The sequence below is a fragment of the Ylistrum balloti genome, unplaced genomic scaffold (genome assembly GCF_031769215.1).
Source record: "Ylistrum balloti isolate Yb309-2 unplaced genomic scaffold, AGI_CSIRO_Ybal_v1 Utg370794, whole genome shotgun sequence".
In the NCBI taxonomy this organism is placed as follows: Eukaryota; Metazoa; Mollusca; class Bivalvia; order Pectinida; family Pectinidae; genus Ylistrum; species Ylistrum balloti.
The window spans coordinates 1,340,727-1,412,815 of record NW_026782463.1 but is presented as its reverse complement, the minus strand read 5'-3'; the positions used below and the strand labels follow the sequence as shown (position 1 = coordinate 1,412,815).

General features: G+C 34.6%; 4 protein-coding genes across 6 annotated transcripts; 1 reads left to right on the top strand and 3 right to left on the bottom strand.

Moving 5' to 3' along the window:
* Positions 1-5,490: 5,490 nt before the first annotated feature.
* On the bottom strand, positions 5,491-12,133 carry LOC132558524 (GDP-fucose protein O-fucosyltransferase 1-like). The gene is made up of 8 exons (XM_060223094.1): positions 12,067-12,133; positions 10,334-10,448; positions 9,686-9,801; positions 9,418-9,541; positions 7,304-7,481; positions 6,866-7,061; positions 6,080-6,307; positions 5,491-5,833 (listed from the first exon to the last, which is right to left on the bottom strand). The coding sequence occupies exons 2-8, from the start codon at positions 10,431-10,433 to the stop codon at positions 5,651-5,653; spliced, it is 1,125 nt and encodes a 374-aa protein (XP_060079077.1). The 5' UTR covers positions 10,434-10,448; positions 12,067-12,133; the 3' UTR covers positions 5,491-5,650.
* Positions 12,134-20,481: 8,348 nt separating this feature from the next.
* On the bottom strand, positions 20,482-31,757 carry LOC132558525 (cilia- and flagella-associated protein 77-like). 2 transcript variants are annotated; one of them, XM_060223096.1, is made up of 7 exons: positions 31,592-31,757; positions 30,572-30,674; positions 27,720-27,972; positions 27,388-27,490; positions 26,690-26,731; positions 21,081-21,191; positions 20,482-20,851 (listed from the first exon to the last, which is right to left on the bottom strand). In XM_060223096.1, exons 1-7 carry the CDS (start codon positions 31,691-31,693, stop codon positions 20,723-20,725), a joined length of 843 nt encoding a protein of 280 aa, XP_060079079.1. In that variant the 5' UTR covers positions 31,694-31,757; the 3' UTR covers positions 20,482-20,722. The 2 variants fall into 2 exon arrangements, with proteins under 2 accessions (XP_060079079.1, XP_060079080.1); XM_060223097.1 differs by lacking the exon at positions 26,690-26,731.
* A 1,981-nt stretch (positions 31,758-33,738) lies between these two features.
* Positions 33,739-59,370, bottom strand: LOC132558521 (zinc finger CCCH-type with G patch domain-containing protein-like). Of its 2 annotated transcripts, XM_060223091.1 has the most exons (14): positions 59,286-59,361; positions 58,263-58,620; positions 56,604-56,700; positions 55,682-55,803; positions 54,794-55,018; positions 54,534-54,628; positions 54,183-54,245; positions 53,208-53,365; positions 52,643-52,815; positions 52,242-52,350; positions 51,845-52,033; positions 35,638-35,759; positions 35,046-35,128; positions 33,739-34,486 (listed from the first exon to the last, which is right to left on the bottom strand). In XM_060223091.1, the coding sequence occupies exons 2-14, from the start codon at positions 58,350-58,352 to the stop codon at positions 34,348-34,350; spliced, it is 1,665 nt and encodes a 554-aa protein (XP_060079074.1). In that variant the 5' UTR covers positions 58,353-58,620; positions 59,286-59,361; the 3' UTR covers positions 33,739-34,347. The 2 variants fall into 2 exon arrangements, with proteins under 2 accessions (XP_060079074.1, XP_060079075.1); XM_060223092.1 differs by lacking the exon at positions 58,263-58,620 and having other exon boundaries at positions 59,286-59,370.
* LOC132558514 (uncharacterized) lies at positions 46,642-48,852 on the top strand. The gene has a single exon (XM_060223081.1). It carries the CDS (start codon positions 46,642-46,644, stop codon positions 48,850-48,852), a length of 2,211 nt encoding a protein of 736 aa, XP_060079064.1.
* Positions 59,371-72,089: the final 12,719 nt, after the last annotated feature.

Genomic DNA, 72,089 nt, shown 5'->3' with positions numbered 1-72,089 from the left:
ATCGCTAAATAAATAATATATAAACTTTTATTTTCTTTGAAAAAACTTTCCATAATTCTTCTACTTTTGTCAATATAAAGTGCTGTGCTACCAATCATAGGGATTATATTTCAAATATGATTTTTATAAATATGTGTAACATTGTTATGCTTAAGGTGCACTGATGATGTCTTCAAAAAAACACAAATAGCCAAGATACTACTACAAGACCGTGTGGGAGAGTTTCGGACAAATCCCTACAAGACATCCAAATAGAAGGTTTGTTTCCTTTGAATCAGATTTATGGTGCTTCAATTCAACTTATGAATAAAAAATTTTTACTAATCCAAAAAATATTTCAAAAACTTTTTTTTATATCTACATCAATCTTGATTCCTTGTGTTGTTTGCTGCTCTGACACACCAGAGAATCATTACTACTATACTAAAAGTGTGAATTAAAATATTTCAGTAATGAAAAGTACAATAGTTCTAATGAAAACAGATTCTTTCTTGGACCACCATCATCTTTTGTGAATAACCTTATAACACTATTTTGTTATCACCAGGCTTAGTAATTGCCTGTTACTTTCATGACCTAGTCTTAGTATCTTTTTTATATATTTTCACATTGCTAAAGGACTGTAAATGACTATCTGAACAATATTGGTTTAAAACAATTAGTAGATATAAAATGACTGAAGTGGCCATTATTATATGAAGATATCTTTATTACAGACCTTATCCAGGAGTCATCATTCGCTGAACTGGATGAATATGAGGATTTACACGATATGACATCACCTGACATTGTAGGTGCCATTGAGCCATGTGACTTTTCTGTGTTAGATATCGCCGAAAAATTTGATGATGATTACATATTGAAGCCCATAAAAAAATGAAAGTCTGCTGCTCTTCAAGAAACAGAAAAATACGGCCAACACCACATTAATGTGGGAAAGCAATTGACCAAAGCAGGGTTAATGATGGAAAAATTTGGAAAAGAAAGAAATTGAAGATGTACTGGGAAAAAAACTCTTCAGAATTGTGGATAAACTGAATGCGGTTGGAAACCTAAAACTGTGTCATGCTGTTCCTGCTGTTCAAATTTGTAGAAAACAGTCTTGAATAAACTAGGATCAAGGGGTGTGTATATATATCATAGTACAGTTTTGTATAGAAATTCTGGATTAGTGTTTTGTATATATTTTTAATGTACAGCACCATTTTGTGGAGAACTTTTATACACAAAAAAAAAACATATTCAATGGAGTTTTATTTTTCAAGTTGTTTATGCCAAAAATATAAATGATTAAGAAAGAGCGAGAAAGAGCAAATGCAGATGGTATCTTGCATGAATTTAGTCTGATGAAAATCACTTGCAAGCATTGAAACAGTGATTAATCAAAAGGAAAAAAAATGTGCCAATACTATTTGTAGATAACAAGTATTTCGATATTTCCATTGACTTGACCAAGGATGGATGAATTTCTATGTTTGCAGTATTTCAAATATTTTTCTCCATGAAATAAACCTAGTTGATAGCCCTTTATGTACCTTTTGTAATCGGGAAAATGAAACAATTGTGCACTGTCTCTGGGAGTGCCAAGAGGTCCAGACATTACTTCAGCAATCTGAATCTCTCCTTGATATTTTATTTATTCTGTTTGCTTATAACAAAGAATCCTTTCTCTTTGGAATAGTATTGCAAAATTGTCCTGTTGATAATAAAATATTGCTTGTTATCAAGTTTTACATATATAATAGTAGATGTAGTAATTCTCTACACCTTAATGCAGTTATCAATGCCATAAAGGACCATTACTGGACTCAAAAATATATCTATAGCAGTAAAACGGATCTCTATAAACAGCAGTTGATTGGAGTAAATTTAAGCCTATTCTGGAACTTTAGTAAGTCTGTCCACTAAGATAGAATATTTAAATACATGCATATATTTGAGCGTTGGTGTGTGTGAGGATGTGTGCGTGTGTGATGGTGTGTATGCGCGTGTTTGTAAGGGTGTGTGTGTCTTGTGATACACTGTAGATAGCTGAACTTACATGGTATGTACATTGTATAGAAATTAAAGTGGTTATATTGAGTCATACATGCAAAAACACTTCACTGCAAGTCTGATGGTGTTGATGAAAATGATGATGATGGATGTATGTTATTGTTGATGATGAATGGATGACAATATTATGACACTGATGATCAAGTTTGTTCTTGTATCATCAAGTATTAAGTCTGATGATGGTGATGATTGGATGATTGTTGTGATGATGAGGATGATGATTGGAGGATTGTTGTGATGATGAGGATGATGATGAGGATGATGAGGATGATTGTTGTGATGATGAGGATGATGAATGCAGCAGTGTTGTTTATCCAATGACGCCTTGGTTTTTCTTTGATCTTTTCCTGGTGATAAATCCCATACCATGCGAAATTTCAAATATCACATATGTGATATCTAAAATATTGCATGGTTCTCTCTGATTAGTCCATACCTTATTAGGGAAGTGGTGCCCATCTCCAAGTGGACGAGACAGATAAACAAAGACATAGGAAAGATTTCGAACAAATCTTTTAATACATAAAACAATATAAAAAATGCTGAAAACACCAGTGTCAATGTTTTTAAAGTCTTTCCATACGTTGTCCAGCTCCGACATCTCTGACATCTACTAATGAAATGATTTATTACTGTGATAGAAAATGGGATGGGTAAGAAAATGGCGGGAAAATCATCGACTTGACACTAATCGGCTCCTAACAGGTTTTAGCTCCACCCCTTGGCACGTGATGAGAAAACCTCAGTGGTCATTGGATAAAACGGATACATAATTGACACTCGTAATGTATCGGATATATCACACTCGTCCTTTGGATTTGTGTGATTTTTCGGATACATTACTCGTGCCCATTATGTATCTATTACGTATCTGTAATGATTTGCTTGTAATTATATAATTGTCTACAAGGTATTGGAAAATAATTTGATCTTCATGTTCACACTCTGAACCTGTTTTGTATTATTGAAACTTCCATCAAAGTGTTATTTTCTTTGTACCATGATTGAAAATGGATCATTTACAAAAAAATAAAAATGGATTATTTATAAAAAACAGTTTTCTTCTTCATTTATATGTTTGATGACCGATATTTTATGATAATGATAGCAAATAAACTCTGGTATCGCCAAATAGACAAAAACACCTCGGATATATCTGCTATCATGATCATAAAATACCAGAGTTTAATTCATAATTTCTTGGAAGACTTGTCCATAATTGTGGGCTTCAACCATTCAAGAAAATGACGGTCAGGAATATCTGAGGTGATTCATTTGGTTATCAATATCTGAGGCGATTCATCCATGACGTCTAGGATGACTTGACCATAATTCTGGGCTTAAATTACTATTAAATTCAGGAAGTTGCCGACTGATATATCTGAAGTGAATCGTCCGGTTGACAATATCAGAGGTGCTTCATCTGTGATGTTTTGGATGACTTGTACCTAATTGTGAGCATCAGCTGTTCCAAACTGTTGGTGAAGTCTAAAATGACCTGTCCATAATCCACCATATTTTTAAAAGGCACAATTTATAATTCATTCTCTCATGAAAACTGTGACAAATATATTGTGTTGGAAAAACGTCAGTTTGCATTTATTGGACACAGTATTCGTGCATGATATATTTTATTATTTGTTCCACATATTGACGGTGTATATTCTTTTTTCTTTTTCATATAAACAAAAGTGATACAGGGCACACCTCGTATATTTGGATTAATGTTCTCACATATACGGTTTTAAAAGGTGCACCACAAAAGTGCTCTTTGTACTTTTTGCAGCTCGCATGTTGAAATATGCACAACTACCTTTCCAACTGTACATACGTGTGTACAGTGAGCTGCTCAGTCAAAAAGTACTCATGTATAGCTCATCCATGCTGTGAGTGTGGTGTGAACCAATCTATGCACTTCCCTGTAACTCTCTAGGCCATGTGAATGTGCAGTGAGCTGCTCATCCAAAAAGAGCTTTGTGTAACTCTCCCAGCCAGTGAGTCGGTCCTGTCAAATGGAGTTTGACTTAAATGCATATGGAAGACATTAAAACTCGTTGATAACAAGCAAAATACAAAATGAAATGATCACATTTGTGTTCAACGAACAGAAAGCATTTGCCATTTTCATTGACATCTAACTTTCAGCTAGGATTTCACAGGGCAGCTTTCGTGCTGCCAATAATGTGATAATGTGGGAGGAAAATTGATTCTTTTCGTGTGACAACTTAGGCTACTACAAAGTTATATTCATATCAACATTATTGTGCACTGTACTCGAGTTACCTCCCCCTGAAATAGGACTGAACTTGTACGCTCAATGGTGATACCAAGCATTTTTTGTGAATATTTTATTGACTAATATGTAATACTATTCCTATTACAAGGAGTATGTATTTGTTAGTTGAACCATGCACCTATTAAACTATGTTTTGTAACTATTACACAGTTAAAAATACTGTAAAACAATTTCACAAAGTCGGGAATAGGCGTCTTTATACATTGCCTAACAGCAAGCAGTCGTGATACGTGGCGCAAAAACCCCGATCTCGGTTGCATGGAACTTGACCATTCATCAATTACAACCAGCAATATGTCATCAAATAGTACATGATTTTATCCAATATATATTTTTTTTAAATCGATTTCGCCCGTATTTTAGGAGTTTCCTTAGGTAGTTTTCTAATGATATATATCTGTTAAAAGCAGATGTTATTGATGAATCTCCCTGACATTAAAAACATACCCTAGACTACTATGAACAAAATATCACAGCAAGTCCTGCTACGATGCCAAATTCAGTACGCTCAACTTTGCAAAGGGCTTACAATTGTTTAATACCATGAAAGCAGCATTCAAATATTGTACTACAAATTTTCTGAGGTACTTGTCATGATCGGATTGTATTCATAAACCAGTGACTTTGGAGCTTAAAGAGAGCGCCTACTATTCGTGGGCATCTAGGTCTGCCATCTTGAAATGACCATTCCCTAGTAGGTTAGCAGGAACATTATAACAAACTTTTATCACATGACCCACCTCTTGTATATACATGCACAATCTTTGTGCTTTATTAGGGAGTCTGAATCTTTATGTAAAATGGCATGTAACTTGATCCTGTAAGGATTCACTACAATGATAGGCGATGCTAAATGCATGCTTAATATTACATTGGAATGTACATGATCATCTCCAACATCTGATGCGACGATGTTCATCAACCAACTGACCGTTAATAAAATAATATCAATTATAAATTTGAAAAAAAAGGACGAGATAAGTGAAAATGGCACACCCAAAGCAAGCAAGCCTCATGATTACAAGTCCATTATCTTTCACTTTTTTTTGAGATATCTCTGTCTCACCAATAACGGTGAGCAGATATATCTACTTAAAAGACATTGACTAAGAAGGGTTAAAGATAAAAAAACAAAACAGTTGAAATCTGGATTTTTTATATCATTGGCAGTATCATAAAATAATCTTTTGAGTGAAAACATGATGAGGTATATGAAAAATTGTAAACTTTTATAAAATATAACATTTAAAAAAATAATGTTCATGCAAACATTTGTGTTCATAAGCATGTACATTTGAATCACAACTCATCATGACTTTTCTTTTTAAATGCCCAAAATTCTGATGACATGTTGTTATTGTCTCTTTCACGTTTAACAAACGCAGTAAACGTTGATATACAGTTTCCTATGAAGTGGTCAGCTTTTCCCAACAGTGCTAAATCTACATGGGGGTTCGCCTCCGAAAGCTTTGCAAATTTTACCTGAAACATGAGAAACAGTATGGTATATCTACATTATATGTGTGAATTATGTCTTTATCAATTAACATTGGTTTTGGCATCTTAGACACATTTCTGTATATGGAAAATAATTTGAACAGTAGATATTCATATAACTTTTGAAACATCCAATAAGATTGTATATTTCATATGGATAACGAGAAATTACAAGCAACATAAGCTAAATAAACTATTTATGAGCAACGATAAGGGTCTCCAATCACTTACGTTTTTCATGGCCTTCGACATTTTATCAATGAGATCACGACTGTCGGTAGCCACAAACACTCCTTTAGCCTTGATGCGTTTGACTGCATTTTTTACTTGGCGTACAATTGTTTCATCAGACGGATAGCACATCTCCTTTGTAGTTTTACCATACTCTCCTCTGTAGCCAATACACTGGGCTGCTGCAAACATTGATGGGCTATCTTTCATGTGCTCACAAGCTTTTACCTGCAATATGAAGATTGAAATTAGTTAATCTATTAATATTATTCTAATGTAGTTCATGTTGCTTGCTCTTATATTTTGTATTACATATATACGTTTACCAAGACTTTAAGTGTCTTTTCATGCGTTCATTGCAATGGAATTACATTTTCATTCTGCACATGTATCATATCCTTAATGTTTTGCAAAAGTGTAGATAGCATATGGGTGCTCGGGTAGTGCAGTAGTAACGCACTCGCCTTTCATCCTTGAAAGGACTTGAAAAGGTAAGGGTCATCTGCCCTACCATGTGGGTTTTACCCTGGTACTCCGGTTTCCTTCCACAATAAGACCCCTCGCGCCCTTACATCCGGGCCAACAAGAGTGATTAGTATAAGTTGATATAGCTTGTTTTGCAATTGTTGTAAAATAGATAAAGTTTATATCATAGCTTATCTATCTTATATTTAGTGTTTTTAAGGGAACATGGCCTGCTTTTTCTTCTGATACAGATTTTTCTCAGTATCCATTTTTTTTTACCACAAATTGATTGACATGGATGAAGAATCACAATGCTCTTACAAAGTCTGAACCGAGGCGAAGATGGATTCCGATGAATGCTCCCTCGGGAAAGTTTTCCTTGATGAACTTTTCTGCCTTGGTGTCTACCTTGGTTGACCACTTGAGATATTGATGAAGATGGACGCTGTAGGATTGTACAGGAAAAGCAGCCGGAGCGCCAGTAAAGGCTAACACAGGGTACTGTGATGCTGGAAATCTGTGAATGAAATACTCCCATATAACCTATAATCTTTCAAGTATAGTATCTGAAAACAAAATACCTGGAAAAAATAATACGTCCCCTGTCTCTCTTTATATGTGTCCATTCAAACAGCATTTGATATAGAATTTAAAATACAGACTTGGCTTTACCTCAATAAAGTCCTTGGCCAAAAAGGCAAATAATGAATACAACATGAATTACATTTAAATGTAGCCAAGTTAAAAGAGATATCTTACTTGTCTCTCCATCTTTTCATTTCTTGAAGATTCATCAAATCATAACCAAGGGGACCATAAAATATGGAGCCTGTAAAGTCGATGTTGAAGGTGTCCCAAAACGGCCCAAATGGATTTCCTTCCTTAGCATTACAACTGTTTTTTTCTGCGCTGCCATATCGAGCCTGGTAACACAACACTGCCAAAAAATATTGTACTTTAGACAAAAAGCCCATGGATCTTAACGGTCATCAAACTATAAAGACCTACCGGTATATATGAAAGAGGCAACACTGGCTTAAAAGAATTTACTCAACTACGTTACAGCTTACATAGAAGATATTGTATGTTCATCAAGACATTTTCTGCAAACTTGAAATCATATTCTTTATTTGTGCACTACACAATTGCCATTACTCCGGACGTATTGCTGATTGAAAAAGCAATTAACAGTCCCAATATCAAGACCCTTGGCCTTTCTGTTATTGAAAAGAAGTTGCTTAAATATTTCAACACATTTCACCCCTGTGACCTGGACAGTTGGTCCAATATCAGCACCCTGGGCCTTTTGGTTATTGAGAAGTAATTTAAACATTTTAACACATTTGATACCTGTGACTTAAAAAATTGGTCAATGTCATTAATATTAACAAAGTTGGTAGCCCTTCATCCAAGCATGCTACAGGCCTAATATCAACATCCTTGGCCTTATGGTTATAGAGAAGAAGTCATTTAAAGATTATAACATATATGATACCTGTGATCTTTCAAGTGTATCAATATCACTCCTATTAACTAGGGTCAAATCAACTTTCTGAACTTAAGAAATGATCACCCTCACCCAATAATGCATCAGACCAAATCTGGTTGAAATCCATCAAGGTATGAAAGAAGAGTAGGGTTTTAAAGAATAAGTGCACAATGACGGATGAAGCATGATGACATTAGGTCATCTTGACTTAAATATTGAAAAAATGTAGCATGTATGCAGGTTGTACACCTCAATTGACTACATACAGACCTTATCATTACAATACATTTAACATAATAGAAACAAACTACAACACCATTTCTACTTGTTGACACCAATACTATGTTTTCTTTTTCGTATCAATAATAATAAATAATGGGTGATCAAACTACAATGTAGAAAAATGCACCATTTCATAAAACAATAAAAAAGTTGACACCACAAAGACTTCATGTGAACATTGTTTTCTATGCGGCCGTTTTTTTTATTTTGAAAAGACATCTAAGGTATACAAATATACAATTTTTAACAGGATAATAACATTACAATGAGTCATTATAGCTATAGCTTTCGTATCAAATATACTAATTTTTAACAGGATATAACTAGCTAGAAGATATCGCCCTCGATCAAATCTAAACAGGGATGTACCTGTGACATCATATGTAACATTACAACAGATGGTTTAGGTGGGACAACGAGGTGTGTGGTTGAGCTGCCCATTTTCCACTTGTCCAGTTTTGTGCATACTTGCACAGGGTGATTTAGAGGGAACAATATAGTGTGGTCTGGAATAGAGTGGCGTAGATAGCAGTTGAGTAGTGTAAGGTGATGCAAGGTGGATCTGAGCAAAATCGGCTGTGCTGGATGGGGTACAGCTGTGTAGGTGGTATAAGGAAAGGAAATATAGTGAAGGGTATGTGAGAATGAGGTAAAGTATACAGAGTTAAAGCATATATAGTGTATAAACGTCGCCAGAACACTCACGTTCGCCCGTGAGACAATACCCGAATACAAGAGGAGTCAAGGAGACGAAAAACCTGTTAACAAACCAATAGTGTATAATGGTGTAAGGTAGAAAGAGCTGTGGGGCAGAATGATGTCAGTGAAGAAGATTGAAGGGTGGTGAAGTAATATGTTGTAAGGTGGAGAAGAATGACAAAGAGATAAGAAGTCAAAGGTCATTCTCATCAATAAGCTTTGACATAAAGAAACGGATACCATTCATCCAACAGCTATTTAAGAAACATAGAAACACATAGTCTGGAAATGTTTCAAGTTGCATGTTTTACATAACAACACTTTAGATCATTTGGCTAGTGGATACAAGCAAATTATTTTCCAGCTGATTCAGTTTGGCAGTTTTTATCGTGAGAACTGTTACCTGCACGGTCCTTTGGAGGCCAGATGGTAGGGGCCAGCTTTTTCATGAACGATTCCATTGTCATGACTCTGTGATATGCCCTTAGTGGTTCTACCTTGAAGTAAGTGTCAAAAGGCACCTGAACCTTAAAAATATAAAAAAAAAATAGTTTCATAGGCTAGACTCATTGTTAAAGACTTGGAACTATTGCCATTTTCATACGTACACTGACAAACAATGATTTTTCTATATCAAACTTCCAAAGTAGTGTTTCATAAATGACACTTACCGACTTGGGTTTGGGAAAATGATATTCTACCCATGGAGGTAGTACCAAAGTCCTGTCTAAAGCCTTGGCAAATCCAAGTGCCCCCAGAAAATGATCTGCTTGGTTTCCAAATCTACCTGTGGTATATATATATATACATATACACATCACGTTTATGTCAGTTTATTGGTACAGACATTATTTACCTACCAAATACGCATTAAAGTAATTTTTGGTTTACTCATTTTTTAATTACTCTTAAAGAGAAACAGAAAATTTTTATTTCTCTTTTGCATATACATGCATCTTATTTTAGCAATTTATCATTGACTTTTCTTGTACTGAAACATGTCATTACTTGAATAATCTTAACTCAACTGTCGGCTAATATATTTATAAGTATGGTATACATGTATACAATTAATGGCTAATTTTTATGTCTGATTTTACAGAAAACAGGTCAAACTGCTGACTTGTGAAACCCAATACTTGTCAAAACACAAAAAGTACATCCATGCAGTCACTTGGTACTAATGTAAAATTTCCACATCGGTAGAACCCAGTCTAGTAATTATAAATCCATGCTTCAAAGCTGAAAGTGATCTAGATTACAGGTGTAACAATATTCCATTTTACTGACAACAGCATGTCCATCTAAAAAGAACTCACCCATACAAGGACAATACAGTATATATCCTTTGGGATCAACATCAACAGCCTGGGATAAGAAGACCGAAGACAGGCCCAGAATTAACACCTGTAGCAACATACTGCCAACACTAATCTGTGAATCAAAATAATAACAAAACATTCTTATTGAAATAAGATAAGTTAACAAAGATATACATGCAGCACAATACATATGAAGTGAAGTAAATTCCAAGTTTTAGTTACAGACACATTTGACTGCCTGTAACACAAGGAGAACAATAAAGATCATGCTTGTTTCTACATTGTAATTACAAGTTATACAGCTATTGTTCCTAAATTATGTGGCCATTATAGCAATGCATGGAATCTTTAATTAGGTTGATATCTATTATTGACAATAAGTTAATAAGTGCATCCAGGGTAAATGTCTACTTCAAACGATCAACGAAAGTGTTTGACAGTGCAGAAAGTTCATTCATGGAATATGCATCAGACATGCATGCAACAAAGTAAATATCTATTCAGGGTTCAATTTCAAATCTCCGGGCTTTAGTAAGTCTACCACTTTGTGATACTTCAACAATATATACACTGTATACATATATATCTACATTCAGACAGTAGAAAACAGCTAGTCTTAGTCATGTAGAATCAAGATAAATATATAATGGCAATGTTGCCCACCATTGTTTGATCTTTATATGCCCTTTGAATGTCGCATCTTTTCCCTTCTTTTCTCTTCTCTATTTTTGCTCTTAATGATCAGACATTTTAACATTCCTTTACAGAAATAGCGATGATAATCTTTACCTGCCAAATCCAAATTGACTGTTTGGAAACCATTTTGTTTCTTCTAATCAACCCGAAAATGAAATCAGCACAAGGAGAGACCAAATGGAACATACATATGAAATTTAAGAGATATCCACTCAGCAATAACAATCTTTATTAGGCAGAATACAAGATGGCTGCCTTCGGCCATTTTGTTTTCCTGATCAGTCCTAAACTAAACAGGCCCAACTAGGGGCCTAAAGGAACCTATACAAGAAATTTGAGTAAGATCTATGGGGTAGTTCTCATGAAATAGTGATAACAAAAATTCAAAGTCAAAATCCAAAACAGCTGCATGTGGGCCATTTTTTTTTTTTTTCCGATCATCCCTAAATCGAAATGACACAACTAAGGACAAAGGGGAACCTACATCTGAAATTTAAGAAAGATTCATCATGCACTTCTCGAGAAATTGGGATTACAAACTTTCAAAGTCAAAATCCAAGATTGCCGCCTTACGGCCATTTTCTTTCTTTGGTCAAATCTAGATTAAATTGGGACAACTAGGGACCAAGGGAAACGTACAAATACAATTTGAGAAAGACATATCCTGTACTACACAAGAAATAGCGATAACAGAAATTGTTTACGGACGGACGACGGACGATGGACCACGGACGTAGGATGATTTGAATAGCACACCATGTGATGGTGGTATGCTAATAATGTGATAAAAACATTATTAAGATATATCCACAACATCATTTGTTTTATTTGACATATCGCCATTCTAACTTGCATATATACGTACAGTATCTACAATATAACAAGACACTAATTCCGGATCATGTGTGATAGACAATAAATGGGTAACCGGTATTACACTGTCCAAACTATATCTGGATTACAAGAACAATGTTGCTTCATTTACATATTAAATAGAGGATTACAGTGTTCGTTTTGTAGTATCAGGCTATTACCTTTGTGAAAATGAAAGTTGCAACGTACTTCAACTTCCTGTTTTGACTGACATCTAGTGAGAGGGAGTCGTGGTGGAGTGAATTGTGTACGCCGTCTAGGCCGCGATTCTCGTACCAGGAAATTAAGAAATAAGTGATATCTCAGGAACAACCAAAAAAATAATATCAAACTTTCTACATAAATGTTCTTAAATAATTTTAAATCATTTTTTTGTTTCGAGATATTATTTATGCCTGATTTCCTAGTATGGGTAATTTGGCCGGGTCCTGGAACAGTGTGCACATTTTACCCCCACCCAAATTCACCGCCGCCAAGGGAGGGCACTCTAATTATATTGTCCATTTTTCCCTATCCCACATATAATAAAACTATTTCTGATGTAACCGAAAAATAAAATGATAACAGTGAACACTAGTACAAATTAACACACAGTCTCATTAGAATGACACTTTGGAATCAATGACAAACGAATTATACGAAACTAAGCAATAACACCTGGCTAGCTCTGCCTATACCACAACCATATTTGTTGTTTTGATAACGTTGCGATCGGTAAGAGATGAAGGTTTACATTTTTTTGGGGAGAAACTGTTAAATAGGTTCGAAATACTCATGAGAACTGGAGACTCTCTAGGTTCTGTGAGACTTATTACTTATTTTACAACTTGTAGAATCATTGCTATACAGCACAGTAGACAATGGGATTGACCAAGTGAAAGTTTTCATATGTTTAACCATCGGGAAAACGTCGATTTGGAACTAAATAATACAAACGAAAACAATTTTAACAAAAGTTGATTATAGTAGCATCCTAGGTGTGAAAGTCGATGAAAAATACAAATAAGTCGCAAAGCTGATTTGTGTCTGTCACTCAGGGGTTGATTAAAAGATGAAACTTCTGATTTCTATTGCAGATTGGGAGATATATCTTTACCAAATCACGACAGTATGCTTGAGATTACGTGCAATGACCGACTCGGGAAGAAGGTGCGAGTGAAATGCAAGTATCCTTTGTGAAATGTTCATGTATATTTGTTGTAAGTTTTAATTGTACATAAGAACAGGATCACCTTTTATCAGTAGATCGGGGGGACCAGCTAGTGAACCAGAGTTCATGAAAGACACCCATACAGCTGTTGAGGCATACTACACTCAAATTCAAAGGGTTCTATGTATCGTTGATTTTATTTTTGGACTGTTGACTGTGATTGAGACAAAAACGAAAATTGTAGATAGATAGTCAAACATGAGTTATGTGCAGTTTTAAGTTTCTCTTAAAAGAATTAAAAAAGGGGAAAAAACAAACAAAAAAAGCCTTGACTGTGAGCAGTATTGATGATAAAATTGGAGATCTGAAGAAGTTAATAGCTGCCCAAACAGGAACAAGACCAGAAAAAATTGTGCTGAAGAAATGGTAAGTATATATTAAGTTCCAGGTGCATACCTAGTGCATATACCTATGTAAGTTTTTTTGAGATATAAGTTATAAAATTGCACTACTAATGCCATGTGATGGTAAACATTCAATAATGATATAGCAGGTATTGATGAATCTCTCTGTGAAGGGACAGATGTTACTAGTACAATTTCATTTTATATTTTTGAGTACTCTCCGTGTCGATTATTTATTTATGTCAATTGACAGATATCAATTATGATCAGAATATCACAAGTCTGGCTTTATTTTCTATATAATTATTTCACTTGTGTGTTTTTACATTGTTTGCAGGTATACCATCTATAAAGATCATGTAACAGTGGGAGATTGTATCCTTGTTCTGTATGGTTAACATTTAACCATGTAAAGTTAATAGTCATTGACACTGTAGCTTACAGTAATTTATATTGATGGAATGCAAGTGACTTGTATATGATTGTTATGTGTTATTTTTAAGATGGAATATGTCAGTATTTACAAAACACTTTATATCACTTATTACTCTGCATACTTTATTTATTTCTCTGACAGAATCAATAATTATTGCATGGCTATATAGCTACTTTTACTTTGAAAATTCAAAGTTATTTTAGGTACCGGTATATGATATCATAGTTAAGAGCACATTTGGATTACCAAGATGATGTACTAGAAACACATTTACATGTAGATTTAAAGCATGATTTCCCTGGCTCTTAGATTCTAACACTAATGAATATTTACACATACGACATACATATTTGTTGTATATATGAAAGAAAATCTATAAACTGTTCGATTGATCAAACTTCAACCTTAAACAATTTTCACATGTGTTAATCAAATTGCTTCCTTTGTAAGGTGAGAATTACTGATAAATGGGCAACTACCCAGCTAGGATACTAATTTCATATACTGCCATACCTGGTATGTACATACATGAAGTAAGATTTCATGTAGGTTACCATAGTAAATAATTTGCATTTTATGAAAGTTTTTTTATTATCGTGGCTCATATGCTGTATCTGTATAATTATGCATTTTTGTCCAACAGTTAAATAAACCTTGACCAATTTCTCAGATGAAATAAAAGATGGAATGAATCTTGAACTGTATTACCAGTGAGGGAGGAATGAGCTATGGATAAATGACAACAGATGAATGCCAAGGATTATCACAACATGTTCAACTGGTTGGAACTTGTGTAAAGAGTAAATGTGATGAACAAGTGGTTATGTTTTGACAGAAAGTGAAGTGGAGATCATGATTTTAATGTTTGTTTGCCATTGGAGAATTCTCCACAGGTTTGAGTAATAGAACATACAACAGATATTTGACCCGATACGTGTTATTGTGGATCTAAATGATGCACTTGAATTGAAGTAGAACTTATGTGTAAAAAGTGATTAGTTCTACATGATGATTAATACAGTTTTAAGTATTACGTGAACTTTGATATGACCCATACACATTCATTTGGCTTTATTGAGGAGCAATGAAGTCCGATGAACACATTTCAGATTCATAAGATTCAGTGTTGTCCAGTTTGTATGTTACAGGTATGTGTGAGTGGATGTAAAGTCAATAAAATATGTGGTACATTTTCATACAGCTTTGGTTTCTATAACACAACTATGTAACTGACAAAGACTTGAGGAACATGAATGAAAATTTTTGAAAACAAGAACCAGAGGGCATGTGTATTGCTCATGTGGATATGAAAGCAATATACACCGAATAAACTGATTGATTAAATCTGATTGATTGGTCAGATTGATTTCATTGCAACCTATAACAGATATCCACTGGCCAAATATTAGGACTTGGAGTCTCCTGGATTTTTTCACCAAGATTTAAAATTTTGTGAAGTTATTTAGGCGAGAAAATATTGCAAACTGCTGGCCAAATATAAGACTATTACCGTATTTTCAAATATTTAGCTCCCTTGATCTTCAAAGTAATGTCATTTATCAAACAATACTGATAACACTCCATTCTACAGTGTATGTAGCTACCAGTTATATATCAGAACCCAGCTGCTAACAGTTCTCTAGAAATTATGATGCTTCACCATTCTGTAGCTCACTAGCACAAAGCTGAAATAAAAGATGTAACATTTTAATACAATTTCTTAAATTTGTAAAATAAAGGTAAAGATCACTTAGATAATTGATTAGCCGACTATTCAAGCACTCTACTAACCAAACAATTCTTACATGTGCCTTTTGTTTTGATGGAAGTGTTACCATAACACAGTTGGCTTCTCGTGTGATTGGCGACTAAATGACTAAGGAATGGTACATACAGTTTACCGTGCACATTTGATTTAGGGTATTACCTGTCTAATGTAATAAAAATATATTAACACAACAACGTAAGCATAATCTAAACTCAAACTCCTTAAAAATAGGTCAAAATATTAACAAAAGAAAGAATTTCATGGAAAATTCTGCAAAAATACAAAGAGAAAATGTGCCAGAAGATTAAATGGCTTCTGCTTCATCGACGACACCCGCTGTGGTAATCTTGGTCAATCCAAGGAAGTAATGTCACATTATCAAATAAGAACAAGGTATACAACAACAGAACCAACAGGCAAAACTAACGAGCATCAAACATGTCCAGCTTCATATCGCACAAAGAAATAGAACATTTCATGATGGGATCACCAACCATGTGTTTCATCAGTTGACGACTTGTTGCACACACATGAACTGTCACCGTTGGACACGACTTGATTAGATTAATTTGTTTGATCTTTTGGACATGTTTTGTAGGCTCATTGACAGAGATGCACACCTTCAATTAGCATAAAAATGGATTTGTTTTAAACAATTATATCTCTTAATATCAATACTGCTTATGAAATATTAAAACATTGTAAAAATACTATGTGCAATCCAAATTATGCAGTATGTATACCAAATATGTTGATGACTTGAAAACCTTGACCATTGTCTACTACATATGCAGTGTAACTTCTACCTTTCCTGCTTACAAAACGAATTAAGCTTGCTTGATAATCATGGAAATCACACAAACATTTCAAAGAAAAAATGCTGGCTAATTCTTCAGTATTAAATAATAAGATTACCTGTTTAGGTTGAAGTTGCAATTGTACAGACCCTCTTTGTTTATATTAGATTACCAAACTTCACACAAATCTACATAAACAAAGTTAACGCTGGATCATCTGATTGTTCAACTAAAGCTCTATATCAAAGGTAGTCTATTTTGATACTGTATACTGCGGATGTATAGTTTATGAAATATGGAATTTTTTGAAGTCTGAAGAAATTTTTATCAATATTGAATATTCCATTCAGGCAAAAATCGTTTCTTCTAACAGAACACAATTTTCCTGCTCTCGATATGTCTTACTCCATGACAATTACATGACCTTCAGGTTCTGGTTGGGAGAGCTTTCACAGAAAGTTGAACAGGGATACAAGTATACATAAACTAAGTTAGTTATCATTTTTTTCTTTTTTTGAATAGGTAAGGCTTAGATGAAATATACTAAAAAAATTGTCAAAATTAAATTTTTGATTGACGTTATCTTCGTTTAACTGAATGTACTATGGTAACTGACTGATCCACTCTCATGGCAGAAAAAAACACATCTTGTCAAGCCCCTTTTCACTTTAAGATAACAAGAACTGGATAATGTATCTTCCAGAATTGAAAATCTTACGATTTTCTGCATCAGCCAGAACTTCCATCTAAGCTATATATTAAACGTAATGATTTTGATGATCATTGCGGTTTCTCTTTCAAGGAAAATCACACCCCTTCTTCTCAATCTTACAGTGTTTACATGTCAAACTTGATTTGATATTCTTGGTCTTGTTTCCAATATTCCAATTTACATCAAATGGTTTCATGGGATGCAAGTTGATGCAGATCATGGACAAGTTTTATGGTCTGCCATCTTGGATCTCAATTGGAAAAATCTCATTCCCTTGCGCTGTGTGCCAATAAAATAACTGAAATTGGGACACAAATGTTGTACAATTTTATCATTGGTCCTTGTACACCATACCTCTAAGCATTTCCCAGTTATGCCTCATTTTCAAAGTCACGAATATTGTAATAACCAAACCAATAGCATTTTAATGAGCATAAACCGCATCAAACTTTATATCACACAAGGCAATAATGAATTTCCATTCAGTTGTCAACGGCCGTCGTTCACATTTTGAAACTATGATCCTGTGTTGTCAGCTATTGACGTAAATATTGCAAAAATCCTGATGTTTCGAGAAACATTGTCAATGCAAATACAACATTAACACTATAGGTTGGGAAAGATATTGGAATGGAAAATTCACAAGTAGGAAATTTCAATCGTTATGCTTATGATACAACTTAGTGGAAAGTTGTATATTCAGATTTCATTGTATGTAAGGGATAAGGCGATGTTTTATTTCAAGTTTTTGAGATGTGTTCATAGTCAACAAAAATCTCGTTATTTAAACACACAGCACATTGTCAATTTTATCGAAAACCCTGCATGAAAATGTTTAAGACTATCCAACAGAAAGACAATTTCATGTTAAATTCAAATTTGACTTTTTATTTCTTTGATTGACAAATTACATGATCAGAAAACACTTACATAAACTGATTGTCTGGTAACATAAAATCGGGTAACTAATATTTTAATGACAAGGTACAGTCAGGTAGCCGATACTATAACTAATGGTTAGGTAACATACTGTAACTAGTGGTCAGGTAACATACTGTAACTAAATGTTGAGTAACTGTTACTGTAACTAGTGGTCAGGTAACATACTGTAACTAAATGTCGAGTAACTGTTACTGTAACTAGTGGTCAGGTAACATACTGTAACTAAATGTTGAGTAACTGTTACTGTAACTAGTGGTCAGGTAACATACTGTAACTAAATGTCGAGTAACTGTTACTGTAACTAGTGGTCAGGTAACATACTTAACTAAATGTCGAGTAACTGTTACTGTAACTAGTGGTCAGGTAACATACTGTAACTAAATGTCGAGTAACTGTTACTGTAACTAGTGGTCAGGTAACAAACTTAACTAAATGTCGAGTAACTTTACTGTAACTAATGGTCAGGTAACATACTGTAACTAAATGTCGAGTAACTGTTACTGTAACTAGTGGTCAGGTAACAAACTTAACTAAATGTCGAGTAACTGTTACTGTAACTAATGGTCAGGTAACATACTGTAACTAAATGTCGAGTAACTGTTACTGTAACTAGTGGTCAGGTAACATACTGTAACTAAATGTCGAGTAACTGTTACTGTAACTAGTGGTCAGGTAACAAACTTAACTAAATGTTGAGTAACTGTTACTGTAACTAGTGATCAGGTAACATACTGTAACTAAATGTCGAGTAACTGTTACTGTAACTAGTGGTCAGTTAACGTACTGTAACTAAATGTCGAGTAACTGTTACTGTAACTAGTGGTCAGGAAACTGATACTATAATGTTAAGTAATTGATACAGTTACTAAATGTTGAGTAACTTACTGTAAATAAATGCCAGGTAACTGGTACTGTACCTAGTGCCAGATATATGCCACATCGCCAGTTAGGGGCTGATGGTGAGGCAAAAAGGGTCAAACTGATTGAATTTTCAAAACAAATCTTCTCAACAGTCTGATATGGTAGATTGCAAAACTCTTCATGGATGGAGGGTCTTCTAGTGCTTTACCAAAATGGTCAAATTTATTACCAAAGAGCCATGAGGAGAGGGTATTTTTTTTACAATAGCTTTAATTGAGGTCAGTTTCAATTGTCTGTTTTGATCATTTTTAGCCAAGGTGACCATCAAGGCCACCAAACCTTGTGTGAATACAATTTTTTCTACTCAAACACACAAAGGAACGCTGGTTTTAAAACATGATTTCGTTTTATTACTTCACTCAAATATGATAAATACTGTACAAATAGTTATATATAAACAAATGCCTTTTAACGGTGGATAAAAATATGCACATCGGCACTGTGCAAATATATCACAGACATGTGCAAACAACAAGCTGACTGAAGAACGGACGTAAACAAAACGTCTAAGCAACAATTCTAGGCAACACAAGTTACAGAAAATCTAGTATCTATAGAGATTCTTGTTCAGTATTTATTAAGCTACATAAAATATGAAATTGTTTCTAAAAATCTTCCTGTTACAATTAAACAAATTTGCCATTTTCTTATTTTTTAAGAGTCTTTGTCTGATATACAAGTAAATATGCATGTTTCTTCAATAATTTTCATTCAAGAGGCCTAAATTTTATGGTTTGTTAAAGAATTCACAGAAACAGTCTCGTACTTGAAAATGAAAAAAAAAAAAATAAATATAAGTGATTCCTTAATGATTTTCAAAAATGATTCCACGCAACCACACACCATAATAGACACTGAAGAAAAAGATGACATTTTAAAGTTCAACCTTCCATTAAACATTTTTGATAATCAAAATACTGAGTTTTTTTTGTTTATGACTAATCATCACCATTATTCTATAAGCTACTAAGAAGATCCAGACAAAAGATTGAAGAAATTTGATCCATATGTAAATCATAACTTAATTATTAACTTTGCATTTTTAATTAAAAAAAAAAAAAAAAATCGACTAGCACTTATTTAACTTTGGTAAGAATACATACTACTTTAACATTACATCACCTAAACTTCAATTCAATGAACCTATGTCGCATTCTTCAGTATTGAAAAATGTATAATTCCCTATACAAACAAGCATTTAAGTTACTAAGTGACATAGCAACTTATCGGACGTTTCAGTCCAAATGATAAATAAGTCTAAGTGTGCTCATGATAAACATTTGACATGTCTAGTGATAAACTTTATCACATTGGGTGAAGAGCAAATTCTCTACATATTTGTAACCATTTCTTGCATGGATAAGCAAGCAAAACAAACAAAGATGAAAATTAAAAAAAAAAAATAAGAAGTAAAGCGTTACTCCATCATATCAAACAGGAGGTATTTCACAGTATATCGCAGGTTTTTAACATTGCTTTCTCCACATTTCAAAGAAATGTGTAAAATACTGAAATTGTATCCAAGGACTTTTTATACAGTTATAACCATTTATCCTTTTGTGCTGTTGATAATCCTTGTTTTCATGGCTTAATAAATGTGTGCTGTAATAAATCACTTAATGTACATACATTTCACAAAAGTTTTAATTCCAAATATCTGAGGGAAGATAAGGCTTGTGAATAAACATCAGTTCTTTGCAGATTCATAGACTCCATGACCAAGTTTGCCTTTTCTAGATATTTGGTCAGATTCAAAATGTTCATATCCTTCTTTTCTTGCACCTTCTGAACGGAATGTTTGTAGAGATGCCTTGGCCTGTAAGAAAAAACAATGTCAACAATTATCAAAACATACAGATTTTCTGCATTGACTTAATACCCATATGTCACGAACTTTGTTGTTAGTTCCAAAATTAATATAATGGAACTGCAATAAAAATATTCTACAAACTGTAAATGACAAGTAACAGTGATGCATCATAATCAAGCCATCACAATTTTTCTCCTTTTTCATTCTGGTTACTTTCAATATTAAAAACACTTACGTTTTTCTTGAACTTAGGTAACTGCCAAAGTGGGGCTTGGTCAACTGGATTCTGGTACGTCCTCAGCAGTGATGCTCGGGTCTCGTAGACTGTATTAGGGTTTCTTCGTTGCTGTTAAAAAAATACAAAATCAGTTGCCGAACTGATGGTACATCACTATACTCGATGAAAAAGGACAAACTAAATGACTCATTTGCCATTTGATATGAATACCAAGTTTCAGATATCTTGATAAGAAAGCTCCTTGCAGCTTTTCCTTTTGTATGATGTATTGTGCCTTGTATCATGTCCAATTAAATGGTATTTAGATATCTTGATAATTCAATCATTTTTTTTTAATATTATCAATGTTAAAGTAAAGATAATGTTTAAACAATAAGCAGAGCTAGTAAATGAAAAATGACAAGAAAATGAGTTTTATGGAGTTTCTCTTACGCGAGTTTAATTGCATAGCAGTTTATTTGATTTGATATCAATGTAAAAATAAAAATCTACAATTTGTTGACAGTATTATTAATGAATTAATAACACATAGTTCAATCATTTGATTACCAGATTTCAGCCTAATCAGAGAAATTACAAATCTAACTACAAAAAAAAAAAAAAATTGAATATACAGTATATATCATTCATCGCCTGTCCACATCACATATCAATATTGTAATGGAGGATTATCAAATCTATTGGAGCTATAATGTATCAGTTCAAGTGGCAGAAGAGGTACATGTGCTACTCAAGCAAACCATGTAGAGGTTGATAACAAAGATAGGTAATAGGGCTAGTAGAAATTATATATGATCAATATTCATGAGTTAGTGGACCTCTAATTTTCAATTGGAAACAGTAAAAAGTATAGGCAGGTCATGGCATTTTATTTGATATTTACCACGGCCCCCCCCCCCCACCCCCCCTAAAACAAATTCACACATCAAACAGTGAAAAATTGTTCAAACAGGAAACAGAGATAAATCTGGGTGAAAGACTTCAGAAATTTCAGTAAATTGTAAACAGACCAGTGTAGTCAACTGCTAACTTGAACTTTACGTTCCCAAAGTAGTTGCGTCCAACCGTAAATGTAATTGTGTTGACCACAAAAATATACTGCATTTAAATCAAACGTCATTATCATCTAGGTGTTGTGAACACAAATCGATACCAGTTAAATTACTTTCAATATGAATTGACTGTTTGAGTAGCTTAAAACTAATATCAATTTAGCTGCTAAGTAAACACCTTATACAAATATTATACTTAGTTGTGTGATGTATGCAATTATAAGCTGTTCTATATAAACTACATATATAATGCATTTTATTATCAACAGAAGTATATTTGCAAAGATAATATTTTCAAAGCTGAATACTTAATCAATCAACGGACTACATTTATTGTGACTTATATTTTCTTGAGTATCACATCAAAGAATAGATCAACTAGGTTTTCACATAACACTGTAACACTGATTATAGTGAAAAAAATAACACTGAACATTAAAATTCTAGCAAAAGTGATGTAGCAGACTCATTTATATACATAATATATATGTGTGTGTATATATATATATATATAAAGATGTAATTTAAATATTCTATGTGTATCAATAAAGTATTTGAAAAGAATAAAATCAACACGACATATGTATTCCGTTAACATTTTCAGGCCTACTTTTGTCTTATGTAGTATATACGACGTCATAATGTCGTTACCATGACATTATTATAAATGTATCACCTGAAGATGGCCGTTAGGCCTGAAAATGTTAGCGGAATACTCTTATCGTGTTGATTTTATTCTTTCCAAATATATATATCTATAAATAGAATAAATACGCAACAGTAAGCTTATTCTATAATAGTATATGTATTCTAAAGAAATCTACAAATCTACTTACTTTACAATATATAGTATACTTACATGTAATTAACATGTACCCTATCATACATATTCTACATCATTACATTTACTCTACACTAATATACAGTGGTAGTTACCTTCAGCTTCATTGGTGGAAAGCATGGGAATAAAAACTAAGATTTAGTTATTTCTGTGTACACATATTATAGATAGAGGAGTTCAAAGTCAAGCTGTTGGGTAGAAGGAATGGTTGAAAGCATTATATATCAATAAGTATTATAGACAGGGATAATAGGATATATTAATTCATACTGTATTGTACAACAATTACAATTATGGCATTCAATATGCACAGACTTATACACAATGCATTGATAAAAAGAAGAAAGTAACTAGCAAGTTCGCGTGATTCCATCAATCTATGCTTCAATCTGGTAGAACAACTCGGATATCAACTGATTACTATATATATTTACTCCTCTGCACATGCGTTCTATTATAATTTAATATTATGTTGACAAAAGTATGGATTGGTGCATGCATTCTGTTATAATTAAATCAATGCCATGTCAACATTGGTATGGATTGATTAAGGATATTTCCATTTGCAGAAGAATTGTTTTTGGAAAAACAGACATTTTGTTTTTTTAAACCATACTTTTTTCTTTTGAAGTTTACAATACTATAAAGACAGAGTAAATATTTCTCAATTATTTAAATGATTAACAATTCAAAGAACAGACTGAACAGATAATATAACAAAGGGTCCACATTTGTATTTTGTCGAATGCAGTAATTGTATATATTTGGACTTGCAGCCCCTCTCCCCCCTCTACACACCCGTCATATGAAGATGTTTAAAAGGCTAAAGATAAACAAATATTCTACAAACATATTCCAACATGCATAAAGAGGTGATAAGGTTAATGTTTTATATGTTAATGTTTCTCGTGACAAACTTTGTTCAATAGAGCTACATATTTATCCATGCATACATATGACATCACGTATGGATAATATTTATATATTAAAATGTGATTTGACAGTATTACCATGCAAAAATTTAGAATATTTACAATACTGAAATATACTAATGAAATACACTAATAACAGCTGGCATGTCTATATCATGTGCTTATTAAAACTACTACTCAATTTTAATGATTGCCGGTGTTATCAGTTTGCCCTAGGTTGTTTCAATTTCAAAACATCAGATTCTTAATTTATTTCTTAATGAATACAAAATCTAACTACAGCGTTAATAATGTAAAGATTAAAACGCGTAACTGATAAGACACAATCTGTTTTGTGTTTCCACTTTACGGACATAACAATTTTTGAACTCTTTTGCAAGGTTTCAGCCTACACAGCTTAGCTAACAAAGTCCAATCACTGCCCATCAAAGAATCACGTAGCAGAGAAACCTGATGATTAATGACCAGTTAAACTTGCACAAAATATGAAAAACTATCATGAGACATGTTTCTTTTGTAGTAAATATCATCAATAATTAGGGTATCAGACAGAAATTTAATTATATTTTTTTTAGTTAATAGTATTGACAAAACAGAGTAAGGGTAAAAAGTCAGTCTCATCACCAATTACTGGTGTTAAAATGGTAGCTTTGTTGTGATTATTCCGTTTTTACCTGTAGAGAAATCATCCTACAAAAAATACACTCGTGTTTCACAAGTTTGATATTAAGCAATAGATAATATCAATTTTAAAGAGAAAAAAGTAATTTAATCATAAATGCTTTTGACATGAATTCTTTTTTATTTAATCTGTTTGCAATTAATGATAACTGTATGATGTTTTATTTGATACCAAACATATCCTTACATGTACCTTACTGGATAAATTTGTATTTTATACAATCTTTGATATAAAGTTTCAGTAATCATGAAAAATACATTGTGTAAGCCTATTTAATGTAATTACCTAGTTTATACGGGGAGCAGCAAGCTACGACAGCAACTACAGCATGTAATGTAATATGGGCAGAATCAAAAGCTCTCATGATATTGTGAATCACACTAGTATAGCTCTTCTTGTCATATTGTCATAATCATATTTGACAAAATTTGATGATATCTGATTTCCTGGTTATTAGCTGTACATGCACATTCAATAACCATGCTTAGATATGTCACTACACTAGTCATATAACAGTACAATGTTTACCTTCAACATCTTGAAATGTTCCCTTTTCTTCATTGGTTTACACAAAGAAAATAAATGAAATGAACAAAAAAGGATAGGAAAAAGCGATATATGGACATTTTGTTAAGTTATCAATTGTACTTAGTTGGCTAAAACAGGCTTATTGCCATATCATATGGATGTTCTTTCATTTAAAGCATAAAAAATCGTCCACAAGGCTCTGACAATGAAATGATGCACACTTTTAAAACTATTCTGTTTAAATAATCCTTTTTTTCATTTTGCTGTTTTGTAAAGATCCTATATCAGGAGTAGAATTTTGGATATTGTTTGTATAACTCTCATGAAATTAAAAGATCTGAAGGACCTTAATTGGTTTTATTCTTTGATCAATAATTTGGGAATGTATCCTGACGGATGACAATGTACCAGACAAAGTATGCTGCTATAACAACACAAGTGAAGAAACCAAACCGTGAAAGAAATGCTTCCTTCTGAATTCAATGTAACAGATAATGGAAGACTTAAGTTGCAAAATATCAAAAAAAAAAAAAAAATAAATAAATAAATAAAAATAAATAATCAAAATTAATAATAAATTGCATTTTATACACATATGAGATGTAATGACAAAACCTCACTGGATTAATGCAGTAATGTTATATGTTTATCACATGCATTAAGTAATTATCTGGTACTAATGCGATTACCTTCTTGGTTAAACGATGGAATAGTATATTTAACCATTTTTAATGATCCTGGTTGCCTGAGTTTGGAATATTAGGGGGCACAAATTAATTGAGTTATTTTGGGATTTCATGTACAGAGTCTACTACGGAGATCATACATTATGTATCCCATGATAAAGCACTTAATATGTCTTCTCACCCTTAAGTACTGTTATATTGTTGTTACTATTAATAGGTACAGATAGGAAAGGCAGACTTGGTGAAGCCATGTCGAAATAACCAGTTTAAGTATTTTTAGAGAACAAAAGAGTGGAGAAAAAAAATAAGATTTCTCTGTAGTTAAGAAATGATAGAACACACTCTGTCATTCCTATTGAGAAACTACTGTCATATAATTCTTAAAAAGTCGTTGAAATAACTTGCAGATGGTATATCCGTTACCAAGATCTCCAAATCAAAATAAGGCACTACATTTGAACTCGGTAAATTGCAAAACCAAAATAAGGATAGTGTGAGCAGGTTGAAGTATTAGGTGCATCGAGATAATACATTGTACAGAGATGTTGCACCTTCGTACTCTCACCACAAAATGGTACACCAACCATACCCACAACATGCATGTGTATCAATACATTGAGAGTTACAAAACATGCAGGCTGTACATATGTTCCATAAATCAGAAGATTTGGTTTCTAAAATAGTTTTCCATAAATTTCAAATGCAACTTTTATGTAAAGTTTGATTTTATCATTTCTTGAACAAAATTTTAGAAAAGGTTAAACAACTTTGACAAATATCCATAATAATGTTTTGATGTTTTCAATTTATGATTTCTGAGTACAAAGTGTGGTGGGAATGCAGCAATGGCACCTCAAATACAGTGTACAACTTAATCCAACTCACTGTACTGGAAAATCCTGCTGATCTAGGTATAATGGGCGCACTCTAAATAGGACAAAATATTCTCTGTATATCAAAACTGTGCCTCCATTCAAAAGAGAGAGATAATAAAAATTATTCTATTGAGCAGTTAGTCTGTGAAGATACACTTGTAACTATTGTGGTATTGTGGCACATATAAGAGACTCCTAATATCTATTGAACTTGCTTGGTATTAAAAGGAAGACATTTTTACATACATCTGTACATAATTCCTTATACATCTTATATAAAACTTAAAAAGTAGGAACTAATAAAAAAAATTCAAGCTATATATATATATATACAACTTGGTATGAAAAATGCAGATTATTTCTGTCAGTTATTAAGTAAATAAATAAATCAAAACTTTCATTTGAAGAATAGAGGGCTGAGGATACATAGTCACAAGTAATTTCTACAGACTGGACATTATAGGAACAATATCTCATTTGATATAATCTATATAGATAACTTTATGACAAAATAATATTAGCGTCATTACTTAAGCTGAGCCAGTCACTCAGGAACTCTCTCAACAACCAACCAAAACAAAAAAATCCTAATTTGATAGTGAAAATACATATTGTGGTATTTCGTTTCTTGAGGAATCTTGGGATAATTTTTAAAAATTGTGAATTCAGTCAAAAAAATTATGTTAATGGGTATATTTGTAAAATTACCTTGGATTCTTCTTGTCTCTTGGTGAGCTCCATCTGACGGCGTGACATCAACCATTTATCTTGGTATTTGTGTTCTAGGAGGTCAAAAATTGGTGTGGAAGGCCTGAAAAGAAAGGATTCCTGAATGATGTATGTGTTTATCACAAACTTTTCAGAATGATTAAAAACAAAAAAATACAAGTAGTAACTTGATGAAACAGTCGTAACCTTGTTGAGATATATCACCAAATGTTTTCAATACATGGGGTACTAATATCCATGATTTGTTTAAATCAACAGTAGCATGTTTTCTGTTTATGAGTAATGGCTTGCTGTCAGTACATATATTTTACCTTGTAGAGATACCAAACACCATAGTGGGTGGTATCCTTCTTGTACGGCTGTGTGTGTTTTCATCCCCAGCTGTTTTCCTCCTCACATCATGAGTTGCTCTAAATTTGTAATTTTCTGAAGCTGTTACAAGACCAGCCTGCACTGCAGCTTTGTTTAATACCATGAAATCTCTATCAGTTTTCTTTTCCTTACGAGAGAAAGGGAGTGTTGTTGATGCTATGTTAGGTTTCATTGCTGGCCATCCATGAAGAGCTGCAACAGAAATGAAAGTCAAATGTCAAATACAATATAATATGGGACATGTGATTTACATTTAAGAAACACTTTGGCATCACACAATAACAAAACAAATAATGACGCCTCTAATCTTATATCACATCAACTACATACCAGTATATTACTTTGTTTATCTGATAAGCCCATGCTTGGTAATTAAGCACATCTATTTCTGTTCAGTAGGATTATTAATCAGGTTTATTCATAGACTAAAAGTCAGAGATATATCATGTTTACCCCTTAGCTTGAGCTAATCGTGCAATATGGTTAGGATGAATTTAAAGAGAATCTCAGAACAGATAAATTCACATCATTTAATCGTCCAAGAAAGAACAATTATCACAGGTCTCTAAGTGGTCAGAGTGGTGTTGAGTCGCAGGGCTGACCTACATGTAATTATCAATACGAACTTAAATGATAATAGATCTTACTAACACCAGAGCAGGTCCATTAGACGCATACATAGAAGTTTATTTACAATGTTCTTATGAAATTTGATAACAACCTTTGGTTCAACATCATATATTTCAAACCTTGAGCAAAGTAAATATTATAACACTATCAGCAGAATTTATGATGTTGACCTAAATTGCAGTAACATTAAGACTACTCTCATTGAAGCATTTTATTATAAAATCAAACAAGGTCACCACCTTTTGTATTTCTTTCATTACATTTCATGTACACATATGAACATGCTTTTTTTTACAGTTCATCAACATTCCACTTGGTAAAAGTTTACTTTGATGAGGCTATCAGCTGTATTAATCTTTGGTTACATGTGTACCTAAGATGTTTTAACTAAGAATATCTTTATTGATCTGTAAAGTTTTCATCAATAGGTGTCTGTTTCAAACATACTCGTATATAGAGATTAACTCAAGGTCTCCCATTGAATATCATATACAAGTATATATATATATATATATATATATATTATATTTATACTGTCAGTGGAGTATATGTATATATCATGAAAATAACAGACTACAAACAAGTTTAGAACTCACGTGAATGATGTTAAACACAGTGGCTAAATGATGATCAATATTGAATAAGCTGTAGATTATAACTAAAATTGAGGTGTTTACATTAAGAGTCATTCTGACCACTGGGACTAATTGGCACAACTTAATTCCCAACCCACAGGCCATACATACATTATGTGTATTATAGTTACTTTAATACACACACACATATATACATATATATATATATACATATAGAATCTAGTAAGTAATATCGACTGGTATAGTCCAATATTGGTACAGGGGCAGGTTGCCTCGAAAATTTGACAATTCACTTGCGTGTACTGTTGCTGATACTTCATTGATCATATAGATATATATGGATCATGGGTAGGAAATTAATGCCAAGATCCTGTAATTCTCACCATCAATGTAATTCTACCCGAACATTCATTATGCATTTCAAAGTTGATGTTTTAACATTATTTGGGTGGAAAACAAATCAATGTCACTTAGAAAGAATTTGCTACCATTTCTCTTTACATCTCAAAGATCATCAATTTCTGTTGGTCACTAACAGCCAACCTTAAACATTTTGATGGAAATGTCAGTAACAGGGCCCAAGCACATGGAACACTATATGAAAATCTGTAATTTTTCAACACTATTTCGTGTTGCGTACTTGACAATATAAATCCACTTTGGTGTAACACCTAGATGAACTTCTACTTTAAATGCAATATAAGTATGTGTATCAGTATTAAGAGATATAGAATTTCATAACCAGTTCAGAAGCCCATAGACAGACTTTAAAGAAACCCATTTTGCAAACACAGAACAACTCATGTTTGTTTGTTGTTTTTATAAATAATTATCTATCAACATGGTGGGACCTAAGGTAGCAGTACACAGTTTCTCGGTGTGGCCATGGGTGATTTTTTTGCTCATTAGATTACCCCATTATAAAGGTTTTAATTAAAAATGAAAAAAAAAATCCTTGCTAAAATTGGTCCTGTCATGTTAAAGTGGACAATGTGGGGTTTCATTTTTTTCAGGATAATATTTTAGCTTTGTGTTGGAGATTACTATTTGGGCAGTCTCGAATCTGTGTCTACGCACCAAAAACTAGCTTTACAGGAAGTGAAATTTTCATAGTGTTTACATGTGGTCATGTTATGAAGAATTTCCGAGTTGGAATTTGCTGAAATGTAAGTACTTTGTTACCACGACAGTGTTGTTGATTGTAAGATAGGTGATTAGAATTAAATTTCTCCTAGAAAGTTGTAGTGTTGGATTGGAATTAGCAGTATTTTTGCATTTTTAGCATTTTTTCAGTAGGTAACCATGACAATCAAATGTCAGAAATCAGAGGAATTTTTTTTTTTACACAAATTTCATCTCTCTACTGTTAATGTAATTGTTATACAGTTTATAAATATATATACATGTAATGATGTATTTTTCATAACCAATCTGCTATACCTGTATATCTCAAACATGACAAATAATTTCAGGAAAAATGCAAATTAACTGTTTACTGCTACCTAACGCTGACTTTGATATGACTTAACGAACCCTAACATGTTAAAATGGGAAGTACTATTTACCATCCTCAGCACCTCCTTGACGTGGTTCTAGGGGACGACCATATACAAAATTTTCTGTTGGTGCTGAGCTGTATCCTCGCCTTTTGGGTCTTCCTAGTCGTGTCTGTAAAAGTGAATGGTTATGAAAGTAAAAGATTTTACCAAAAAATTTCTTAAATTTAAAAAGAGGAATGGAATCTCGTGTTGGAGAGCAATCGAGAAAAGATTTTGCAACCTTAGGTGTAGATCTTCAGTGTTCTCTACTCAGGGAAATTTGTTGCTATGGTTGTGTCATTGAGTCTAAGATAGACACATTATACAATATACTTTGATTTTCATGCAGCCTTTCTGACCTATGACAGATGACAGGGGCTGAGAATGCATTTTGTGAGCCTTCCAAATGTTGAGTCAATAAAAATGTCACTAGGCAGTACTGCAGCTACAAGGAGACCCTGCTGGCTACTTAATTCACTTGTAATAGTATTAATTTACTTGAACAACAGAGCTGAAGACATGTATACGGAAATCTTTTCCAATCAATCGAGAAAACTTTTTCGTAATGATAACCTTCATGTACATGATTTTGAAATAATTTTTAGTGAAAAAAAAACGGATACTGTGTACATGTGTATGTTTTCTCTGTAAAAAAAAAACACCATTGTATTTTTCTTAATCAGAATGGAAGTACATTTATAACAAGTTAAATTGAATTTTCTTCAGGCTACTATGCAAACCAGATGTTAGAGGTTATGACAGAAATATGTCTGGGTATGGACGTATGTTCGTCAAAATGTCTGCAGCTCTGGCGTAAGGGACATGGAAATCTCGGACAATACAGTAACATCAAGATTCAATTGGTTACGTAGTTCCTAAAACCATTCTTCATTCAAATGATTGAACATTATAATATGAATGCGAAATCAGAGACGAGCACATGGAGTTTAAATCACATTGTATTTAACGTAAAGCAAGTATGAAAGCATTTAAGCATGGCCGATTCTACAGTCATTGGAAGTGTTAAATAAAATCATTTCAACTTACTCTCAACAACAATTCATTGTTTAACATCGTCTCTCTGTTTGCTCCAAGTTCTCCAGTCGCTGTGTAAGCGTAGGGGTTCTGAGACATTGTATCCGCGGCCATGTCTGACTATGACGTTAAAAGTCCTCCTGTTGTTAGATTGATTGTTTATAGAAAATATTATACCGTACAGGAAGCCATGTACATTATCACCATAGTGACAATAATCAACCTCTAACTTCCGGTGAAGCGCCACCTGGTAGAAATAGAAGGGAGGTAACTGCCATTTCAGTCGACGTTAAAAAGAGACATGAAATAAAGATAAAAGATATAAATACATTTATCAAATTATTGATAAAATGTTTTTAGCAGTAAGCATGCTATTTACTTTTGTGTTAGAAAAATAATTAATTAATGTCCTTTATATATTTTATTTTACAAGATGTCAGAACAATAAAAAAATAATGAATGATGGAAAAAGAAACTTAAAACTTAGAAATTTGAATACAGGTAGTAATTGCAAATATGAGTCAAACCGGAAAAGAATGAAACGTCCTGAGCTCGTTAGGCAGACTGTTCTATACCCCTGGCCACCTCAAAGCTAAGTTTGGTGAGGAGTAGGTAACTGTTACAAGTGTTAACAGTAAAGTTGGAGCACAATCCAACTGATGAAACTTGAGAAGAAGTTTGAAATAGGTGTTGCACAGGTAAACCACGATAGCGCAATCATGTAAACTAAATGGCCTCTCTGGCTGCCATGTCAAAGTTTTGGCAAGATCGACAAATAACAACACTACCTTAAGCTACCTTCCTTAACATTTCCACCATTTTTTAAGTCCTTGGCACCAGTGGGACTACAGAAAAAGTTTAGAATATGTTTTTCAAGATGGCGACCATCTTGAATTTCAGAACAACCTGAAAAATAACAACATCTGTAGTTTTAAAGGAAGTCTAGCCCATAAAAATGAGAATACTGTTGATAATGGTAAAACAGGAGCTTGATGTTCTTAACACATTTGATCTCTGTAACCTGGAAGTTGGCAAAACTCATCCATTGGGACAAACTTGGTTAACCTTTCATTAAAACATTATTACTGTCTCTAAAATTGAGTCAAAGTCGTTCATTTGAAATGACATTTTTGTTACTGAGAAGTCATTTAATGCTTTAAAATCTTTGACCACTGTGATGTTGGAAATGGATCAAGGTTATTTATTTGAACAAATATTGTATTAATTCATCCCAGCATGTTACTTGCCTTACATTATAATGATGGGTGTCTCGTTATTTAAAAGATTGCATTTAATGATTTTAAAACTTTGAAAAAACCCATTATCATTCTTTTGAGTAATCCTGGGAGCCCTTCATTCCGGCTTGCTACACGCTCAATATCAATACCTACAGAGTTTTGGTTACTGAGAAGAAATTGTTTGAAAACTTTAAAATATTTAACCCCTAAGATATTGGAAAAGACTTGAGATCATTCATTTGAATAAACATTATAGCCCCTCCATCGCAGCATGTTGCAGGTCCAATATCAACGCACTTGGTGGTTTGGTTAACGAGAAAGATTCGTTTGAAGATTTTGACATACTTCTTCCCTGTGACCTGGAAAGAGGGTCAATGTCATTCACTTGAACGTAGTAACCATTCATCCATGCATGCTACAGGTCCAATCAGTAACTGGGTCTTGCGGTTTTTGAGAAATCGTGTGAAGATTTGAACATATTTGACCTACGGAATTCTGTCCCGTGTTGATGGCTAATTTGACAGCAACAGAAAACGCTGGTTCAGAAAAAAATGTCCATGTTATGCCCTGTCAATATCATTCTGTCGTCGTTAACCAATTATCATTTCACCAGGAACTTTAATGGATTCGAAGATGTACCAAGAAAATGGAGCGATGTCCGACGGTTTCTATTTGAGTAACATGGTACTTCTTGAGACAGGGTTTCTGCCATCTTGAAAATGTTCTTTCTCTTTACCGCATTATTTGAACTCCTTAGGGGCGATACATGTACCTTTACCATCATTCGCTAAATATCATACGTATATGTAAAAGTGCACGTGACTTAGCCGCCATGTTCAACATGTATGTGGTTTACAGAGACCAGAAAGACATGAATATATTAAGTTAATTTTATTTACACAATTTCATAAATTGCAACAACTGACATATCAATATCCATCCATACATGCTAGAGTGAATGTCTTAAATATTGAGATCACATTTTCCACTATCTGGTCTTATTAAGACAAGTCAAAAATATATATCTGTTTTACACTTATGTGTGAAAAATCATGAAATAAAATATATTAACATTAACACTTGGCATGTCTTTTAGAGTTACGGAAAATGGCAAATAAAATTGTAGAAACCAATATACCACAATTTGGACAATACTGCTGCTTCTTAATGTCCGCCTTTGATAATGGCTGTCGATATATATCCGAAATACTGGCTCACCATGTAATACACATGTAAACTGGAATGGTTAACATGAATGTGCAAACTAGGAAGTAAATAGGTGAATTTGATCTATAATGAGGACAACACTTCAGAAACACCAGTTAAGTAGCCTCGTTTATAATGTTACATACAAATACAGCAGAACGGCGATGGTACTAAGATCAATATTGCATAATACAACTTTGTACTGATCTGTTTAACCGTTTGAAAAAGCCCTTCTATTGGCAATTATTGTATCGTTTATTTAATCTATCCCCAAATGTTTGACTTTTGTAAGTATTACTAACTTTTTTTAGAGAGGAATTTCTGTTAAAAGACTGTGAGTTTTTTATGGTTATTGCGTTTCTGTTTGTGTTGCTGGATTGCGTTGCCTGACGTCATCAAACGCTGCAGGTAGGCTTCCGTCGTCGCGATTTTCTGACGAATCCTACTTGCCACATTCTTGTCTCTGTTTAAAATAAGATCGACGGCAACAATTAACACATATATTTCGTCTTAAATACTGTTAAAATACCTGATTTAAACGAGGAATGGCTGAAATCACAAAAAAAAAAACTACTAACATACTTCTGTTGTGATTGTCATGTAAAACTTGCAACACACTAATTTCGAACAATTACAGCAGCATTTGGCATGCAACAGTGGACACAAAGAAGATATTTTGATATATTCCTATATGTACATGTTTTGTAATGATGCTTATGTTCGAGAAAATGATAAAAGTGTACATTAGAGCAAAACGTGGACGACAAAACATACCCATTATAACACGGGTTAACAACACTTCCTTATAAGCATTTACAATACAAATTTGTATGCAATAAGAGTACGATTTCTTCATTTAAGATTTTAACTTACAGAAAGAAACCCAAATCGATCGAGGTGGAGAATGACAGCATAAGTGTCTTGTCACAGATTATCGTTACCATATTCGTAAGTTACATAACTGTAAGGATCCAATACTGTTTTACTTAACAAAAAGGCACAGACGTGTCATGTAAACCTACCTTAATTCGTTTCTCGCTAAAGATTCTTTCAACCTCTCTAATTCCTTTTTCACATTTTTAATTTCTTCGTCCGTTTTCATCAACTGCAATAACAACAGATATCAGTGTGTGGAGAAAACCAGTTGTTTTAACACTAAAATAAGAGAGTACAGATAAAAGGCACTTGTAACGATATAATCAGAGAGAAACAATTTCTAACTACACAATAAGGGAGTGGAATGAAACAACAATCCAACTGCAGAATAGGAGAATGAAAAAATCTAACTACGAAATCAGACAGCGGAGAGAAGCAATTGTTGTAACGATGAATTAATTGAACGCCCTGAAGCAACATCTCAAAAGACAAAATCACAGAGACAACACATCTCACGGCAAAAGCAAAGTATAGAAAATGGATTGTAACAAACATTTGTGTGACAGTCTAAATCAAGATTGTACATGATATACAAGTGAATAGTACTTTTGAAAACAAATTTAGAATTAGACAAAGTGAAATAAAGACCTTAACATCATACAGCTAACTAGTTCAATATATTTTGTAAATACCGTAACTGTTACCAATGACGTCAGCATAACGTGGTCAATTTCTTACCTGAATGTTCAAGTGTCTCTCTGATTTGGTATTGAGGTCCTGCTCAGAAATATTGCGATGAACACCACTGGAACTTGGTTCCTTGATATTTTGATGACGCGGCACCAGATCCTTCAAGTTTCCTAAAACAAACAAAAATGAAACTTTATATGTTTAGTTTGCATCGTGACAATAACTGCAAGAAGTCTGGTAATAAAAAATATGATATTGTTAGCAGGTGACATCATAACCGTTGGTATTTTTAATCGAACTTGGAATGTCGAGAAATGTATGTATTCGTTGATCTCTTTGTGAATAAACACAGCTACACAGTGCAGGGATTGCATAGCTAATCTATACCAAATTGTATTTAATATTTCACAGATTTGTTTTTATGCTTTAAAGCGGAAACAACATGTATGAATATGATGATTATCATGTTTAAAATGGACATCTGCGATTATTTTGCTTTGTTGATCAATTGAATCAGGCCTGGATATGAGTTATGCTGACCATTGATACAAAGTTTCTTCATGATCCACGGACGGATACCGTGATACATGGGTTAAATGTTTTAGAGGTAACGATCAGTAAAGTATGAAGACGATCTACTGAGCTGAGTCGATTATGAAGTATGAGGTAGTATTGTCCAGAATTGTAAAATTATGTTGTTATCTACTTGCGATTTCCTCACATTTGAATAGTCATAGATAGGTCGAGGCTAACCTAACAACTTTGGTTTCCTGTCTAGATGTCAGTTCCATGTGCGTATTTTAGTTTTAAATGTTTTTCCGAAGTCGTGTCTAACTGTAAAAAAAGTTAAATACCTTTTTCTGGTATTCTGGAAACCTTATATGTTTATATAACTGGGGATCTTTAGTCTAACAAATGACATTATAATCGGCACAGTGCAGACAATAGATCAGGCTTTCTACAGTCTGATAAGATAAGTAATTGTAAAGCCTAATAAGGACACTGTATCCATGATTTTACGGTCCAAAGCGATGGACGAGGACACTGTATCCATGATTTTACGGTCCAAAGCGATGGACGAGGACACTGTATCCATGATTTTACGGTCCAAAGCGATGGACGAGGACACTGTACCAGAATAATGTGCTAGGACAGTTAATAATGCATAGGAATAAATAAGTGCTTTGTGGAGGCCATTTAAGCAGGCGAAAACGGTACGGAATTGCTCGACAATAGCAAAAGGACGTCATATTTGCGTAAGCGGCTATTTGTCCTCTTTATTGACTCCTAGAAGCATTCCAGAATTGGGATGGATCTTTTCTAGGACCACACGAAACGGACTGCAAGGGGCAAACGTCCACCCACGACATCCCGTTCCTTGTCTAGGTTTGCTTCACCGTCCGATTTGCATGCTTAGCATGGTACAGCAGATATTCACGATTCACCGACAGAGTCAGGTCGGACGTGCTATTCATGTATGAATCCAGCTTTTCAACTTGATAGCAGTGAAGGTCTCGTTCGGGTGTACGAGAACGTTGAAGTGACGTAATTCCACGTCATTAGTTTGAAGAGGGGAGCATTATGTCTGGGGTGACATTACATGGATGAACCCATTTGTTTTAGTGGAAAGCCACTTTACAGGTGTGCGCTACCGTGATGAAATCATATTTGGCCACGTAATACCACTGTAACATCATTTTGCAGCAGCACAACGCATGACCTCATATTGCACTTGTTGAGGCAAATCTTCAGCAGCAGTACGTCATCGTGCTACCTTTACCTGTTGTGTCTCCAAAGTGTTATTCAGTCGAGCATATTTGGTTGAGATGGAGCGACGTCTGTGCCAGGAGCCAAACTCTCTAGCGATTTTGGACGCATTTCGTCGTATATTATCAGGTATGTGGCAGAACACTCCCCAAGCATTTCTGTGTAATGTCTTTAATTTGATCAGTTCCACGCATCGTAGATGAGTGGCATTCATCAATGCGAATTATCAACTGAAAATCATTGGTATACATGCAAAAGGTTGTTATTGTCAGGTGTTTGATTTTTCACTAGCCCGAGGTTGGAACTAGATATTTGTTTTCGTTAACGAAAACATGTGTTTCCTTTTATCAGCAATGCATGATGTTGCTGCTTTAGTAGGAGTACAATAATAAAACAACAGACCCAATTGGTCTGCAGCGCTCACCTGGTATATAAATGTGACCTCTATAACCCTTGTGACATTGAACATAGGTCAATATCATTTCTTTTTGCAAACTTTGTCAGGCTTCCTCCTAGGACCATATCAGAACAATTGGTCCATTGGTTGTTGAGAAGAAGTTGATTAAAGAAAAAAAGAAGATTATTAAATGGCATACTCGAATGAGTCCAATATTCGTCGCGTATCTACGTCAGTGGTTGATAACGGTACACACCAACTCATTAAGATATTTCAACGGTTTGAAAGCTATCACCCGGACAACAAATTATTGGGAAATACGCACTTAGTGACCTTTGACCTTGAAGTCAAGGTTGCAATGAGACAATGACAAAGGCCTGTACATCGTCTGCACATCGACTTCAGGTGGTACAATTATATTGCATGGTTTGTCAAGATATTTTTAGCAGAATAGAAATTACTGTTCGGACAAGAAATTATAAGAACAACAACAAAAACAAAAACAAAAACCGCGAAAAAGCAAATCTTTAAAAAAGTATTAATGGTAATTCACATTCCGCTAAATGTTTTCCTTGAAAAAAATTCCCTTTTGCTTAGAACTCGAGTCAAAACCGCGAAAATTAAAATATCGAATGAGAGAAAATAAAAAAGAGTGATGACCTCGCCTTTGGTAGTTTGATAAAACTGTTGTCTAAATCGTAATTAGAACACCGACTAAGGTCATCTAAGAATAGTAATGATGGGTGACCTTTTTAACCTTTACCGTAAAGTAAGCGCTTGTTCATGCTATTCATAATAACGCTACCACAACGTAAATACGACAAGGAGTCATAGATTAATGATAGATTGTAATAGAGGCATTAGCATACAGCCTCACGATATATATATGTGTTTTACAAGCTTTGCTAAATCATTCAAGCATAAACAGAAGGCATCGACCGGGGAACTTCAATCATGCAACATTACAACGTGGTCGATAACCGTTTATGGTCTAGGTTACGGAGAAAAATCTACCATTGTGAATAGCCGAGATGAGATATAATAATGTATTTATAAATGTACAGTTCTACAAACATGAGAGAAAACATCAACAAAAGTAATGACAGTTTCTTTGTGTTGTTTAAATTCTCATACAAACTGCATCCCAGTTATTATATTGGCGTGTTCTCTAAAACCAAGTGGGGATGTCGTACCCTGATCGCCGGAAATCTTACAGGCGGCTTGCATTACGATATACGGTTCTCGCCGATGGATGGCAAAGGCCTGTAGCCGAAAACACACAAACAGACGATACAGCACTGTGCTGGAGACCCTGGAGACACTATTAGAAATGTCTATATGATGTCTGTGATTCTACTAACCAGTTATTTCGGATTAAGGAATAGATTTTATCATCATATGAAGATCGACAGTATGGTTACAATGTAGTGGATAGTTTCTGCTGGCAGACAACACTAACGCTATCCACACACGGACCACCAAGCTATATTGATGTAACACGTCCGCTCATACTTGGAGGGTTTCGACAAACAGTGTGGACACCGTTTATTACTTTATCACATATTCTGACTACAGTGGTCGTCCCACGGTATCCACAGTAGATGTAAGATCATGTCGTAGTTTAACAATAGCATAGGAGGTACGGTTTTAATCTCATGAAATAACGGCGCACACCGACATCAATATTTCGTGATGCTCTGGATTTCAACGGAATCATCCAATACAACAATTCTTAATCTTCAACTAAAAATCTAACAGAACGAATGGATAGAATCGACTGCTTGCGTTACGTTCGTGTTTATCACCAGAAAACAGATCGGAGCTCATAGAAGCATGACAGGATGTTTGCCACCTGTGACATTCTCTACAGGCAGATTCATATGAACATACTTTAATTTTGTTAACACTAGTCTACGGTATTGACGGTGATAACATCACACTGAGAGCACATTGGAATATCTACTGGTTCCGACCATAATCCCGACCGTTCTTATGGTCCCGTATAAGGCACAGCCATCACGGAGTACTTCAGACTAGGTAAGAATAGCGTTGAATCAAATGTAGCCTAAAAATTAACTTTGTACATAGACTATGCTTTCACTACTGAAACATGGAATCTGTTGGAGAGGTTATCGACCTACTGTTAACAAGTGTATTGAATTGTATTAGGTGGGTTTTCTGAGTCATAGTAGGCGTGTCGATGAGAAACGATATCAGATATTACATTGAAAATCCTGATATTATTTGATACTTATACACAGGCTTACTAAATAACCCAGACTAAGTGTGCTATCAACCGATATCACACACGACTATATCTATAATAATCAATATACAAAACCGAGTCTGCGAGGCAGCAAATACAGTATTGTCTGCTGGGAATGCGAAACTTCAGGTCAAAAATGCTATTATAGATAATCACACGGTGCAAACAGAGCAGACGGCATTAATCTCGCCGTCTTGTTACAGTGGCAGCTTGCATAAAGGATTCTAGTTTTAGCGGCAGGTTTCGTTGAAGGAAGCAAGCAAGTGAAGCAAATATGTTGAACACATTCTGCCCAACACTTCCAATTTGTTACTAGCCAGTATAAATGACGGCAAAATCGATAGCAGTTCCCTCAATATATCTTCTAAATCAGGAATTCTCCTACCTACCTGGTATTGTAGCATACTGGATGCCCAAGGGAACTGCGAAATTAAATATATATAAAAATGTCGCTGAACAACTAATCATTCTCTTTATACTAAAAATGGACACGTCTCACGTCATGTTCAATTTGCAATTTCTCTTCGCCTAAAAAAACACCACTTTACTGCACTAAACATGTTCTTGCTTTTTGTAGAGAGAAATTAACTACAATCTCCTATGCAACCAAAGTAGATCTTGCATCAATGGCGATTTTACACGGCATCCGTAATACTTAATTTGCTTGCTGTCTGTGCGAACAAATGGCACGCTAACGTGAGTAAGTGTGCATTTTAATATGAAACGTGAGATTCTGTATCTATGGCAAACACGCATAGGTCTTGATTAGATAAAACTTTTTCTATCATACACAGATATGACATGGCGAAGTAGCGACAATATTAAAAAGATGAAAAATGTACACAAAACGTGAAAAAGACTGTAAACACAGCTCTAAGTTAAAAATGAGAAACAATTTACTAAACAATGTGTAGATTACGTCCAGAAATTATCAGAATCGTTTCGTTGTATAACTTAATCGATATGATGCAGTCACCATCTTGTTTTATAGTATCGACTAAAGGATTAAAACTGTTTACAGGTCGGTTACGGAAACCACAAAGATGTTTATTTCAACGAGCATGATTCTGAATTCGCAAGGCATAAGAAACCTTTTTTCATCGGTAGTTCAATTCGCGGTCATACATGAATCAACTAGGGTCATAAAGTCACCAAGTCATACAATGGACTTTATCTTTAAAAATTAATAACTTTCAGAGTAAAGTAACTTGGCTACTAAAGTGGTACCTCACTTTACGGTTATTGTTTCAAAAATACATATAACATCAATTCATGGGTTGATACAAGGGATACAGCTTAGATAGATGTACCTAGATTAACTGAGATTATTGTTGACGTTGACAATGTTCACGAAAACATGACCTTGAAATCAGGATGTTTAATCTGTGTAAATGAAATTTAGTACCTTCTACACATGTCTTTATGTTCTACTCAAGACGAAAATCTTATCAAATCTCAAGAAAATCCCATTTTTATCGGTCTTTGATCGATGTAACCAAGTTTGGCTGGTATGTGCATTATTTTTTCTATGCATACCAGTCCCCACTTCACCCTGATGGATATGTTGGAAAACATATGATGATAAGTCAAAACTGAAACTTATATATTTTGGCATACAACCGCTTTTGGAACGTGGCATAAGTTCAAATCAACGCTGAACCTAAATGTTAGTTAGGAATATAATACAATAGAATACAAGAACAATTCTGTCTAATGTGAATCACTGTCAAGTCTTTAAATGGTTATTTACCTAAATATGTCTCGTACAATTTAACAACAATGCAATCAAACCATTTCAACCAATATCAAAGCAGAAAACGATTTTCATGTAGCATTGCAAGAATTTATACAAACATGTCAACATACTAATGACAATAAACTGTGATGTCAGTTAATATGAAGTAAAAAAAGTGACATACAAACACACAGACTGGCCGTACATTAATACTCCATTACAATATTCAATAACTTGGCATTGGTTAGATAAACGACAAGTGATCCACAAGTCGTACCGATTTGCAAGGCAATCAGTGGTATACACAGCCAGAGGGAATTCATCCAATGAATGTGGCTAGCGAGTTCAATTTAATCTCTGTTCTAATGTGAAGCATACGTTATTAACCTAGACATAACAATATAAGTTGTTGGTTATAAAATTTGTTTCGATTTGGTAAGAGGCGAGATCGATTCTAATTGGAATGACCTGCGTAACAAATGACATTTCACTCTTGGGACGTAAAACAAACGATGCTTTCTCTTCAGCAGGGACGACTAATCAGACATCTTTTCTGCAGTAAATACGCAAGTCAAGCGGAAATTTCTCTGGCAGAGCGCTAGGTAAATGTGTCTGTATTGTGCATCAGGGATGTATATATAATAGCATTATCCGTTTCATGGCGTTGTGGGAGGGGGAATGTCGTCGAGATTTTAGCTTTAATATGGACATCAGAATAACATTTCGTCAATGAGACGTATAGGATTTATATCGGGGTACTCCGTATTACGTAAGCAGTGATGTTCGGATACCGAGATGCAGAAACAACTTCGGAGAACTAAGTCATAAGACTACAGGGATGTCCGGATGAGACGAAGGAGTTTACATTGGGGTACTCGGTATTACGACCGCAGTGATGTTCGGACAATGAAACGGAGGAGTTACGTCAGGTAACTCAGTATGACGACCGCAGAGATATTTGGCTAATGAGAATATCCCCAGGAGCAGGATAGCAGACTAACAAGTCTTTCTAGACTATATACATTCCAGACGAAGAAGACTTTCCTATGTCAGACAGTGCTGCCACCAGACAATTCGCAAGCCAAACAACAGCTCGTATCATGAGATTAGTGTTGACTGGTGGACGAAATGATTTCCTTTCCGTTTCTGTTATTGCTGTCAAACTCAGTGCAACAATATCAATGGAGATAATCATTTCAACCGAAATCCCTTCCAGACTGACCTCTGGGAGGGCAACTAAAAAATTCCCGTTCTAAGATACATATGACGAAGAACAGACAGACATCATATAGTGGTATTTTCATCTTCTGTTACCATAACTCTTCCGTAACATTGTATAACATCGCCGCACATAAGACCAGGTGTTACAGTGTAAGAAACAAGGAGCAAGCGCTGTGAACCTTAATTGCGGGACTATCTTTTGCTTAAATCGTTCATTAACATAACGACCATGGTGAGAATCAGCAAAAAGAAAACGTATAAATTTCTAATTTAATGGTGCTATATATTTTCCTTCAAGATTTTTAAACACGTCAATAAAAATGAGTTTGACACCATGTCAGTTTCAACAAGAAAAAATACTTTAAGGACAAGCTTCATTTTTATCCCAGAGAAGCAATTCGCAATTAGGCAAAATTCACATGAATGTTCATCAAGATATACATGATCACTATATACATTTTTACTGCAATTTGGACAAAAGAATAAAATTTATCATTCTTCTTCCTTCTATAAATTTTATAATGGATTCATTGTAACGGATTCATTTCAATGCCTTAATAGGAATCGAACCTGGAACCTCTGACTTACTAATCCGACGCTCAACATATCTAGCTACAGAGAAAATTTCCCCGACAGTGTTGCGTCATACATACTCCTCCTGCAGGAAAGAACTCGTCCTAAAGTTTACAGAATCTACATGAATATCTCATCTCATTTTATTTCATAAAATGTACAATATAAAGTTCTAAGAATTTTTGACTGACGTGACATTGTCGCTGTCTTGCAACCAGCCCCCAAAATGATCAATAATGCGCTTCGTGATTGTTGCATCATTGGTGCTTCAATAGTAAGGGCCAATAGTATCCAAAACTTATACATCAGGCCACGCAATGGACATGAATTTCAAGTTGCTGCTCTTCTTACTGTCTGCCATAGGAAGCCCTCTGGAATTGATGGTCATTACTCTTGTTGATATAAATATATGTACCATCAAAAATGATGCTGACTTTTCCCCATAAAATATTTTTGTGAAGGCTGTCTTGTGTGCAATGGGTTCTTCACGTGAAATATGGGAAGTGTTCAGGAACATGGGCGCAATTATTATATGAATACTGTTTATTAGATAATTGTACTGTTTTTCAATGCAAAAGTAATTTTGTCCGAGCTTTTAAATGGCAATTTTACCTGTTCTCAATTTTCTGAGATTTTCATTGTATACACTTCAGATAATGAGCCAAATAATTTGATAAAAGTATTTGATGCACTGAAAACGGATTTTTTTTCTTTCAAGAAAACTTTTATTTGAGAAACTTGAAAAATGTCCTTTTTTCAAGTACGAGATAGTTAATTTTCATTTATTAACAATATAGATATTTATTTTTGACATTGAAACTTGCAGCAGAATCTACTTATTAAAAACTGACATAATATGACTATGTACACAATTGTTTTAACAAACTGAGAAAATACCGACCCCTGTCGAACCTAATAAAATTAACTTAAATTGAAATACTAATCTTTTGGCTTTTAAATGACACCTATTACCGGTTCCGATTTTCCTGAAATTTTAACAAATATTTTGATATAAACAGCAAAATAATCTAGAGACTTTTGGTGAACTCAAACTGGAAGAACTTGCTTCAGTTCTTTGAAAAATTGCCTAAGCTGAATAACTAAACCCTGTCATACTCCTATGAATATTTAAATCCTATTTCATGGGTAGTCACTCAAAGTGCTTCAAATACCAACCAATTCACTAAAACAAACTTCTGGGACTCGTCAATGATGCCAAGGGCCTGTTTTTAAAGCCAGGAGCGAGTAAGGAAAATCCAAAGTGACCGAAAGAAAATTAAAACACAGATGGATGGTGGACCAGCCCCATAATCAAATAAATTTGGTAATTTTTCTTGTATTAAAACATTGACACTATTCGAATAAAGTGGCATGCAGGTTACAGCTGCAAATTAACATAGTCAATATACAAAATTATGTATATAAAACAGCAATTTTCTGGGACAGAAGTCTGCAAACTAAATTTCGTGATCAGATGTTAAGTACATTGTATTAAGATACAGAAATTTAAAACATCAGATGTAACTCTTAAACTTAAAAAAATGACAAAACTATACAAATCTACAAATACAACAAGACTTCAGATATACAAACATATCAATAACAAATCACCAGAGGTTCAGATGCAGACCATACAGTTATCACATATGGGAATCGACAGACGACACAGCTTAAGAAAATGACCATAACCCAAGTCTGATGGTAACTGCGTAGTGTGGTATATTTGTTACATATTATGTAATGTGTTTACGACTTCTTAGAAAGTTGAAGTCAATGATGTTTAAGATGTATATGATTTACGGGGAATATTTACCGCGAATTCTATATGATTTTTCAGGAGATAGTGGTTAACATAATTAGTATTCACAAGCAATGGCTGTGAGCCCCGTTAAACTTGACAAAATCTCACGATATTTTGACAAGATAGACAGTATATGTAGAGTTTTTAAGCATATATGCTTTATTTGCAATTATCTCTTTCAAATGCAAATAAACGTCTTGCAACTACATTAAGTTTTTATATTTCATTGTGAATTCAGTATCAGTCTGATAGGTTTAGAGGCTATGACTTCAACACATGTTTACGCAATTTATATGCAGGGAAACATCACATTAAAATAACTAATGTGATATCCCATTACAAATTTAACAGTTTACAGCCATTTTAGAGGCATGACGAACCAGCGACAATAGACATAAACACTCCGCTATCTTACAACAATTACGAAACAAGATATCACCACCGACTACCCTTATCTCGGCCATCTCATAATGTGATTAACATTCATCTATACATCTATAAAACGTTTACTGATGAAGTGATTTCGGCTCTCACGGTGTTGTCAACGTTTATCTGTACATACATTTTTGATGACGTGATTTAAGCTCTCCAGCGATGCATTCAATTTGATCCATACTCGCCTTTACTGATATGTTTATGTTTATACACGCATTTACTAATGACGTAATTTCGGCTCTCCTCCGATGTGATCAACGTTCACATATAGGCACGTTTACTGGTGTCGCAAAATCGCCTTTCTCGAGGTGTTATTAACATCCACGTATATGCACGTTTCCTGGTAACGAAATCTCTCTTTCTCTCTCGCGATGTCATTAATTTCTCGATGACGTGATTTCGGCTCTCTCACGGTGTTGTAAACGTTTATCTGAACACACATTTACTGATGGCGTGATTTCGGCTCTTTCGCGAAGTTATCAACTTTCACCCGCATAAGCATTTACTGATTACGCAATTTCGGCTCTCACGCGATATAATCTGACACTATTACTGAAGTAATAAATGTGGACATTTATCGATAGATAATTCCAATAAACTGCCTACACAGAGGATTTGTAACATTTTCCGAATTTATGGCTATTTACACTTTCTAAAGCATTTAATGAAATGATTTCTAAATATCTTTACACTAGCATACCTAAACACCAGATATCAGAAACATATTCGTAAAAAAATATATAATATTTTCTCTCACTCTCGCATGTTTTAGTGATATCATTTCTACACCTGATAATGAATTCTTTCTATTTTTCGTTGTAGTCCGTTTAACTAAGAGCTCATCTCTCATCAACCACATGGAGCCCCCGCCAGCATCTGACCCTAGCTGCACCACACCTCCGCTGTCCCAAATCATATGCTGCAAACTGTGCTTCAGCGTTTACAAAAGTCCCAAGCTTCTTCCGTGCCTTCATAGTTTCTGCTGTTTGTGCCTGTCCAACCACTGTGATAGCAATGTCTCGGAGGGCAGAGCTACATCGTGTCCTTCATGCTCTGAACCTTTCGAACTGCCTGTGCAAGGCGTTGCCAGTTTACCAAATAATGTGGTGCTACAGAGAGCAATTTTGTCCAATGTCAATCAGATCACAATAAAATCGCCTACACAACAAAGAAACCGTTCAATTAAGAATTCTAACTCGCTGACATTTAGTGAAACGTCAGAGGCATCTGGAACAGATTGCAAGGATTTCCCTTCAAACAGGGGCAGTACAGGTAGCATTGACACAGGAAGGGTTCTTCCTAAAGAAAACTCTTCCGAAGATGCTGATAGCTCTCAGTGCAGAAACGCTAATGAAATTGACGAAGTGTTCAATGATAATTCCACAGAACAAAAAGAAAATGCTACACTACAGTGTAAACTAACGAAACAGAACTCGATTTCGACCTTATACGACAAGAAACAAACGCCAAATCAATCAAATCTTACATCTCCTTCTACAGAAACAGACGTTTCTTTGTTCCAGCAGGAACATCAGAAGATGGTAAAAAGTTGCTCCGAGTTCAGTAACTTTTCAATAGGAAGTCTGAAGTTTGAACCTCCGCAGGATTACGCAGATATAACAGATCATTATACACAGGATGATACACAAGTTCTCTCGTCGGCAAACCACGACCCTATTATAGAAGAACAAAAACAACGTGACCGTATCAAAGACGAATTGGCAAGCTTTCAAACTGAGGCACTCGCTATCGTTTACTCCATCGATAATTTGAATAAAGAAAAGGACCGATGGAACCAACAGAAACAGAACCTCCAAAACCGAATTCAACAAAGGTCAGCTCAACTACAAGACTTGATAAAAGGTTGGGAACGACAACTCCTGCTTCAGGTTGAAGCTCATTGGCATGATATCAATATGGTGGAAGTGATCGAGAAGTATAAATCATACATGCATAACAGATTGAAAGGCATACTCGCTATGACAGATTTAGCAAGAATGCTTCTTGATCATGGTCTCAGCGACGAACTACCGGTATTTGAAGAAATGATAGTCAATAGGAAACAAAAACTGAACGGACAGAAACTGTCATTTGAGAAGCCTTATATGAAATTTAGTATACCAACAGATGAGGATGTGATTGTTGAAAATATATTTGGTTGCCTAAATGTTATGAAAAAGTCGGAAAGTTTTTGGGAGTTTTGTCCAGCCACCAACATTTCGACATCTACTTCTGATACTGATCAACAGATAAGTAACAGAAGCATTTCTGAGCCAATATCTGGTAGAATGTTATCACAGACAGACTCCCAAACAACAAATCCGTTCATAAAGATGAAATCGGTTGGCTCTACGTTAACATGCAGATCACCGTCAATAGAAAAACTCAAAGCAGAACGACTTCCGACTAAACGAAGCAGGAGTTCCTCGGCAAGACGAAGTTTTTCCAAGCAAATGAGTCCTTCTCATTCAAGAAGCAGACGTCAGTCTATAGAATCTCCAAACGCCGAGGAAGGTCCTTTGTCAGGTGCAGTATTTTCAAAGCAATTCTTGCATCCAAGAAGCCCTTTCACTCAATCCAACAGAAGGAATTCTGGAGGATATCAAGCATCAGATCAACCCGTGTTTTCACCTCCTTGTACCCCAACGAGACAACCTGATGATAGAACATTCAACTACACACTAGATTTTCCATCAAACCACAGACGAAATACTGAAGGCAACATTGATTGGGAAAGAGACTTTCTACACACAAGTGAAATTGATGCAAATCGATATTCTGACAGTAATAGAGACACTGCTGTTTTGAATGAAAGTATGAGACGTGGTCAACTCGGTGACGACATGCAACATACCCGAAAAATTCTTGCCATGTGCAAAAAACAGCTTCTGGAAGCACAGACTGAGTCAAATCCTTTATCACAATTTTCATCACAGGATGTTCGGGCGGGAAGTCTGCCTTCATCCCCAAGAGAGCGTTTTGACCATATGAAATTTTCTGTTCGCAAAAAGTCTTCCAAGTGGAGGTCTGAATCCCGTGGCAGTGTTTCAAGCCTTGATGGTGATTAACAAACTGCATATAGGTGTGTCGATGTATCGGCAACATTTAGCTTGCTGGGTTATATTCTTATATAAAAGATAGAGAAGGGTTATTATAACACTGTGTCGTTCAAGCAGTATAGTATATTTCCATCCATATAACTATATTCTTAAAATATCTAAAAATAATATTTTAAATGGCACATAGGAATCTTGTATTTTGACTAAAATGCTGACTGTAAAGTGCCTCATATAAGATAAATTATCTAAAATTTAAAGCATTATTTATCAATATCTTTACAAATAAGTTGGAACATGTACCCAAGTCACAACCAAGATAACCAAATTATGTTCTTAATTAAAATGACGGAAGTTTTATCTTAATTTAATCACAGATAATATTTCACTGCACTTGAATATAATCTTAAACCGATTTAATTCTATAGTTCTCTTTTTTTTTTAAAAAAATATTGGTTTCTTATGTGCATATCATGATTTGAGTAACAAACAGAACACTTACACCTAGCAACTTATTTAAAAGATGTTTCAAACTGACTCTAAACATAATTATCATGCCTTGTATGATGCTACAAATTAAAAGACACAGACAAGCGGTATTGTTGTATTTGGATATCTCTGAATATCTAATCTAGTTAGTGTTAAGAGATCAAGAGTCATGAAGTGTTTATGTCAGATCCTGAATTCATCTTATCCTTCATTATACAGTCAAAAGATATGTTTAAAGATAAACTAGGTTGTATGTCATACGGTACATAATGCAAACTATAAATTCTATAGAGGTGAAATCACAGTACTTGAAAATGTTGAAAATAGCTTAGAGAGGACCAACCAGAAAAAATAATCATATACAAATCATTAGATGTGTTACGAATTAGGTCTGAAGAATGCAAACAATATACACTTAATTGGATATCTAGAATGAAAAAACTATTTTATTTTCCTCTGTTCACTGTTAAACATAAAAATATTTAAATAAAATAAGCTGTATCTGTTGTTTTCCTCTGTTCACTGTTAAACATTAAATATTTAAATAAAAGAAACTGAATCTGTTACATTGAAATGAGTTATTTGTTGTTTTGTGAAAAGTAAATCTGTACTACCAGTTTAGTTTGCTTCAAAATAACTGTGCCATGTGGTGTCAAAAACAAAGTATCTAATTTCAAATTTCCCAACACAGACGAGCAGGAAATAAAAGTATAGAATGGAACTCTCACACAATTAACATAAGGTACAGTGTATTGCCGAAAAGGCTTGTTATACAGTGTATGCCAATAGTATACAAACAGGAGAAATATTAAGTTATTTCAGTAAGATAAAACATATGAAATTTTCATCAGGCTGTTAAGGACTTGATCTCATTTTGTTACTTACAGATTAGAGGTAATTTACTTATTCATCAAAACCTCGGTAATATAATCAGTAAATATATGTGTTGTTGTCAACATGAAGTCTTGATATAAACAAGAGATCCCAGACAGATCTTGCCGTCCGCCATTGTTTTATCTTTATTTGCTTTTTGAAAGTTGGATCCTTTCCTTTCTTTTCTCTTCTCATCTCTGTTTTTGCTCTTATAGATAAGACATTTGAACATTCCTTTCCAGAAAGAGTGAAGATAATCTTTACTTGTCAAATCCAAAATGGCTGCATGGAAGCCAGTTTTTCCTCTGATCAGTCACAAAATCAAATGGGCACAAGGAGAGACCATATGTATGAAATTTGAGAGATATCCATTCAGTAATAGGGATAACAATATTTTCTAGGCCAAATCCAAGAACGCTGCCAGTCGGACATTTTGTTTTCTGATCAGTCACTCAAATAGGCACATAAGGAACCCTATACATGAAATTTGAGAGAGATCTATACAGTAGTTCTCAAGAAATAGTGATAACAAACTTTCAAATTTAAGATCAAAGAGGCCACTTGTGGGCCATTTTGTTTTTTCTGATCAGTACCAAAATCAAATAGGCACAACTAGGGATCAATGGAAACATATGAATGAAACTTGAGAAATATCTATGCTGTAATTCTCAAGAAATAGCGATAACAAAAATTGTTTACGGAGTGATGGACGACAGACGGATAGACAACAAACCATGTATGAAGGGTGATTTGAATAAAACACAGTGCATTTTGACTAATTAGATGTATACTTATATACTGCTTGATTCATGGCCTCACCTATGTGATTTTCACATCATTTAAAATAAAATTTCACAAAAACTCAAACAAAATTAAATTCAAATAATCGTATTTCATTATGTGCATGCAATGTAATAAACAAATGGAGGTTTCCAATTATGTGAAAGTTTCATGCCAAATTTGGAACCTTCCATGCCTTCCCACAAAACATAAAACTTTAAAGTCCAGCTAAACAGCTTCATTTCATATATGAAAGATGTGTCAAGGTGATGACAGATCTAGTTATATACCAGTTACAGCTGGACTTGCACTTTTCTGACCATGGATCTTAATGTAAAATGTCTGTGCTTAAAAAGCAACACCTTAAACTTCCTACCATGAAATTTTGTGGTAGGCCAGTCAAAATTAAACTTATACAAAAAAATGTGAATTACTTTTTGCATGTTTCATATCTGCAACTATGTGAAGCACCCTTTCTGTCAAATTATTCTACGTGCCCAGTCCAAAGAGGTTAAAGTTCACTGTGTTAGATAATCAAAACGTGTTTAGAGTTTAATCCAAGTGTGGTTTATTTGTTCTGTTTACACAAGTGATAATATTGAATTGTTGACTTGGGAGTTGAATTGAACCCAGCTATTGTGGTAGAAACTCTACCATTTCACATTTATCATGGTTTGGAGACTTAGTAGGATCGCTGGACTTTATAGGTGCTGCAGATCGCATAAACTCTGCCAATGATAAGTGATCTTACGATGTCAACTAATAATGAATATTGCAATAAGCAGATAAATCACAAACAGCCTTCCCTTTCAGTTAAAGGAAAATAAGACATTTAAATAAAAATGGAAAAAGAATGCAATACCTTTCTTCCCTCCCAGTTTTCTGTTCATGAAGTCAAACACATTCTGGTCTTTTGTTTTCATTTCTTCATAAGCTTGAGCTTGCTTTTTCTCCTGAGCTTTCTGTTTCTTTTCTCTTTTCTTCATAACATCAAATAAGTCATGTTCTCCAGCTATTTCTTTCAGCTGCATAATAGTATCTAATGATTTTCCTAAAATAGACAATGCAACCTCAGTGATAAAAACATACTAACAAATAAAACAGATAGGTAACAACTTTGACCATTTTCTCGAAACTTTTTCAGTAGAAAAGTTTTACTCAACCTCCTATATATCATCATGCTAAAAATTGAGTCAAATGACTGTCTGGCATTGAGTGCTGAACTGGGAATGGGAAACACGCATTCGCTTTTATATTACCTGGGGGCAGGAGCTGTATTGGAACAGGTTCCACACGACCGTCCTCTCTTTTCCCGAGGCCCTGACCATGGACATACCCCATCTTGGCCATCAGTTTGGAGCCAATCCCCTTGAAAATAATACTTTTTACAATGCCCTATTATATAATGCACTATACATTGGTTTATACAATAAACATTAACGTTATATTTTGTGTAACCATCTAGCTCAATCAGTGAGCTACACTATGACACTTGCCCGAGAAATCTGGCGGTACATTGACAAGAGTGATCTCTTTTAACTACAGCGGTTCTAAATAATTCTTAGGAAAATACTTCTAAATCTCAGATCACTGATGTAAAGTGCTTATTGTCACATCCCCCAGTGTGTGTCCTCTGTCCTAGATCAAACTCAAGGCTCACCTTTGTGTGAGCCTCCCATGTCCCTAGAGCCTGGGACATGGTTGGTGGTTTCCAGAGATACACAGGTAGGTTAAGTTCATCATCATCATCATCTGATAACTCCGGTGTGGGTACAGCTGACTTATCATCACCTGCATCATTGTCCTCATCATCTATCATCTCCTCTGCTTGCTCTAATATAACAACATAAAAATGACAAAATCATAAAAACAGAAGTAATTCAATAATATTTACTTGATTGTTTTGCTTCATTCTAATTTGAACTGATCAATGATCATCATTTCCCATCTTTATCTCTAACTTCTTGAAAACACCCCTCAAAACTGAGATAAATCAGGTTTTTTTCAAAAACAATCTCTTGGCAACACGCCTGGTTACAAATAGTTGGAAAATGATATAATACAGGCTATGATTCATTATATGTATATCACACACACCAACAATTATATAATGATATTCAAGTACAAACATTTAAAAACCAACTGTTACTTAATTTGGTAAGGAACCTGCAGTGAAAATGATGGTGATTTGATAGGGTTTTATGATTTTCATTTCAGTATTTTACCTAATGGAATAATATGTTTTATATCAAGCTTGTGAACTCCTTCATATGTATCCATGGTAACACTGTATTGGTGGTCGTCATGAAGATCAACAATCACGGCCTTGTACCAGAGGTCATCTTCATACTGAGCAAGGCAAGGACCTCCTAACGACAAGGTACTACAATGACAATGCACAAACTTATGTAAGTTTTCAGAAAAAAAATTAATCTGAATTCAATCAATATGTTTGTTCATTCTCTGATACAATAAACTTCAGATTATATATGCATTTGGTGCATTACTCTTGGCATGAAGTTACTTAGAACTGCACCACCGAGGCATTACCTCTTTCATTATGTGGATCAGTTACCCGGTCCATCGATAAATATTAAAATACTGATGCAGTTAATTTTCCATGACTGATCAATCTGTAAACATACCCACTTCCTCAATCTAGTGTCAGTTTTCCCCATTACACTGTTGTATAATATGGATAACTTCATTGAAAGCATTGAACTCTGTCTCCTCCCACACCAAAGGGAAGTATATTTGGTCAGCTACTTCTATGACAACTATCACAACATCCATGACCTAAGGTGATCCAGGAAATGGAAACTCCTTGCCGACACATTTCTAATTCCATACAAATCAGAGGAACTTCATCCCCCTTAGAAGGTAAGAGTGTGCATTTGTCTTTTGAAGTAATATTGTGTGTGCATTTGTCTTTTGAAGTAATATTGAGTGTGCATTTGTCTTTTGAAGTAATATTGAGTGTGCATTTGTCTTTTGAGGTAAAATTGAGTGTGCATTTGTCTTTTGAGGTAATATTGAGTGTGCATTTGTCTTTTGAGGTAATCTTGTGTCAACTTTAATACCAGATACCTCAACATATTCTACAACAATAAACATAGCCGATATACTCCAAAGTAATATCAGGTGTACTAGTATAAGAGATATACATTTAAGATTCTAAATCTCAATACAGTACACAGTACCTGTAATCTGGCTCTAGGAATTCCTTTAATTCATCCAACTCGACAGTATGACCATGAGAAAATCTGTTAAATGAAAGGTTCATTTGTAATGCATTAAAATATCAGCTGATGACTTAAATATGTTACTGCTATATGATTCATAATTCACTATCTACCATTTCTCAAGAGTCTGTGACTTTGAACTCTAAGTGAATGCATTCATTCAAAATTTCTTGCTGTTTTTTTTTATGTAAAAACAACATTCGAATACCATCACCATTACTTTATCAATTACTAACTGATGCTGTTACAAAAGATTTAAATCTGATATCTGTCACAGAATGAAAATAAAGAGATTTTAATAGGTTTTACCTGCATCTCTCATTAGAAAATTTACAGTTTCCCTCCAAGTGGTATTTACAAGGCAGCATGGATCTGTGTGTCGGATTGCAGAACATCACTGATACCTATGAAGAAATATATTTCATACAAAGACAAATATTTTTACATAAGTCTTATATGGCTTGTAGCAATATTTCATCTATTACAATATACTTGTACTAAAACATGATATATTTTCACAGAAACTACCTTTATTGAATCAAGGGAGATAACCTAGGTTAAACATGTACCTTCGGTATCAGTTCTGTGGATGTACGAGGTACAACACCAGATATAATGGCATTGTGGTAGCTTAGGGCACCCCAGTCATGTACAAAGGCAGCACGACACTTCATCCCTATCATTTCTTTCAGCTCATCATCAGTCTGCAGGGGAATGGCATCCTGTTCTGGTGAATCTGATGCTGCCTGTGTGAGGGTTTCATTTGGACTGGTCACATCATCAGATAGCATGGCCTGTAAAGTAACAGAGCACAATACCATAAATTTGCAGGTATAGTGTGCATTTGGGTATTGTGCGCAGGTACTTTATTGGGGTCAGATTCAAAAAAAAAAAAAAGAAAGTTTTTCTACAGAAAGATTAATTGATTACTGGTTACCGCGATGAAACAGTTGATGTGGTTTGATCCATTGGTAATTAGGAAACCACAATCATAATATTCAATATTTAATATTGATATCTCAGTTCTACTTCTGCAGATTTACACAAGATTTACCTTCATACTGATGTGTGTGTATATTACAAAAGGTTTACCTTGACATAGATATGTATGTGTATTTATAAAGGATTCTCCATGCTACATATATAGAGTGTATCCATGTAATTACACAAAAATCTACCATGATCTATATAGATACCTATGTATCTACTGAAGATCGGCCATGACGATGGTACATTGTTACCATAGTTACCAACGACATACAAATGATACATGTATCTACATATCTACTATAAGATCTATAATGATAAAGAAACTTTGTATGCATCTAACAATTTACCTAGTTTTGTTCAGAATGTAAATCTTTGATTTTTATAAAGATGTACCGTAACATAGATACTGGGTATCAGATCATTAATGCAGTACAATCAGTTAAGAGTGTAGCCTCAAAATATCCTACCTGGAAAGCAGCATATTCAGAATCTAGATCATCTGAGTTGTGTTGAGTTGTTTCCTCGGTCACATGATCATCTTGTTCCAATGACTTCAATAAGTTGCTTTTCTTCAATGACAGCAGCGATGCTACGTAAAGATTAGAGAAACAATATAAACATGACATGCTTATTAAGTACAATGATCAAGCTCATCTGTTTATAATTGTTGCTGTTTTATGAACATTAATCTTCACATCTGACCAATGTCTGTTTCCTATGCCCAATCAAAACTATTTTTAAGCTAACCAATCAAAACTGATAACTTAATATAGCTTAATATAGTTAGGGATAATGATACAGTTTTTTCATTACACGACAATAATTATTTAATGAGAAGCGTCCTTCATATAGCTTAATATATTTAGAAATAATGAGATATTTTATTATTACATGACAATAATTCTTTATTGACTAGCATCCTTATCAATGTTACAATGCAGTGTAAATTCCAGCTTTACACATTACACCTGTTTTAACACTTCACTCCACTTTTGATTTTGTGCAAAATTTGCTAATATAATTTATAATTTAAAACTATAATATAATTTTTCTTCTTTTTTTTAAAGGCATGTTTCCACACTTCTTAGAAATCATCAGATATGGGGAATTGTAAAGTTTGTTTTGGGAAATATAAGGCTTAAATGTATTTGGAATGGGGTTGATTATGGCACCCAGTTATTCAGGCAGGAAAAACACTGAGACACATGTAAACTCTGACATATTCTGTCAACATAGACACATTCACATACAGGTAAAAACTGCAGCTGGGAACTAAATTTCAAATCTGCAAAGAAGACGCTCCCAAACTGAAGCATTAAATGAATATGTGATGAATTATACAGTAAACTTTTTTTATTATACATGTGTATAAGACCATAAGAAAAGAACCTTCCGTCAGATGAATGAGTTCCAGAAGGTCGGCCTGCAACTTCACTAAATCATCATTCTGTCCTGACGCTTGCAGTGCCTGGTTTACTTGGGAAAGCTACAAAGAGGAAAGAATACTGTTATAATATAATATTACCACATTCTGCATGTACAAAAAATGTATATATTTCAAATACAATTGAACTTTAATGAAGCTAAGAATACATCCATTCCTAATATTAATAGGTTGGGCATCTCTCCAAATATGGGTAATATCTGGTAAACCTGTGATTTAGTAACAATCACTGCTTGGAATGATAATTTTTGTTACTGTAACCCTAATAAATACTAGTCACAATATGTCGCATGGCTAGAGAGAACTTCTCTTCAGCTTGATTGGTTGAGCGTCAGTAAGTCATGGGTTCCGTGTTCAATTCTTAGCCAAGGCATTGAAATAAATAATGACCTCTGTTACAGTTACTCAGATGGGGAATGATTTTCCTTGAGATCACATAAAGTTCTTTCCAACATTTGCAACAAAAAAGGGCAACATTATTTCAAGAGGTCAAAGTCCACCTGATTGCATTGGCAAATGTTACGTATATATTTAGCACCTGTCAAAAGTTTAGTGTTGGGTTGAGTCGCTAACATTGTTAGAGTACTCTTTAACATGGCCCAGTAGCCAATGAGACACTGCATATATTTGCCTGATAAATATCTATTTCCTTTATCTAACTTCACCTTGTTTCTAAATGACAATTTATATCACTGACTTTAATTTGTTCTGCTTTGGCTGCAGTGTTCAGCTATCTAACTTTTTTTTGGGTGTTTTCACCTTGTTTCTAAATGAAATAAATGAGTCCCACGGAAGTATGCCAAAAGGGATTAGTATTGACCATGCGTGGTCATGATTGTGTTCCTCTCATAAAATCATGATAGTGCATCATATACAGTACTCCCACAATGTTTGAGGTTCAACACAATGAGAAAATTTGACACGCATGATCTATTTCGACCCCAGCTGTATTATCTCAAATTTGTTTCATAGCGCCCAACCATATCGCCCAAAAACACATATTGCCCTAAAGAGTGTTGAACTGTTCTAAAACTTATGATGGTTAAAGGGGAATAACTTAAATAACAACTAAGGAAGCGCTGACATATACATGTATATGTATATTTTTCAGTTCTAAATCAATAAATAAAGTTTAAGTGGTGTTGTTGTATGTTAAGTTTACTTGCCATATAATACTGCACTGCAAAAGTTTGTGTGTATGTATTCATAACATCTTTTGAGATCCAAAATCTATTGTAAGCACGATAAACTAACAAGCCACGAATCTTCTACTGCCCCTTGTTCCACAAGATGAGGTGGAACCATGTTTTGAGGGCATTTTCTGCAGTGACAATCAGAGATCAGAAACTAGTCAAGCTCATGGAATATGTAGATTAAAAATAACAAAATCTGTTGCATTTGCGAATTTGCACAAGGCTGAAAATGTCTAAATTACATTTTGATGAATGAGCACAGGAGTATAAAGTCTTCTTGCATAAATTAACGTAAAATTCTGTTCTACAAATATGTATTTTTACATAAGTCTTTTTATATATTTTTTCGAGAAACTGTATATTGGTCCACAGCTTCTCTATATGATCATTTAATGTCTTTGGCATACTGACCTGAACTAACAACGATTGTGAAGGATGGCACAGGAGCCTGAGACATGAACTAGCAACGATTGTGAAGGATGGCACAGGAGCCTGAGACATGAAGCCTGTGATTTAACACCTCCTTTCTAGGTATTTGTCCCCCTTCTCCTTCAGGAGGCAGCCAAGCTACCTCTATAGAGGCAGATGGTAGCTGAGGGAACCTTGTCCCACCTCCAGCGCCACTCAACTAGGGAATTTCAGGTGAACATTTGTCGGCTTTGGCACAAGTATTAAGCTGATATCACTGTTATAGACTTAAGCTTGTTGAAAGCCATTGCAAAGATCAACAGCCTTGTTGTGTAGATGGAACATACCCTAAACATACAGACTGTAGAGAACATTCCCAATGTCCTTGTGCAATGTATAGTGTGTGTATATAAGTGGGAAAAAAACATCCAAAAAGAAAAACAAAATAAAAGAACATAATTGTTAAGCCTGTTCTGATGAAACCCGATCAAACTATTCCATTCAATATCATTTATATATTTATTATTCACAGTTAAACAAATAAGAAATCAAAAATGAATTTTCCAAAATTTAATAAAATCCAAATACCACATCGAGTCTTGAGGAAAATCGAACTCTAGCAACAAATAAAGAAGAGTTAGCCCCCCTGTGTCGTTTGTTCCATCAATTGTCCTAATACTTTATTGTATTTTTTCGAAGTTTGTGATAATATTCATTGATATAACTATTGAAACGAACTGGACATATCACCATGGAATTACACGAACGTACAGATGTACATCATTGAAGGAATTACATGTTATGGTTTCTTTACCGATATTTTGGGGCGAAATGGTTTGGGGCAATGTGAACATTTTTGGGCCGATATGGGACGAAATCGGTTTTAACATAGGGTGTAATGAATAAAAGTTGGGGCGAAATGGGTTTGGGGGAACGTCTGTACTTCAGTACACATCTTACAGTACCGTACAAATGTGTCTTTTATATTCATTACCAACGCTATAATAGGGAAAAAATAAATCTTACTTGGCTTTTATAAAGTTCCAAAGAAGTTTCAATGCTGCTTTCGTCCATTATTCATATGTGTTTTAAACTGGCCTAGCTCTAACATATATATTTACAATTTTATATGGGCGCTGCCATATTGGTAAAGCTAGCTTGTTTGGTTTTAGTTTCGCATTTACAAGTGAAAGGGATAACTAAAGACGTGATCGATAAGACAAGAGAAGCGGCTGAAACGCTCTGTGAGAAGTAAATGTAATAAAATGAAATGGACAATTCAGTTTTTACTTGTTATATGTATGCCAATATGAAACAAATGTGATGAGAAATAATACATTTGCGCTTTAGGTACTAATATATCGTTTTGCAAATAGTGGTTTTGCTTAGTAGTGCTGATTTTTAGCTTAATGTATTAAATTCGTCGTCCATGGGGATAATGTATTTTCCCCTCTGAAAATCGACTTCTCGAACAGAACGGAAAGAAAATATTTCACCTCCTCATCTACAGTTTCTTCGCTTTAATATTTGATGGCCACCCTGAGGCTCACCATACTGACAATATTATTCCGCGACGCGAAATACCGATAATCTTCGTTTTCTTGTCACATGAGGCGAAATAACGAACATTGCGTCTTTTTGTATCAGAAATAAGTTCATCATAACATATCGTTTCAAGGGAGGATAGAACGAAAATTTCAGCTAATAATTTTGTAACTATATAACAAGAATGTCTGTCATTTGCTCCTAGGCAAGACTTTTTTTCAAATAACGACGTGAAATACTTTGATAATTTCATGTGTTCATTTGATTTTTTTTCTTCAAGGAAGTATAATATAGAAATACATAATATTCGTACGTCAATGGTTGCTGTGAAAATTATTATTATTAGTAGTATTACATTCTTAACGGCCTGTCAACACATGAAATGTCATTAGGGCCATCAAACGTTAAAACACACAGCGATCCAAAAGGAAATAACATTAAACAAACCAAAAGGTAAAAGACAAATGTTAAAAATCTTAAATGGGTATGTTAACACAAAAGATTAAAATGGGTACGTCATAGTCTATTGTAAAGACCAACATCTTTCAGGTAATGTGGAATTTTACAAATCTCAACAGTTTCAAAAAGGATTTTAGACATGTAATGTTACGATAAAAACGTTCTCGAGTAGACAGAAGGTCACTGCATTCCAATAAAAAAATTAACGGCGAATGGCTCATCACATCCTATGCACCAAGGATTATCTTCGCCTTTCAACATATATGAATGTGTAAGGTATGTATGACCCATCCGAAGACAGGCAAGGACAACTTCGTCTCGGTGGTTGTCTCTATAGCATGGAGACCATTCACTGATAACAGGTTTAACAGGAGTGCAATTTGTTATTGGTATAGATATTCCAACCTCCTGCCAATGAGCTTTTAAAATTTGTTTGAGAAATGGTTTTAAATCGGTAAAATGAAGTTTAAAAACAACAGGTGGTAGCGATAAAGCTTCCTTTGCGGCACGATCTGCTTTTTCATTGCCTGGTATTCCCACGTGACCAGGAACCCAGCAAAAAGCAATACGAAAGTTAAAAGCAAGTTCATGATATAGTATTAAGGTACTACGAATGAAAATATTTTCAATATTTTTAGTGCCAGAACTTTGTAGAACAGAAAGAGAGTCTGAATGGATAAAAGCTCTTGTTTCTTTGAATATATTCAAGGGCGAGGTAGATAGCTTGCGCTTCTGCCGAGAATATTTAGGCATTGTTCGGTAGCCGGCATCCATAGGTTTCATCTTGTGTAACAATGGCCGCAGCAACCTTATCATTATGTTTTGAACCATCAGTATATAAATGTAGAAATGTTTCATATTTTAACTGCAATTTCACTTATTCACAATTAGCACTGTCTGTGTCTGATTTAACCATTTCATGAAGTGAAAAGTCAACTTCAGGTGAATTCATGAGCCAGAGTGGAATTTCTATCGTTCCAAATGACTGAATTTGGTTAACATCAATATTTGTGTTTTGTAAAAGAGTGGAAATTCGAATACCAAATGCTGGAATGGTTTTTGGTTTGCCTTGAAACAAGGTTTTATATTTTGGATCAAATACAGGAAAAACAGGATTTGAAATAGTTGACCTAAGCTGAATGATGTATTGCAAAGCCAATTTATTTCGATGGCTATATAGTGATGGTTCGTTAGCCTCTACATAGAGGCTTGCTGTAGGCGTGGTCTTAAAAGCTCCGAGAGTGAGCCTGACCCCTTGGTAATGAACAGTGTCTAATAATTCTAAATATGAAGGTCTAGCAGATCCATACACGACGGAACCGTAGTCCAATTTTGACTTAATAAGGGCTCTATAGAGTCTTAGCAAAACTTTTCTATCGGCTCCCCAATCAGTGTGGGACACAACCTTTAGAATATTCAGTGCCTTAAGGCACCTGGCTTTAAGGTATTTTATGTGTGGAAGGAACGACAATTTCCTGTCGAATATTACACCTAAGAATTTCGTTTGCTCAACAACCGGAATTGGTGCACCACGGAGAGACAGATTTGGATCGTCGTGTTGTTTCCGAATTTGACAAAAATGCATACAAACTGTTTTTGCTTGTGAAAATTTAAAACCATATTCATCTGCCCAAATTTGATTCAAACATTGTTGTAGTTTTCTTTCGATGGTATTTATATGCTTAGGTCGATAGTATATGATGAAGTCATCCACATAAAGAGCGCCCTCCATTGAAGGGGATGATGTTTTGACAATACTGTTAATTTTAAGACCAAAAAGTGTAACCGAAAGAATGCTACTTTGTGGTACACCCATTTCCTGCTGATGAACATCGGAAAGAGTCGTTCCATTCCGGACTTGAAACACTCTATCTGATAGAAAATTTGAAATAAAAATTGGTAGATTACCTTTAATACCTATATCATGCAGATCTTTCATCATGTTGTATTTCCACATTGTGTCGTAAGCCTTTTCCAAATCGAAGAAAACAGCAACCAAGTTCTCCTTCTTTAGAAAAGCCTCACGCATAAAGGTTTCAAGTCTAACCAAATGATCGTTGGTACCTCGCTTAGATCTTAATCGCTTTGTAGGGGTGATATTACGCGATTGGATTCCAGATACCATATTAATCTTGAATATATCATCCACTCTATAATTTAACAAGCGCAACTCGTGAGTGATATTGGGCGGTAACTGGAGGGATCTGTTGTATCTTTACCCTGTTTGAGGATATGAATCACAGTTGCCATTTTCCATGACTTTGGGATATTCCCCGATCTTAAAATATAGTTAAAAATATCTAGAAGTTTTCTTAATGATAACTCTGGTAGACGTTTTAGGAACTGATAGTGAATATCATCAGGTCTTGTTGCGGAGCCATGTGATTTTTTCAACGGTTCTAACATCGAGAAAGGTTGTTTGTAAGTTTCATTGTTTTCGGAAGAGAATTTCAATTTAGTTTTTTCACGCATGGTCTTAAATTTTTGATTTTTTTTAATGCTTATTTCCAGACGATACCAAAGCCATTAGTTTTCAGATGTCCCATTGTTTTGAATGATGTTTTACCACTGATTCGTTTAATCATATCCCATACATTTTTGGTGGATGTATTGGAATTTAATTTGGACACATAAGATCTCCACGACAATTTTTTGTGTAAGCGTATAGCATGACGGGCTTTTGCCCGAATAATTTTGTAGTTGTTTAAGCTATCGTTTGTGGTGTTGTTTTGTAATTGCCTCAAAGCAGTTTTCCTATTTCGAATAGTTTTATCACAATCTTCATTAATCCAAGGTTATTTTTACTGCGTTTTCTTTTGGACTTTGGTATACATTCTTCGGCTATCGCAAGAAGTTCGGTAGTAAAGGATTCTATCGGGTCTTCTAAATTCAGGAAATCAATGGTGTTGAGAATTTTGGTACTGAGATGTTCAAATTTACTCCAATCTGCTTTATTTAATTTCCAATGGGGTACATGATCGCTCTCAGTGGATCCACAATTCCTTAGAAATATTGGAAAGTGGTCGCTTCAACAGAGATCGTTATGCACTGTCCATTCGAAATCGAGTAACAAAGATCGGTGACATAAAGTTAAATAAAGGTCGAGAATGTTCCGGAAGAGGGATGCCAATAAGTTGGAGATGTATTATTGTAAAGGCAAAGGCTATTTTCCAATATAATTTTTTTCAATTTTTGTTCCTCTGTCATTAGTGTCGGGTGAACCCCAAAGGTAGTTATGACCATTAAAATCACCCAAAAGTATGAAAGGGAAGGCAGTTGCGATAGGAGTTCGTCTAGTTGTTTGTTCGTAAAGTCAGAGTTTGGAGGGAGATGGATGGAGCACACTGTTAGCATTGCTCCATTTATAAAGACAATGTTGAGTAGAACAATGGGCGATTATATCATAATATAGAGTTTGCAATATTATTTTCGGTTGAAGTATATAAATGTGTTTCACGTTTTATGTATGTGATGTGACTGATATAACCTGTGTCACACTTAATGTCTTCTAAGGGGCGGTGTTGTATTTTCATTTGTGACCGTTTTCAGTGGTGAGTTTGTATGTATAGCGCATGTGCGAGCACGAAATAATGACAGAGCTTATAACACGGACGGGACACGATTGATTTGATAGATCAAAGCAATTTGAGAAAGTTCAACGATGGTGAGATTTTGTTATTAAGCAATTAACGAATTAAGATAGACGACAAAAAGAATGAAAAACAGGAACATTATGATTTCAGGCATCGAAACTGTAAATGGTTGATCTGAATATATCTCCCTGGCCTGAAATCTACCACTGCTAAATCAGCGAGAAAATCTACATATAATATATAGTATATAAAAAGGAATATCGATTGTAACGCAAAGACGATTTCCCCGACACTTTACTTGCCACACCCCCCCCCCCCTCGTTATCAAATACAGACCATATAACGCACACTTCTTTGCCTCAACATGTCTTATAACAGACAGATCCCTCCAGTTGTAGAGTGTGACCTATATGACAAACATATATCCCTCACGTTGTAGAGTGTGACTTCTGTAGCAAACATATCACTCCCGTTGTAGAATGTGATCTCTATATAACAAACATATCACTCCCGTTGTAGAATGTGACCTCTATATAATAAACAGATCACTCCCGTTGTAGAGTGTAACCCCTATAACAAATAGATCCCTCCAGTTGTAAAGTGTGATTTCTATAACAAACAGATCACCCCCGTTGTAGTGTACATGCATACCTCTATAACAAACAGATTCCTCCGGTTGTAGAGTGTGACCCTCTCTAACAAATATATCCTGTCCGTTTTAGAGTTTGAACTCTACAGCAAATAGATCCCTCCCGTAGTTGTGTACCCAATTGGAACACACACATAGTAAAATTTTCGTTAATAGTAAGACATATACAGTATTAAAGATATAATTTTTCGTGCTTCGTTATTTCAGCTATAACCTAATAATTTTGTATTGCTTTGAATATTCGGAAGGAAAACACCCGTTCTTTACAAATTAAGATTCAAAATGGAACTCTTCGGGAAAAAAACAAACATTGATGTTCGTCTCGGATCAGGCGTCCGTCCGTATGTTATTAAACTTTATATTATTGTATTTTTTAGTTGTACACAACTCAATCAGTTCTAAATTTCAACATTGTATGGAACAATATTAGTTAAACTTTTTACCAGAGACTTAAGTAGCAGAGCGAGTGACGATTTTATCTAAACAAGTTTTGTAAACAAATTTTGATCAAAACGATTGTTAAAAAACATTTATTTAGTTGGAATATAACCAAAACGTTGTACGATATTTTTTTTTATTCAGGAAATTTTAAGATTACATCCAACTTAATCACATTGTGTAACCAGAATAAACCGGAATGTGACCTAGTTTCAGGTATATAGAATTTGAAAGAATGCTAGTATTAATTCTCCTCCGTTTCCTGAAAACAAGAACAAAATGGAATCAAATATACTGAGCAAGTACCATGTTATCATCTAGCACTGAACGAAAATAAATAACCTTAAAATGAAAAATCATGACATTCTTCGTAATTAGTTAATGCAAATAAACTCTCCTACTAAATGTTTCTTCTGTACATCTATGTGACAAATAAAACTAGTATTATCATCAAGTTTCAATAATAACGACACGTAAATCGTAAGAAAAAGGACAATTGCCTCAAATTATTTTCTTATTAAAAAACAAACAGCAGAGTACAAATAAAACGATAACATTAAATCGACAGAACTCATGTAAAAAAACGTTTCAAAATGTTCGACTGACACGCTTTTTCGTTTAGATTAGGATTTGAAAGCTTAATTTTTCATTTGGCTCCGCCCCTCAGGCCCCTGGAAGGCCAGACCCATTTATACAAAATTGAAAAGGATGCTTCTGACCTTTGGTCCAAATCCGCCCAGTCGTTCATGACTAGTAGCGATTTGTAGAAGACAAATCAACGGACGGATGGTAGGAGGGACAACGGACGCCGGGCTATTGCATAAGCTCACCAGTTCAAGGACCTGGTGTTTAATGAACGTTTCCCTCTACTGCTATTGGTGCAAGTCAAAGATCACATGTTGCAAGTTCCGCGCGTTTCTTCTTTTCCATACATTTGGGTCATCCGACGGACATCTGGAATGGTACCAGGCGCAACAGAGGTGGCAGTGGTGGTGGTTATTATCACATTCGTCTTGTTGTCTGCATAAACAGTGAATGGCGATTGCGTTGGTAAGTTTCCTTAAGTAAAGGAATATACTCTTTTAGTCCTGAAGTCATTCGCGACTGATTTCAAACGTAAATCGACGGTTCTTGTCCCAAAATAGGACTGACTGCTGCAGTTGCGATAGTAAATAAACTGCAATCCGTGACCCTGTTTGCTGATAGCACGAAATGTAATTTATTTGCTCTGTGCAGATTGCGTCTTGCCAACTTCAGCAAAGCTCTTTCTAAAGTTGCTGGAGATATTTATTCCCATAATGCCATACACTAAGACAGAATCGCCATCCCCCGAGCTTCCGACAGTGACAAAAGGATTGTTGTTAACAAAGGGTGACTGTAACTATTAAATGACTGTCATGTGTCTGCTGCTTGAAAGAAGGATACAGCCTTGAAGTCCCGAACTGTTGGAATGAAGTTAGGGGAAAGAGTTTTAGGTCATATTAATAGCTAGACCCGGGGTTGTAGATCAGGTCGACAGTATGTGAAAATGCAGATGCCTCGGAGGAAATACTTTCACCTTGATCAGTACTTTTTTAAAGATACCCTCCGGAACATACATCATCACTGAATGGTCACTGGGTATGTTCACGTATGTTACAACTTCTGCAATAATCAATTTAGAAGCACCACGTGTAAACTTCGTTATCTGAACAGCCAGTGCAGGGTCATTAAGACTTGGTATGATCTGATTGGACCTGTTGTTCCACATTCATATTTAATCCTTCGTCTGAGTTTGTCGGCGGCTGCTGCTGCTGTTTTGAATATGGTTCAAGATGAATCAAGGCGACGCCTAGATTCAGCAATTTGCCATCAATTGTGAGAAAAGTTTGACGTTTCTGGTACGGCCCTGTCCAAGAAGGTGTAAAATTTCCTATCATTCTTCCTTGCATCTTTTTCCAAATCGACATCGCCTATCTGTAACTGTAACTTTAAAAATGTTGCATTGTACATGTCTACTGTACTTGTGTTAACGAGTAAAACAACTGCTTTATATGCCAGTGACAGATACTAGCATGAGGCAGACTGTTTAAAAACACATGATCTGATAAAAAAACTGACATACAGTTTTTTTTATTTGTTCAGGGATGTGATTATGTTCTAGCGCCTTTATTAATTTGTGGGGGACAGAAAAGTATGCGTTGAACAAGTCCAACCATACCATTGTGAGGTCTCCGTGGTTGATCTGGGCTTCCCGAATGACAAAACGGTACATCTGTCAACTTCATCGGACTCGCTTAAAGTGTCACTAAATCACAAATTCGTAGTATTGTCACTGTTATGCGATACAACCCGTACTAAAGAACACTTTCCGAAACTTGTTCATTATAAAACTTCCTATTTGTTGAAACTAAAAGTAAAATTTAAAATGCTTGCTTCAATAGCATCATTTAACAATATTTCATTTATGTTTACACATTTACAATAACTGCAACAATGTTACAAAATGAAAATACATTGTACTGTAGAGTCAAGGGCGTTCGAGAAGCGGTATTCATAAAATGGTTAATGTGAATATAAGGATTGATTGTCTGTTTTGTTGCTTGCATGGACTGATGAAGGAAAGTGAATTTCGTGCAAATGGTACTTTATTTGCACGAGGTTCAGTTTCTTACATCAGTCCGTGAAAAAAAAAATTAATCCTTTAATGTACTTGTCCATTTTACATGTCTAATGGGTGTCATGAAATAACTAGTATTAAGATGTTATTTGCTACACACTGTATTCTAAAAGATAATCTTTCAACAAATGATGACCAACAGTCACATTGACTTTACATTCCAACTAAGAAGACTTTAATTTAAGGGACTATGTTTGTGTAATGGTATTAAAAATCGATTACAGTTTACAAAGCATTCCGGAGGAATCTTGGCGCTCACCATTCGTGGTCACATAAATAAATCAAAGAAGAATGATTTATTTTAGTTATCCTGATGTTTGGGATTGATGAATTCCTTTCTCCTAAAGCCTACACCAATCGATGTGCTGATATCGATCTATGTTTATACTAAATGTTCATGTAATAATTCAGTAACAATTGACCTGAAAACAAAACAAAATAACTGCAACTACATCCAACAGAAACAAAGAAACAAGCACTGTACCATTTCATTGTACAGAGTTTTAGAGAGATACTTTTAGAGTAAAAATGTGGTATTTACATGTTAAGGGGGGAGTATTGAAGGGAAGGTGCAATGGGGGGGATTGGAGGGGGGAGGGGGGAGGAACGGACAAATATCAATTTTAGTGTACATGCACTATATATTTTAAGTGACAAGACTACAGTAACCTAGCGGACAAACAGGACATATAATTACACGTGTACTTGTTTAAATAATGATGTATGAATTTAATACGACAACACACTGTCAATGTTTTGTTCAATGGAGGATACGCAATTTGGGTATGGTGCGGACATATTTCAGTACTGAGAGTTAAGTCATGATATGGATATGACCCATCTAAAAACATCCTTCTAATGTACAGCGAACTTACAAAGAATCAAACAGACTGTAGATCTGCCAGGATACAATACAGTTTATGTGTATGTTGTTAATACAGTGTTTACTTATGTTATATACATAATTAATTATTGAAACTACAATTACAACAGATTCAGACATCGAGATAAGTATATATATTTTTTAAAATTTTATGATTGATGTAATTTCATTAGCGAAAAATTAAAGAAGACTCGACTACGTATACACTCCAACGATAAGATTTTTTCTTGCAAAATTTCTATCAATCAATACTACACATGACAGTAAAATGTTTAAGTATATCGTTGTTAACGTTGCTACACCGTATCATGCTTCGTGTCATCAATTGTTTTAAGATACTTAAGAGCTTTGAGATCAGTCCTCTTGTTATTTCATCGTCTGACGGGAACGTAAATCGCATCATGTACACATAATGCACCATAAGTATCATTGAAATACTTATCGACGACACTGGTAATAGTGTATAGCAGTTTATATTCGCGAGCTTTTTTTATTTCGCTGAATGTGCGAATGCAAATGAATTCGGGAGATTAAAATTCTCGTAATTTCTAATCTATCTTTGATACATAGATCTACGTTTCACAAGTCACCCTGTCATCAGACCAAAATATACAAGTAATGTTAAAAAGGGGCATTGATGAGTTGGGGATGGGGACCCTAATAATAGGAAAAACTCGAAACAGAATTAGAATTTAAAATATTTTAACAATATAGCGAGAGGAATTAAATTCCTATAGAAGAAACACTGCTGTATCCTTTCTGATATCTACATCTACTACAACACTCTGCCTTGTTGAAGGACCCCCTCCAGATCTTCCAGTCTTGGTGGGAGTAGACATGACTTTATAGCACAGGCCAATCCAGGTAAGAACAATAGGTATCTGTGTAAGTGTAATACAGGTGACAGTGCTACAGGTGAATACAATTCACAATCACCACAGTTCTAAATTAGTTTATCCTTCAAAATCATCAAATCCAAAGTTCTGTTTCAGAATCCAAAACTATTGGTGTGTTCCAAAAACACTTATACATCTGTGTGACAAAACTGTAAATGGAACTCCTCATAGAAACATAACTACATCCACAAAACCATAAGAGCAATATGAGTGTGTGATGCATTCTCGGTAGCCATTTGGAACCCCTAAAGAACGTATTTGTTATAGATATCACACACGAAAGGGATCTGTTTGTTATAGAAGTCACACTCTACAACGGGAGGGATATATTTGTTATAGAAGTCACACTCTACAACGGGAGGGATGTATTTGTTATAGAAGTCACACTCTACAACGGGAGGGATATATTTGTTATAGAAGTCACACTCTACAACGGGAGGGATATATTTGTTATAGTAGTCACAATCTACAACTGGAGTAATCATATTGTGATAGTGTAATCAATGTCAGGACGTAATTACATATATGTTACGCATTATTAATATTCATGACAATCAAATTGCTTAGAAAGGATGTCAGTTATGACTATTGCACCCGATAAACCTAATACCTTATCAGATTACTAAAAAAATATAATAAATATGGATTTATATAAATAACGTAGTGCGAGCAAATTATGAGCGAGTATGACGTTCCCTGACTGTTAATGATGTGATTATCCCAGGATTGCAGCCCAGCCCTTTCCCGCTTTGTCCACTGACGTGGTGTAATCTGGAGACTCCTCCTACTCGTCGGCATCCACGTGCTGACGACGCCCAATTTTCCATTGATCACATACTATAAAATATGAACGTCTCAAAGTTGACGGCATTCTCCTGCTGGGCACCCGAAGCTTTACACCGATTTGTTCTCAGTTACAGATTAAGAAGGTATTGTAGATATGTTTTTTGTCTTTTTATATGTTTTCTGTAATGTTTGAGTTATTTTGAAGATAAAATGACAGTATGGAAGCTCATATATTGATAAATATTTTTCCATTTTGTATTTTTGTTTTTATCATGAAGGCATTTAATACAATTGACAGCTGACTTAATATTATCGATATCTAAGCCTGTAATTTGGCGAACATATCGAAATTTGTTTGGTAGAATGTGATATGTTGCATAAAGTCATAAATTTGCTAGTTATTTTTAATTACATGGACTCTAATACAATAAAGCATTAAAAATGAGTATATCGTTTTTATCACATTTTTATTTTACTTAGGTCAGTTGGAATATCTTTACCCCATGTCTTTTTGTTGGGCTTAAATGGACATACCTCTGTTTCTGTTAGGGTATTACTGTATATATTCCTGTACTTGGTCTGTTATAAATGCGTGAGGTAAGAAAAGACAAACGTGGCGAGCCACTTTTGACTTTCTTTCCCAAGCCAAATTGCAACTCATATTTTAAGACACTTACAATGTATCCTGCAACATTAATTGAAAACCAGACTCTTGAAACGTCAACAGTTTTTATTCGTCCTTTGTCTACATGACATTGACATTGCGCTGAATTTTACCTGAGAAGGTTCGCCAAAATAATTGTTGGGCGCAGAAATATAGTTCCAAACTTCAACAGATGTGACAGCGATTTATAATGTAATTTTAAAAGCAAATGAAGAAAACATTTTTTGTCGAATTGACGAACGTGCTAAAAATGCAGTTATTTTCTGTTCATGCAAAATACAGCAAAAATATGTGACAAGCGTATTCCGACAATAGCAATGCCCAATTTTTATTATTTAAATGCTTAATTTTCTTTTTGTTCAGTCATATTCCCGTCTGTTTAGTCACATTTCCGCATGTTTAGGCATATTTCCGTCTGTTTAATCATATTCCGTCTGTTTAGTCACATTTCCGCCTGTTTAGACATATTTCCGCCTGTTTAGTCATATTTCCGTCTGTTTACGCATATTTCCGTCTGTTTAGACATACATGCGTTAAGTCATTTTGAAGCCTGCGTACGTCTCTGTCTTCGGATTAACATAAATGCATAGAATCAAATTTGTGCTTCTGCACATGTTAACGTAAATGTGTATGAGCGAAACACGGATGCAACAATTAACGTCATCAGAACGAAATTATGATTCAGACTAAACACAAATACTTTTTTTCTATCAAAATATGAGAATATTAGATTACTAAGTTTTACTTCTGTTAGTATTTTGACTAACCCGGTATTTTTCATATCTTTTTGATATCTTTACACAACCTCCGCTTTTTTTTTTCTTTTTTTTTTTTTTTAATTTCTGTGTTCGATACACATTGTACCATCCTATGTGTTTATGTTGAAACTCGTCCCGAATGTTTCATAAATCCACATATCAAATTGAAACTCATATCAGGTTCTATATTTTCCCTCACCCATTCCGTGAACAATACATTGTTCCTTAACAATATATCTATGTTGTTGGATTTAATGTGATAAAGTGATTGTTGAAGATAGAACACTATTTAGATAATTAGCTAGGTGTATGTAAGAATCGCCAATATTTCCTTATATATCTTAACATGTTTTTTTTCTATTTTCTCGAGACCCTGCAGACGTCTAAGAGCATTTTTGTGCTCTTAGCGCTATGAAAGTACTATGTTTGTGCAAAGTGAGCTAGGAAAGTATTTTTCATGAAATTGATTAGTTTTTTAAAACCCACTGTACCATTTTGAA

Bases quoted from the DNA above. Each gene is read 5' to 3' on its own strand.
- LOC132558524 (XM_060223094.1), bottom strand. From the start codon at position 10,433: ATGTTGCTACAGGTGTTAATTCTGGGCCTGTCTTCGGTCTTCTTATCC. The intron at 9,542-9,685 runs GTAAGTGTCATT...TATATTTTTAAG, and splicing joins ATTTTCCCAAACCCAAGTCG to GTTCAGGTGCCTTTTGACAC. The intron at 7,482-9,417 runs GTAACAGTTCTC...ATTTTTTGGCAG, and splicing joins GCCTCCAAAGGACCGTGCAG to TGTTGTGTTACCAGGCTCGA.
- LOC132558525 (XM_060223096.1), bottom strand. From the start codon at position 31,693: ATGGCCGCGGATACAATGTCTCAGAACCCCTACGCTTACACAGCGACT. The intron at 21,192-26,689 runs GTGAGTTGGATT...TTTTTTTAACAG, and splicing joins CAGCAGGATTTTCCAGTACA to CAACGAAGAAACCCTAATAC. The intron at 20,852-21,080 runs GTAAGTGTTTTT...TTTTTCTTACAG, and splicing joins TACCTAAGTTCAAGAAAAAC to GCCAAGGCATCTCTACAAAC.
- LOC132558514 (XM_060223081.1), top strand. From the start codon at position 46,642: ATGGAGCCCCCGCCAGCATCTGACCCTAGCTGCACCACACCTCCGCTG.
- LOC132558521 (XM_060223091.1), bottom strand. From the start codon at position 58,352: ATGTCTCAGGCTCCTGTGCCATCCTTCACAATCGTTGCTAGTTCATGT. The intron at 56,701-58,262 runs GTCAGTATGCCA...TCCTCTTTGTAG, and splicing joins CACAATCGTTGTTAGTTCAG to CTTTCCCAAGTAAACCAGGC. The intron at 52,816-53,207 runs GTAAAATACTGA...TTGTTATATTAG, and splicing joins AAAACATATTATTCCATTAG to AGCAAGCAGAGGAGATGATA.